We start from the raw sequence: 72,089 nt of genomic DNA on the forward strand, positions 1-72,089 counted from the left end.
AACCTTCCTGCTAGATGTTATAAGCCATGTTGGGCATGGATCTAAAGGACAAGTGTTAGGCTGAACATTGTTGGAGACACCCTGACCCCAACATTAAACCTAGAGTTACCAGCCCAGTGTTATAGGGAATCAGGCCTGTGTCTGATTCCATTTTATTAAGGGATCAATTAATGCCTGAACTCAAGGTGAACTGACCAGTACGTGACTTGCCTCTGAGACTGATGGTAATTGCTCTGTGAAGGAAGAGGCAATCCAGCATTGTACTTCCCATGTTTATGAAATGGGTACTCAAAAGAAATACAATGGCCAAGCTTGGTCTATCCAAATGCTAAAATTTAACTTACTATCAGATAATGTCTCTGGACTAAGCTAGAAGCTGAGCTCACATTTTCTCCTGCAAAAAATCCTTGTTAATGATTGCTCTGCTCTGCTCAAAGGGGATCATCCTCTCTCACTCTCTGAGAGAGATCCACTATGTAGAATTAGTAGTATTGTTACACCCGATTGCTGTCTTTAGGAATAACTGAATCATTGTGTTACACCTATCGCTTCGATTCTTCTTTGCTAACACCTTTTAATACCTTCTGAGACCAGGCGCCAGAGTTATGGGGAAAGAGGTGATGCCCATTTGCAAGCTCAGAGATGCAGATTTGCTTTGGACAAATCTCCATAGAACAATCTCCTCCCCAAAACAGCCACTAACAGAAGATGGGATTCAGATGTCCCTGGACTGAGCTAATATCCTGAACTAATATCCATAATTAAAAGATAACACTCAAAGGGTAACAGCAAATTGTCACCTTTTTGTGACCCAGGAAGGATGAGGAGATTTAGAATAGACTCTATGGAGATCAAAGGAAGAAACAACTATAAAGAATGGAGCTCACTGAACAGAAAGCTAGCAAGCTTTGCCTAACCAGCAGATCTGTGCTCAGGAGCCATCCCAGAGTTTGCTGCTAAAGCTGCGGGGCTAAAAGCAGGAACTGTTTCCATGGACAGGAACCGTAGATGACCTCCGCAACAAGTGAGAGGTCCAGACTACCCAGCCATGGTGCTCGCTCGCTCTCCACTTCGCTCTGAGCAGCTGCCTCCAGCCTGCTTGCCTGCTTGAAGCTTGAACCCCAGGCTCCTGTTCTCCAGCACCTGCGTTCTCCTCCATCTGAAGCCTGTACGTTTCCAAGCTCCAGCAATGAACAAATCCTTTGAAGCCTTCTTCATGAACCTGGTGAGATGCCTATTCAACGCACAGTGCAGCCTGCTCTCCTCCCTACTAATCGCTGCCATACCTCTCCTATGCTCTCCCTTCTTCCTCTGCTTCTCTCTAAATGTTTTATTAGGATCTGTTGGATAGCTGTGATTACTGATTGCACACACATATGTTAGTTAGGCACATTACCTACACCTTGAATCAGAAACATGTTTTTAATTAGGATGACCTGTTTGAGTTCTATCCTGATGAGCAACTTTCTATAATAAAGCTCACTGAACTTTCTGAGTCTGTCTCCCTCTATCTCTGTTTGCACACCCAGATCCTACACGGTCACCATCCCCAAGAACCAATTCAGTTTGTGTATGATGTGACTTTCCCTCTGAGCATATACAGAGTGCGAAACCAGGTGTAGTTCACAACATTTCCAAGGAGTTTGTCCACATCCTCAGGAATCACAAATTGAAATTGATCCATTCAATTTGAACCAGAGGAGATACTGGACATCTCTGCAATTGACCCTGCCATAACTGGGGAGTCCAAGTTGGCTCAAATGTGAGAGATTTTATCTACAAAAAAGTTTTTAAACACATCACAGTGGGATGATGAAAAATCCAAATCTATGTTCAGAGAGGAGGGAACCTGAGTAAATCCCCTCACAACTCTGAACAACTCCTTGGGATGTAGGGATGGGTCCGGACCGGTCCGCAGGCCATTGTAAAGGCCTCCGGACTGTCCGGACCAGTTCGGACCTGGCCGGTCCGGGTGGAGGGGGTTCCTTTAAGGGTGTGGAGGCTTTACTTACCCCTCCAACCACTTTGCCCCCTCCAGCGCTCGTATTTACTGTAGAAATTGGGGCGGCAGGATACCTCCCTGCCGCCCCTTCTTGCTGCTCAATGCAAAAGGCTCCGACAAGCCTTCTGCGCACGCCGCGCACGAGCTTCACGTCTCCCCGACCCCGGAGGCCCGGTCTACCCGGCCTTGCCTCCGGCATCGGGGAGACATGAAGCCCGCGCACGGCATGCACAGAAGGCTTGTCGGAGCCTTTTGCATTGAGCAGCAAGAAGGGGTGGCAGGGAGGTATCCTGCCGCCCCAATTTCTACAGTAAATACGAGCGCTGGAGGGGGACAAGTGGCGGGAGGGGTAAGTAAACCCTCCCTGCCCTTAAAGGAACCCCCTCCACAGTGCCGGACCGCAACTGTGCGGTTCCGTGCACACCCCAATCTGGATGCAAGCTTGCAGATGCAATATGTGCAGAATAAAATTGCTTCTTTGCTGCACGTATTGCCACAGAATAAGCCTTCAGATGGACTTTAGGTTGTCTTACTGGATTCAAGTCAAGTCTTCCTCCACTTACGCTGTAGTCTTCTTGCTGCTTCAGCTCCCGTAGCTGTTCAGTATACCATGGAGCCAGTTCTGAAGCAGAACTCCCTATTCCAGGTCTCAACCAGGGTATCAACAGAATCACTGGCAGAACCAACTCTAAAACCCTCCAAGGCCTCTTGGAATCCTATAGGATCCATCTTGAGCGGACCATCCTAATAGATCCTGCACCCCTGAAGAGGTGGGCTCTGGCTATAAAACTAACCTTAACCAGATGGTGGTCTATCCATGACAATGGAGACACTCTAGGGACTATTGAGACATCTCTTTAGAGTCCATGGCAAAACTTAGCACAGAAAAGTAACATAGCACAGGAAAGTGTTATTTTATTGCAAGGGCAGAATTATGTAACATATCCAAAAAAATTAAAGCTAAAAGAATCACATCAGAATATCAGCTGGATGTGATATAAGACCCCAGAAGCACAGAGCCATACACTATTATTGGATTTATAATAGAAAACTATCTTTGCCATACTTACATTCTGGCATTGGCAAATGGCCAATACAGTAAAAGCAGTATACTCATTTTGAAATGGAATGGTTTAAATATAGCTACTCTCAATTTAAAAAGGAAAAGGCTCTGGTTAAGCTTGAAGTCTTCTTGTGGAGCTGTTTTTGGTTTGTTTGTTTTTTAAGATCCATCTTGAAACATTCTTAGTTTATTTTATTTTCCTGAAGACACTTGACTAAAGCACTGTGCAAAACGCTGGCTGACATACTGCACAACACTGCATGTACCTTGCAACAACGTTCACACAGTTGAATAAAAGCACTGTGCTTTTATTGCAAGAACTAGTATTTTTAAGCCCGTTATGATAACGGGCGCTAGCTTTCTATCCCGTCTTTTCTGTCTCTCTCTCTCTCTTTCTGTCTCTTTTTTTCCCCCTTGTCCCCTCTCTCTTTTTGGTTTTTGTTGTTGTTGTTGTTGTCTCTGTTTTTGTTCTTCCTTATTTTGCTTTTACTTTTGGGGTGTGTGTGTGTGTGGATGAATAATGGCCAAAATGGCCCATGAGAAGGTGGCCGCCCCCGCCTATCGCCCTCCCGCGCACCCAGCTGCCGGAGCCCACCTTACCCGCTCCAGCCCGAAGGAGAAGAGAGGAACTCGGGAACAGAGCTACTCTCTGTGTTAAGCTGCTGCCCATACTGTCGCAATGGACGCAATAGGTGTCCTTTGCGTCCATAGCGGCAGTTTGAGCAGTGACTTAGCACAGAGAGGAGCTCTGCTCGTGAGCTCCTCTCTTTTCCCTCGGGCTGGAGCGGGTAAGGTGGTCTTCGGCAGCTGGGTGGGTGGGAGGGCGATAGGCGGGGGCGGCGACCTTCTCATGGGCCATTTTGGCCCTTAATCTTTTTGGGGGAGGAGCGGGGAAGGTGATTTTGGGCAGCTGGGAGGGCGGGTGAGCAGGCGGCGGCGGCGGCTGTGAGCGGGCGGGGGCCTCGTTGGCGGCTTCGCCGCCACCTCGCCCAGCTTCCCTGTCCCCCGTCTCGGTCTTCCCCCGCCGCCATTGCCCTCGCCTTTTTCAGGGTGGCCGCTTCTGGTTGCCTCGGCCTCCTCTCACCGTGCCGCAGCTCATGGCCGAGGCGGCCACTTTTCCCCGCCGCCACACACCGGCTAATGGCCGCCCATGGCTGTGGGACACTGGTGTCTGCAGTCCTGTGTCCCTTGGGCTCAATGGCCACCCGTGGCTGTGGGACACTGGTGTCTGAGGTCCTGTGTCCCTTGGGCTCTTCTGGGCCTGCGCTTCGCGCAGGCCCAGAACAGCCCAGGGAGGCAGGGACGCAGATCCCCAACGTTCCAAAGCCACGGCCACTCACTTAGCCTTTTATTATATAGGATTGCGCAAATGCAATTACATAATTGACTGCCATCATTTCCAGTGGCTGGCAATTGCACAATGGTGCTTGTGCAATTCTTGCAATCAGTACAGCAGCATTCTTTTAAATGCATGAATCTTACACTGAACAGAGAATGTAATGTTGTTCAGTATGTCAGCCACTGTGCAGTGCCCACCCAACACAGGACATTGCCTTATACCAAGTCAGACCACTGGTCCATCTAGTTCAGTATTGTCTACATGGACTAGCAGCAGCTCTCTAGAGCTTCATGTAGGAATTTTTCTCAGCACTACCTGAAGATGAACCTGGGACTTTTTCTATACTACTAAGCAGATGCTCAACCACTAGCTCATTCTAGGCCAATGATTTTTCAAATTGTGTTCTGGTGAACCCCCAGGTTCCATGAATGTTATCAGGAACTTGAAAACTGCTTCTCTGTAGGCCAGGGGTAGGCAATTTTGACCCGCCAGGCTGTTGTTGAATTACAGCTCACATCATCGCCAGCCACAATAAATTATAGCTGGGAATGATGAGAGTTGTACTTCAACAACAACAGCTGGAGGGCCTAGATTACTCACCCCAGTTCTAGGCAATGCCCATTGCATTTTCCAAAAAGTCTCCTGCAGGCAATATGACCACTAACACCAAACATATGGGAAGTTGTCATTCCTGCTGCTCATTCAGCAGACGCAAGAGCAGTGCTGCCTTCAGGGATTATTAGGTTCTTTAGTGCATGTTGATTATTATGGTGCCATATGGCTTATTACATCAAAATCAATGATAATTTTAATAGGTAATTTTTATATCAGCTGGAACGAAATAGTGCAACAGTGGCAAAAGCTAATCAATACCAGGTATGCTTCTCCACAAACTGAAAATAGTTTTTTCTATGGTATTACCAGCTGAAATGTATAATAAAGTCCCACTGCATCAAGTGGTGCTGTAGACATACTATATTTCTTTTATTCTGGAATGTGGAGACTTTTTAAAAACCTTGCATGGAGCGAATGGAACACTCATTAATTCAGTAACTGGACAGTTGCAAGAGAAGAATGACGATGAAGAGATGATAGTGCCCAGTATCCAGTTGATTCAACTTTGTTATGCAAATTCTGCTCTTCAGGCATCTTGGTCCTATTAGGATTGCTTATCTTGATGGCTTTGATCTTTGGCTTATGTAGGACATAAACAGATGACCAAGAATGGCCTGCTTTAGACTGGTAAAGGTTCCATTTCTGAACCTTCTACGCTTGTGCCTTTGTCTCCTTCAAGATGAATAAGCAGAAAGTACCAGTATGGAATCTAATCTCATTTCCTAGCATGCCTTTCCTTTGAATGTAGCACTCTACTGAGCAGTTTGAACCCCTCATGTTATTTTTTTTATTTTTAAGAGGAGACAGCCAGCAATATGCCCTTCAGATGTAATGTTGCTGCACAACAGCTCTTGAGTATAGGCTTTTTGAATGGTTATCTCCTTCTTCTGGGTATACTTGCATCTACAGGCAAAAGGTTTAAAGCTTGTTAAAAAGGAACAGGGTGAAATGCTGAAAACGTTTCTGCACAGCAGCATTAACAAAGCTGTCCTGATCAGTCATTTAATGTCTACATGTTTTAATTAAACTATATGCTTCATTTAAACATCCATTGCTTAATAAAGTAGCCACAGGCACCAGGCAGATATTGTTTCATTCTTAATAAAGCAGAGACAAACGTCCATTTTTGCATTATATTGCAGCTATTATGAAGTACTTTAAATGTCGCTTTACGTACCCAAGACAATTGAATTCCTCCCATAGCCCTTAGCTCATTCAGCTAGGTAAGATCCCATGTCACTGACAAGATAGATGTGAAGACAGGCAGTTTTTGAAAATTCCTCTAAATTAACAAAACCGAAACCCACCCCACTAGTCCAAACTGGTACAATTCCATGCATAGATTTCCTTATTTGGGCCCAAGTATGGAGTTTCCCCCCACTTTGGATGGGATAGCACCCTGGGACCCCTGCTAACTGGGCAAAGAGGCAACTTTTACCGTGGTGATTCTCTTTATTTAGCATGGAGAGAGTAACTGGCCCTATCCACCCCCAGCACAGTACTTCCAGTGACTGTTGCTGGTGTGTGTCTTATGTTTCTTTTTAGAATGTGAGCCCTTTGGGGACAGGGAGCCATCTTATTTGTTTGTTATCTCTCTTTGTAAACCGCCCTGAGCCATTTTTGGAAGGGCGGTATAGAAATCGAATTAATAATAATAATAATAATAATAATAATAATAATAATAATAGGAGCTCTTCGACCTATCTCTAGGGTATATCAAGTTAGCTTAATACGAGACCTTCAGGGACGTTGTAGAGGCATTCTACTCCAGGGCTGGTAGCTCCTCTGCTGTCAGGAAGAATGAAGGTCTCGGGGAAGGAGGACATCTGTCTGAGGAAGAGGGAAATGCTCCTTTAGAAGGAGCCCTTCCATGGAAGATGAGCCCATATCCTCTCACACAGGGAATACTCCTCTGGGGAGTCGGGCTTCCTTGTAGTGGGTGATTTGATCATTAGAGGTATAGAGAGATGGATTTGTGACCCGCGTGTTGACTGCACGGCAACTTGCCTGCCTGGTGTGAAGGTTGCGGACATCATGCAGCATCTAGATAGGCTGTTAGGCAGTACTGGGGAGGAGACAGCTGTCATGGTGCACGTCGGCACCAATGATGTGGAGAAATGTAGTTGGGAGGTCCTGGAAGCCAAATTTAGGCTGATAGGTAGTATATTGAAGTCCAGGATCCCCAAGGTAGCATTTTCAGAAATGCTACCTGTTCCACACATAGGTACAGTGAGACAGGCAGAGCTGAGGGGTTTCAATGCATGGATGAGCTGTTGGTGCCAGGAGGGGTTTAGATTTGTTAGGCACTGGGATACATTTTGAGGCAAGCAAGGCCTGTACAAAAGGGACGGGCTGCACTTGAACCAAGATGGAACCAGACTGATGGCGCTTAAAATAAAAAGGTTGCAGAACAGCTTTTAAAATGATGCCTGGGGAACAGCCGACAGGAGCTGGACAGTATCCAGTTCAGCATATGCTATCCTTTAAAGTGTGAGGGTACAAATGATTCAGGTAAAACAGAAGGGGACAGAGCAGAACCAAATAAAGAGCAGACAGAAGGCTGTGCTAGTTGGTCAAAGAGTCAGAAGAAAGATAGCATACACCAGAGAAGAGATTCAGTGTATATGCCAATGCTAGAAGCCTCCAAGCCAAGATGGGTGAGCTGGAGTGCTTGGTTGCTAACACAGAAATATATATAGTAGGCATAACAGAAACATGGTGGAACAGTGAGAACCAGTGGGACATTGTTATCCCTGGTCTGGATATAAACACTATAGAAAAGACAGGGAGGGACCCCTTAGAGGTGGAAGAGCACTGTATGTTAAAGAAGGGATAGAATCTAACAAGCTAGAAAACCTAGGTGGACCGGAGTGCTCCACGGAAACCCTGTGGGTGACAATACAAGGCCTGAAAGGGAATGTGCTTCTGGGGACGTACTTTTGCCCTCTGGATCAAAACGCTGATTGTGACTGGGAGTTGCAGACAAAATCAGGGAGGTGTCAAGGAGAGCCAGGGCAGTAACAATGGGTGACTTCAATTACCCACACAAAGACTGGGTAAATTCACAGTCAGGTCACGACAAAGAGGTCAGCTTTCTAGATACGCTGAATGACTGTGCCCTAGAACGGTTGTTCTTGGAACCAACCAGAGAGAAGGCAACCTTGGACTTAATCCTGAGTGGCACCCAGGATCTGGTGTGTGATGTCAGTGCCATCGACCCTTTAGGGAACAGTGACCACAGTGCCATCAAATTCAGCATACATGCAGGGAGAGAAACACCAAGGAAGTCTAACAGACACTTTGAATTTCAGAAAAGGAAACTTCTCCAAAATGAGGAGTATGGTGAAAAGAAAGCTGAAAAGGGAAAACCAGGAGAGTCACTTTGCTCCAGAATGCATAGAGTTTACTCAAAACCACAATACTAGAAGCCCAGTTAGATTGCATACCCAAAAGGAGGAAAGGTACCACTAAGTCCAGGAGGATGCCAGCATGGCTAACAGGTAACATCAAGGAAGCCATAAAAGGGAAGAAGACTTCCTTCTGAAATTGGAAGGCCTGTCCAAATGAAGAGAACAGAAAGGAACACAAAGGAAAAATCTGTTGCAAAAGAAATGCAAGGTGACAATAAGGAAGGCAAAAAGAGAGTTTGAGGAACATTTAGCTAAAAGCATCAAGGGGGGAAGCTGACAGGGAGGCGGTTGGACCATTAGACTATGAGGGAGTGAAAAGGATTATTAAGGAGGATATGGAGGTTGTAGAGAAGCTAAATGAGTTCTTTGGGTCCGTCTTCATGACAGAGGATACTGAGCATATACCTGTTCCTGAACTAGGCTTTTCGGGGATGGAGGCTAAAGAACTGAGTCAGACAGAAGTGACAAGAGATGATGTTCTAAACTGTCTGTAAAAACTGAAAACTAGCGAATCGCCAGGGCCAGATGGCATCCATCCAAGAGTCCTCAAAGGACTCAAATGTGAAATTGCCAACCTCCTTTCTAGTGATGTGCACGGACCAGTCCGGAGGCCTTTCTACAGGCCTCCGGACCGGTCAGAGCGTGGGTGGTTTGCGGTTCGAGCAGACTGGGGTAGGAGTTCTTTAAGGGCAGGGGGAGGGTGTACTTACCCTCCTGCTGCTTCCCCCCCTCCGGCACACCTTTTTTTGTTAGCAATTGGGGTGGCAGAATACCTCCCTGCCGCCCCTTCCCCCTCTTGGCTGCACGACATGTGCGCAAGCACGTCACAGAGACGTGACACGCGCATGCGCAAAAGGCTTCCTGAAGCCTTTTGCAGCCGAGAAGAGGAACGGGTGGCAGGGAGGTATCCTGCCGCCCCAATTGCTAACAAAAAAAGGCGTGCCGGAGGGGGGAAAGCAGCGGGAGGGGTAAGTACACCCACCCCCCCGCCCTTAAAGGAACCCCCACCTCAGTGCCAGACTGCAGCTCTGCGGTTCCGTGCACATCTCTACTCCTTGCTAACATATATAACTTATCCCTGCAATCAGGCTTTGTACTGGAGGACTGGAAAGTAGCAAATGTAACACCGATTTTCAAAAAGGGATCCAGGGGCGGACCGGGAAATTACAAGCCGGTTAGCTTAACTTCCATTCCAGACAAACTGATGGAAAGAATTCTCAAGGATAAAACTGTAAAGTACATAGAAGAACAGGACCTGCTGTGAGTGAACCAGCATGGCTTCTGCAAAGGTAAATCTTGCCTCACGAACCTTTTGGAGTTCTTTGAGAGTGTCAACAAGTATGTGGATCAAGGTGATCCAGTTGACATAGTATACCTGGAATTCCAAAAAGCTTTTGACAAAGTTCCTCATCAAAGACTCCTGAGGAAACTTAGCGGTCATGGGATAAGGGGACAAGTACATTTGTGGGTTGCTAACTGGTTGAAGGACAGGAAACTGAGGGGTGGTATAAATGGAGAATTTTCACAATGGAGGGAAGTAAGAAGTGGGGTCCCCAAGGGATCTGTACTGAGACTGGTGCTTTTAAAATTGATTCATAAATGAACTAGAAGTAGGGGTAAGCAGCGAGATGGCCAAATTTGCAGATGATACCAAACTCTTTCGGGTAGTGAAATCCAAAACTGATTGTGAGGAGCTCAAAAAGTATCTCTCCAAACTGGGGGAGTGGGCAACAAAATGGCAAATGTGGTTCAGTGTTGTCAAGTGTAAAGTCATGCACATTGGGGTGAAAACTCCCAGCTTCAAGTATATGTTGCTGGGATCTGAGCTGTTGGTGACTGACCAGGAGAGGGATCTTGAGATCATGGTGGACAGCTCGTTGAAAGTGTTGACTCAATGTGCGGCAGCTGTGAAAAAGGCCAATTCATTAAAAAGGGGATTGAAAATAAAACTGCTAATATTATAATGCCCTTATACAAACTATGGTGCAGCAACACCTGGAGTACTGTGTACAATTCTGGTCACCACATCTAAAAAAGGACATTGTAGAACTGGGAAAGGTGCAGAAGAGGGCAACCAAGATGATCAGGGGCCTAGAGCACCTTTCTTATGAGGCAAGGCTACAACACCTGGGGCTTTTTAGTTTAGAAAAAAGAAGACTGCGGGGAGACATGATAGAGGTCTATAAAACCATGCATGGTGTGGAGAAAGTGGATAGAGAGAAATTCTTCTCCCTCTCACATAACACTAGAACCAGGGGTCATCCCATGAAATTGATTGCCAGGAAATTTAGGACCAGCAAACAGAGGTACTTTTTAACCAACAGATAATCAACTTGTGGAATTCTCTGCCACAAGATGTGGTGACAGCCAACAACTTGGATGGCTTTAAGAGGGGTTTGGATAACTTCATGGAGGAGAGGTCTATCAACGGCTACTAGTTGGAGGGTTATAGGCCACTTCCAGCCTCAAAGGCAAGATGCCTCTGAGTACCAGTTGCAGGGGAGTAACAGCAGGAGAGAGAGCATGCCCTTAACTCCTGCCTGTAGGCTTCCAGCAGCATCTGGTGTGAAACAGGATGCTGAACTAGATGGGCCTTGGGCCCGATCCAGCAGGGCTGTTCTTATGTTCTTAGTTTGAACCATCCAGATTGCTTTACAAATCTACTTTTCTATTGCTGTGTACTTTACTGACTTCCTACATCCTCCTCCCAAGTCATAATTTGGATTATGTGGATAACTGTAGGGGCAGAAATAAGTTCATGTTTTAGGGGCAACATGAAGTTCATACTTTACAACTAGGATTCAGACACAGAAGTCTCTTTAACATTTATGACTTAGGGTAAGAGCCACCAGCTCTCACATGTCAAGCTGAAACTGAAGAAAGCATGCTTTCCTGAAATGATGGGTTTTCGAGCCATTGCCACTAAATAAACTCTTTATACTGCTCTGTGTAACAATCTGGTTCCTACCTCAAGTTAACATACTTGAGCAAGAGAGATGGATTTGAAGAAGTGGACTGGATTGGTCTTCCATGGCTAATCTTTCCATCTGTTAAGGAACTTCAATAGAAGATCCTTAGTAAGTAATTCAAGTTTCATACAATTCATTCAAATTATGGTCCACTATGTTGGAAGGGATGAGACCAAATAGGCTCCATATATGGAGCATATGTTCCATATCTGGTAAGAAAATTACTGTTTAACAGATCTGAACCTAGCAATTGATTTCCATCAGCAGATTGTCATGTAAGACCTAGAGGTTGTTCTCACAACCATCCCTACCTGGGTAGGACAGGGCCAGCCCAGGTAAGCCTGGTCATCTGCAGCCCCAGGATCGTTACTGATCCCACTTCTCTTCCCTTCGGTAACCCTGACTGCAACCAAGGCTTAAAGTGAAGTAGGAGGACAAATGTGCTCCCGGTCTTCTGGCAACCATCTTTATCAGAGAGCCAGGGGGAAAGAGCGATCAGGCAGCGCATAGTTTCCCCTCACGGTGCATTGTGGGATGCCTGGGAGCCCCAGCTTGCATCCCCCCCCCCACAGTTGCTGCTGAGCTGCGTGTGTGTGTGTGTGTGTATGTGTGTGTGTGTGTGTGGGCAGCAGAGCCCAACAGAGGCTCCAATTGTGTAGAAGGAAGCAAAGAGGTTTCTGCCTTCTCTCCAACTCCTGTTTGGTTGTGAGAACAACTTCCTAGTGTTTCTTGGGGGCAGCAGTCTCCAGAAAATATACAAATCAAAAAGAAATGGATCAGGGTCATCCCCTTCCCCTCCAAGTAACTTTAGAAAAACCTTCAACACACAAACCGAAGTCTGGGATGGAAAATTGGGGAATCTGGAAGGTGGTCTCACATGGTTAGATTATAGAAAGCATTTTACAGAAAGTTTGCATTTTACCTCCACCATAGCAGGATAATATTCCTTGAGACAAGTAATTTTTTTATCATTACATTTTATGCAACGATATCACAAACATACAAAATATGCTTTGTGTATGATTGCAAAAACAGTAGCTCTCTAGAGCCAGCACATGGTGTAATATTATAATAATGAGTCTACTTCAGCAAAGGAGGATTTTAATAAGACTTTAATAATACTGGTAGCAAGCCAAATTACATAATGTCTTAATATACAGAATGATTTTACAGGGAAAATAAAAGCCCATCAAAACATCATTTTTTTAAAAAAAATTATGAATACCTTTGGGATCAGAAACATTTTCTAAGTATATCCCCACCACCACCGCCAAATTTCAAACCGAAGAGAAGATATAGAAAGCTTTTGGTAGCTCAGCCAGTTTTGGAAACGTATGGCACAAGGCCAGTTTTTAACAACTAAAAGCAAGCTAAAACCATAATTATGACTTTGGGCCTTTACAACCTCAGCACAGACGAAATCTCCTCATGTCCCTTAGAGGGAAAATAATGATTAAGTTACCTTAGAGGCTGGATCCAGAATTGTAATGTGCTGGATCGCCTAGTAGAGATTTAGACCAACAAACAAGTATCCTTTTAGACATTAAAAGTCAGCTCCAAACAAGGCCCCATAGGAGAAAGCCTAATGATTTATTCACTTATCCTCAACTAAGTGGAAGGTACCTTGGGAAAAAGGAATTAAAGCTCCTCTAAAACTACATCCAATACAAAACATTCTTCAAATGTAATTGAACACATGCTCATGCACTACACTGCAACAGGAGAAGCAATTAAAGAGATGAACATCTGGTAAAATAGCACGATCTAACATACTAATAGAGATTTCACACAATGCAATTTTTTCAGCTTTTATGTAAGTGTCTAGCCATATTGCTTGGTGCAACATTTTCACTTTCAGTCATTTGTGTTTTATGTAAACCAGCTAGACAAGCAGAAGTGTCAGTGAAGTGTCAATATACGTCAATAAAGCTGTTCATCAGTGAACCTGACCTGAGTCAATATTCATAGGTTATTTATTGTGATTTGGTTCTCTTCAGTTGGGACTAGATCTTGGATAATGAATGTCAAAAACAGAACAGTTTTCTTATTCTATGCACACAAATCTTGATCACACCTGCAGTAAGTCAAAATCTTCAGTGTGTGGCAAGGAAGACAAAAAATGTCTAGGCCCGACACATTCTTTAGATGTCTACTTAAACTGTAGTGGCTATTAAAAAGTTATGCCTAACTTCAAGATGAAAGGCATTAGCAGCTTCTAAGCAAAAGGATAATCACAATCTTCTAGAGATTTAATTAGATATAACTCACAGAGGCTTTTGACTTGGTCTGCTGTTAATTGAATCAAAATCAATGACTATCTTGCTGCACTTTGGTTTGAATTTCCTAAAAATAAAGAGAGGGAGAAAGGGAGATGGATATTAGCTAGTGAAGTAGTTAAACATTTTGTTTGCTTTGGCTCCAACTAAATTTTAAGAAGAAGAAAATATATATCCTTGGATTCACTCTGTGTTTTATCTCTATAGGAGCCAATTATAGTGCACCATACTGAGAGAAACCCGGACAAGAAAGACTAAGACAAAAAGACACATGGGGTTGCTTAGTCTGTATGTTCTTCAGCTATTGGAGTTCATAAATTAGCCAGGAGTCAAAGGATTTCTAACAACTTAGCTGCAGGAGGTGGCATCATGTAACCAGTTTTTCTGTAAAATTTGATATCCTTTTTCCCATGCCAATTTTTCATAGAAACTTCCAAAGTTTGCTTCGGTAGTTTTAGAGCAAAGGGGGAAAATATGCCCCTTATCTCCATTATGCAAGGGAGAGAAAATACAAAATAGTGAAGATAGAATAATTTTAAAGTTACAACTTTAGAATGGTAAAATTAATATTGCCAACAAAGCTCATCCTTTTACATCATTAGAGCATCTGCTGCAACAATTAGCAAGAAAGGTATTTGGGGACTGTGTATATATTTTACTATCTACTAGTAAACAGAGGATTATGCAAATAGTGTGGATTTAGTGTCTCATTAAGCTCAACAATCCCGTTCTAGAGATTCATTAAGCATTGCCATATCCTCACAAATCAATACAAAAGACAAAAATAGTCAACAGAACAAAAGACATACTTGGAAGAATGATTATGCACAAACTTCATCCAGGCTGAAGCTGGAAGTGCTGGAGGCACTCTACCCATGGACAAGTTCTGGAAACATTTCACTTACAACAGAATCTTCACTTCACCAAGTGACTACAGCAGACATACCATACGCTTAAGAACTTTATAACAGAATTTCAAACACTCCATTACTGGTTGATGATTAGTACTTCAGCCCAGCAGCTAGCTGTCAGCCTAAAATTTTCACTGTCAGAACTCTTATACTTGCAACATTTAAGAAGGTTCTACATTAATATTATAAAACATTTTGGAGGCAAAATAATTACTCTATCACCACAGTGTTTTAAAATAAATCAAAGTAGTTGAGCACATTAACCTCCATTTCTGTCTTTTGAAATCTATGCTTATTTCTTCAGGTCACGGATTCCATGAAAAGAATAATATAAGAATTGACCTCAGGCATCAAAGGACTAGAGAATATTTTATCAAGAAGATTTGCTTTATTTTAAAATGGACAAAAACGTTTCCAAACTGGAACTGTCTGGGGATTTTTTTCATTATGATGATGATTATTAGAAAATATATTGGAAAGGAGAAAAAAGTTTCTAATATTTACTTGAGCATCTGCCCATATTACAACATGGTTTTACTGCATCATGGCTGTAAACCCATCTCTAAGCCATGGCTGGAGATCATGGCTGCAATCCTATACACATCTGAATGGAAGTACGCCCTACTGAACTCAGTGGGACTTAGCTGTGAATATGGAAAGGTCCGGGTTGTAAGCAGTAAGAAGAATCCATTAAGAGACAGGCACAGTTCTCCTCTGGCATGTCATACATCTATTGCAGGGCTGCACAAACTTCAGCCCTCCTGCAGATGTTGAGACTACAACTCCCATTATTCCTGACTACTAGCCACTGTGGCTGGGGACGATAGGAGTTCAAAACCACCTGGAGGGCGAAGTTATGCAGCCCTGATCGGTTGCTATATTCTATACAATAAATTACACTTCAGGCACAGTTTTTTCAGTGAGCAATAAACTTGTAATATTATTCTGCAAAACACGAACAGAAAGATTGTAGATAATGCATTTCTGCAGAACACAAATAATGCTGGTTATATTATAGAAATACTCAACCATGTTAAGAGAATGGCACACAGTTGCACGAAGGTTATATTTCCCATAACATTTCTTCAGTATTTTTTATCTAAGAACACTCACAATCATGACCTGCTTTCCCCTGCAAGTGACCTGGCAGACATATCAAGGAATATGTGATTTCAGGGAATTCAAATAAATGTAGTGGGAACTACTCTACATACAGAGAAACCCAAAACATTTGCATACAGAGAAACCCAAAACTGGCTGCAGAAATTGTTTTCAGCTTTCCTGTATTTGGTTCTTCCCACTGAGTGTTTATTGACATTGTTCTGTCGAATGACATCATAGGGCACTGTTAAATGTGGTAACATCCCTTAGTGGGCAAAAACAGGAATTCACAAATTAGTTCACTAGGCAGCCATTATTTGTGGCAGCCACCAATTCCATTTTCCCTCAGATCCTTTTCTGGCACACAGGCATAGGTCTTAGGAGAGAAGCGGGTCTTTGTCATTTGTACTGGAATATGGAGATAGTAAGAGTGCCCTCTTCTAGTGCTCAGAAACGATTCCTGCCATTTCCTACCTTCTCAAAAATGCCAACGGAAATGAAACCTCTTGTGAGGTCTAGGAGCACCCGCCACTATCAGATTTGTAGATGCCTGAGCAAAAGACTCCACAAAAGTACCACTCAAGAACACAGGGGTCTATGCAGGAAAAGTGATTCTCTCACCTGTATATAATTCCAGCTAAATCAAACAAGCGACGTGCAGCTATCATCTCTGGAATATCATGATATTTGTCAGACATAAAAATAACTTCTTTTATACCTGGAATAGTGAACAACAAAAGGTTGTTTATACATTTAAGCAGGTCAAAAGACCATCTATTTAGAGAGATTTGTGTCAGAAAATACATATGCAAATCTTCCAGTTACCAAACTAACTGAACTTCCAGTAAAGGAGTCCCATATATTTAGCAGGGTTTTCCCTCCAATGACATAACCAGCAACAGAAGTTCTGTTAATCACAACATTGTATATTAACGATATGGTCAAACCATATCGTTGCCAGAACTGCTGTTCTGCAAGCTCCCAGAAGCCTCTCTGCTCATGTCTGGGACTACTAGCTTGTAAATCCCACTCGTAACATGCTCAGGAGCCTCATGGGATTGTGGGCTCCCCATTTGTTGGCATATGGGGACAGGGCACTTAGCCGGCAGTGGGACAATCGCCCTCAGTTTCAACAGCTGCCAAGCAAATTGGAAGGGGAACAACTCACACATTTCCCTATGTCAGGGAATGTCTAAGCAGACCCAAGTTAGCTTGTGAGTTAACTTCACTTTCAAGGTCTCTCTGTTCTTGAAAGATTGATCCTTTACTTCTCCCACCTCTGAGGTTGCCTCAAACGAGCTAAGGCTAATCACCTAAACAGGAAAACCGATAAGGCACTGTGGATGCTACTCCCTTCTCCATCACAAAAGAGCTAATGGGCAACAGGAACTCAGGAGGTGCACTCATTAAAAATACTGATTGGTTTACTGGGTCCTTTCTACCTGACAGATACTGCCCTTGCACATCCGTCAAACCCATCAATTGCTTTTGTGTGGAACTGTCAATACCTTTAACTGTATGGACTACACATACTATCAACTTTAGAAAAGTTGATGAAAAATGCAGGACTCATGTACACACACTAAATTGCTTGGAGAGCCAGGGAGGCCAAAGGCATGGGCAAGTCTGATGTAAATTTCCATCCTGTCTCTAACTAGTCTCTACCTAGTTTTCTTTAAACCAAAACTGTTCAATTAACAGGTAAAGAATCATGACATGCTGATACTACACATAAGAAACAGACTAAAATAGGTTGGTCAACACTGCAGCAACAGACTCAATTGCAGATATCCTGGTATACAGATAATATTGCTACAAGTAAAAGCAGCTTAATTTGGAAAGGGTTGGGATAAATAACAAAGCCAAGAATTGTATCTGTATGTCAAGGTCAGAATGCCTTAAAAAGGGGTGAAGAGGTTGCACTGGGATTTCAGGGTCAACAAATATGAGAGGGTGCAATACAAAGGGTACTTTTTCCACACTTACCTTTAGGAAGCCAATCATTATTGAGATGTACAAAGAATTCTAGAGTGGATGGAGTGCCAACCCCTAGCAATGAGCTGCAACTGTGAAACTGTTGCTTCTTGATTATCTGGTATATTGCTAGCATTTCTGCTTGTAGAATGCGAATCTGTTACCATTCATCAATGTACACAATGCTTTACTTGGATTTCCATCCCATCTCTACATACTCCGTGGTTTCCAACCTGGGGGCCTCTAGATATTGCTGAGCCACATCTCCCATCATCCTCAGTTACAATTTATTGTAGCTGGGGATGGTGGGAGTTGTAGTTCAGCAACATCTGGAGGCCCCCAAGTTGGGAACCACTGCTCTGGTTTCAAGTAAACTAGGTAGAACTTAAACTTTCCTTCTAGGAGACATTTCTTCTCCTAATATGAGAAGAAATCTCCTAATACTTGCACCTAATATGAATTCACCTTTAAAAATACAGTAGGTTAGTCCCATATAATTCCTTCAGTCAGATTCTGAAGCTCTCATATCATTTGTCATTTTCACTTCTGCCTTCACTGCTTTGTCCCCCGCATTCACTACAGACGTTAACTGTGAGTGCACCAAGTCCAATCCTTCTCATACCACCTTCTATCATGATGTCAGATTAAGATCACATCCTGAACATGTAAAAAGCAGTCAAATTAAAATCTAAGCGTGATCCCCAATAATAAGCCTGTATAATACTTGTAATGGAGACTGCTTAACTGGCGACTGCTTTAAAAACATAACTATTCCACTACTGTTTATAAAATAAATGAATCTATTATTTTTGAAGCTTTCCCTCATTACTGCATATATTATTTGAGAATTAAGAAATAGGTGCACTGCGCTTAGGGATTTTCAAAGGTTTGATCTTTCACAAAATGTATGTGTGCTACAAACTTAACTATAAGTAGTCTATCATAAAAAGGCAATTATTAGTAGGTACTAGTTACATTTATATACATGCACTTTTTAAAATTTAATGATTCTTATTTTACATTCATAGTATATTTTGCCATTTTTATTCTGTAATTGCCCTTTATATGTTAACTAATTCTGTCATAGCTGTGAGCTAGAGAATCTCATTTTGATGTCAATAATAGATATACCTTATTCTTTTATGGAACACATATTAAGTGTATCATTTCCCCCTCCACTCATTTTAATCCTGATAATGGATTAAACTTTTAAAGTTTAGAAGAATTAATTGCCACAAGTTTCATCTTCTTTGATTTTCTAAACTTTTGCCCAGCCACAATTGGTGAATGTTACATTTGTGTCAAAACAACCCTATTTATACCCCCAGTAACACTTTTCCATTAGTGGAAGAGGACATTATGGAGTTCAAGACAACTGCAAGGTACCCATCTATCTAAAAAGCCAATTTTCACCATTCGATTCCACTCTCCCAGCATTCCATCACACTTTAGTATAATCAAGAATCAGAGGCTGACATCCTGACCAAGTTTGTGCAGCTCTGTGGCTTATTTTCAGAAGGCACGGAGCACTTCCGGAGGCAGGGAAGATCAAAAATCACACCATTTTTGCTGCCATTTACGAGGACACAGGGGCAGTGGAGAAGCAATCCAGCTGCATTACACTGCTACACCATGCTGGCATTAGTCCAAATGTCAGTTAGAATCCAGATCAAGGCTATGCAGATAGGTACAGGCTTGATTCCTAACCATGGAGACCAGCAAGAGAAGGTTTAGGCCCTGCCCCAGTGGCGCACCCCTTCACTTTCCCTATAGGAGTAAATACTAACTCTTTACTTATCTGGGTGAAAGCAAAGTGCTGCATTTGGGGACAATGTTGCTATCAACTGTGATAGCAGGTGGCCAGGCCCTCAGTGATAAGGATCCTGCAGGAGATGCACATGCATACCAAAGGTAATGCAGTATATATGTCTGCTTTCTTCACATCATACACCATGTGTCATAATGATGGGCATTGTACTAGTGTATAATAATCTGAAAGAAGACCCTGTAGTCAGACCAGCACACCTGCTGCAGTGATGAAGATTTATAGCGATTGTAATGAAAGGCATAATTATAAGAGAGATCATAGAGGTCTTATGACATTTATGACCATAGATATAAAATCTTCAAGCACCTACCTTGTCTAATATTCAAATTAAAATGTAACATATATATTTCCAGCAGATCTTGTGTCACACAAAGTTTATTCTCTCTTTCCCTCCAAATTCTGTTCACAATGTGTCAGAGCACAGTAAATTGACAGTAATTATATGCAATGCCTGCAAAGTTGCTTGACAGCTCTTGGTCTAGGAAGTTGCAAGCTTAAATTAAAAACAAGCTAAGAATCACAGAGGATGCAATTAGCACTAGAAAACCTGGCACCACTCAAGTATAGAAAACACAAGGATTGTCTTAAAGGTTGATAGTGCAATTAATTTAGATCTAAACAGCCGCAATTTGAAAACCAAATACATGTGTGATGAGGTACCCATGAACAGGCAGTGCAGCAATGCTGACAAATCAAGCTGGCACCTTTCCTTACCTGCCTGGATGATGAGCTTTGCACATTCATTACACGGAAACAAGGCAACATACATGCTGCAGCCTTTCACATCAGCAGAGTTCTTGTTCATTATGGCATTCAGTTCAGCATGACACACTGATTGAAGATAAAAAGAAGCCAACAAATATTCATATGAGCATTCATTAAAGTGAGTCATCAATCTGAAACTTAACAAAGTGTTCAGCTGCAAATGCCTACGTCCTTCCAGAGGCAAACAGGCAGCACAATTTGTCACACTCGAGAGAAGTTTAGAGGGGGGAGGGGAGGAGAAACAATCCAGAATACCAAGATCAATGAAGGTCAAACGGTCTGGCCAGGCTTGCAGTGAGTAATGAAATCATTAAGCACATTAACATGGCCATTCGTGAACACCTACAGGACGAACCAAAGCCACAGGCTGAAGGCCAAGTAGTTTGAGCCACCCTAAGTGTGGCAATATCTCACAGCATCACTGCTCGCAGAGAGCATGTAATTGCCAATATAAAGGAGCTCATTACATGCACGGATAGGAACATTCTTTTGATTATGAAAGTGTGCTTTGCGTTCTTAGGAGCAAAGCAAAATATGAAGTAAAACCACATTATTCTGCCCCACCCCCAAGTAAGAGAATTGTTCAACTTAACTTCTTCATTCTATCCCCTCCTGCACACATAGAACCCTGCAGAATGCAGCTGCAGATGTATTTGAAAAAATTAAACACATTTAGCAAGATCAAATTTTGTTAATTACGCTACTCTTTTGGACTGTCATCTCTCCACCTACCAATATTTTCCTCAGGCACGAGAAAAGCTAAATGTGAGGAAAGAGCTCAATGGTACATTCCAGGTACAAACCAGGCATTTAGGCTCCCAACGCTATTGTTTATTAAAATAATTTAGAGACCATTATAAAATGTATTTGAATATCATGTTTCACATGTTGTTATTGTTTGTTGTTGATAACAAAGTGATACATTCTCATGATGTAGTTTTGAATGCTAACCAGGATCTTGTTTGGAGTAGTGTGATGAAAACCGTGTGGTATTCCTTTTGTTCTGGGGTAAGTATGCAAATTGTCTGAAATTTATTTATTTAGCATATTGATATACTGCCCAAACCTCATGTCTCTGGGAAGTTTACAATAAAACAACACAGATTAGAGCAAAAATTAAAACAATTTAAAACCATGATGAATTCTATAAGTCTGATTAAAAGCGTGGATGAATAAATGTGTCTCTTTTAAAAGCTATCAGAGATGGGCAGGCTCTTATTTCAGGAGGGAGCACATTCCAAAGCCTCAGGGCAGCAATGGAGAAGGCCCATCCCTGAGCAGTCACCAGACGAGCTGGTGGCAACTGCAGATAGACCTCCCCAGATGATTTCAATAGGTGGCTGACAGCAGTATTCCCCCTAACAGGGATTCCCAGATGTTGTTGACTACAACTTCAATAATGCCCAAGCAAAAGCCATTGCAGCTGGGGATTCTGGGAGTTGTAGTCAACAACATCTGGGAATCCCTGTTAGGGGAAACAATGGCTGACAGGATGAGATGAATACACCAGCTTGGCAACTTAAACCAGCGTGGTGTAGTGGTTAGAGTGCTGGACTAGGACCGGGGAGACCCGAGTTCAAATCCCCATTCAGCCATGAAACTAGCTGGGTGACTCTGGGACAGTCACTTCTCTCTCAGCCTAACCTACTTCACAGGGTTGTTGTGAAAGAGAAACTCAAGTATGTAGTACACCGCTCTGGGCTCCTTGGGGGAAGAGTGGGAAATAAATGTAAAAATAATAATAATAAACATGAGAAGAATGTGACTAGAACTAAGAATGGAGTTCAGACCATTTTTATTGCTATTACCATCATTACTAATTCCCACTGATCTAGTATTCTGAATGTTGTAAGATCTTCTTGGATGAATCCCAAGAAGAATGGTTCAGCTCTAAGTCCCAGGAAGCACCATACTAAAATCCTGTGAAAGAACTGTGGCTGATATCCTAATGTAGTACATGAGTAATCAGGGATTGCAGGGATGCAATTGGGGCAGGGGCAAATTCTTCAGACCCTCTACAAGTGCACTGTTGTGCAAGAAGGAAAAAATATCCACTCTGCCCATGCTCTGGAAGAGGGGGGAGAAACTGCTGATCATCAAGGACATGTTTTCTCTTTTCCGGAGCATGGGTAGAGCCTTTATTTTATTTTATTTTATTTTATTTATTTATTTAACACATTTGTATACCGCCCAAAATGCAAGTCTCTTGTGGACAAGAAGAGTTGTGCATGAACCCTAGTCACATCCCTACAGTCCTGCATTATTTGCATGCTTTGAGAGTCAGGATGTGAGCCATTAATGTTATGAGAAGGGAGTAAAAACTGTCCTCCTTTGAAGTGATTACAAATTAAGTGTTAAACAAATTCACTTCATTTTTGAGTACTCTGTTCTGGTTGCAAACAGATGGGATGTCCCAATGTACTTCTAGCCTTGATCCAAGGTACTTTTTAGCTTCAAGCAGTTTGCTGTGTGACTTGGGAAACAAAGTCCACAGACCCCCAGGATGCCAAGACTATTTGCACAGTTCTTGCCTATATGTTTGTTCGTCATCTTATATTATATGTTGACTAAAGTTTTTCTCAAGATCAGGGAGAACTACACTTTTGTGCGTTTAGTTTAAGTGACAGCACTTAAACGATGTCAAGATTCAAGGATAACAGTAGGTGGACTTAAGGCTTCCAAAAGCTACTCTTTTCTTCTTCTTTTAAAATCATAGTCTTGGGGGACACCAGCACAAAATATTGGCTTGGAGAGGTGGTGGCAGTCACACAATGGCAGCTTGTACAAAAATTTACATTGACAGAATAAGGAACTTTAACATCAATCCCACCCTCAAATTCCTAGAGAATGTTGCTGCAAGACAGGAGATTACTTTGTGGGAGAAGAAACTGGAAATTAAGGCAAGACAAGGTAAACGCAAAAGGCAGACAAATTAAAAGTGGTAGGTCACGCCCCCCTCAATGAGCCAATCAGATTTGCAGTATTGGCTGGAAAGGAAGGGAGCAAGAAGCAAGCTCAAAATCCCAAAAAGCTACTTCAGACAAGACTGGGAGCCCCCAGGAAACTTGATGCCTGCCCCTGTTCTGGAACACATGTTTAGTTTGGCAACAAAAAAATGAATTCCATGTGGGGATTTCAAGACACCCTGTAAGCTATGTAGCCAATGAACATGAGCAGTATATACTTTCAAAAAGCATGTGCTGTAGCTATAAATATGTTGGCTGACACCCAGACTAATGAATCACTTGCACAAAAGTGTTGTGCTGGTTAGTTGTACTAAGTCTGGAGTGTGCATTCCAGACTAGTCACTAGTGAAAACACGTTTGTGTAGCACAAGAAGGTGTGCAACCTCATATGCTTTGCAGGGAATTTATGTATAATAGTGCAATTCTAAAAATTCCTATGATAGAGAACAGCTACAGGATCTTTTTGCACTTTGTTGCACAAGCCCTTCGTTAGCCTAGATGCTGGCTATTGACTATATGGCTGAAACATGCTTTAATAACTACAGCTGCTGATTTCTGAACAAGATTTGCAAGAGGCACATAAGCCAACATAATTAAAATATTGATACATAGTCTATTTTTTTTTTAATAACGTAGGCTATACTGTGACTAGCAAAATAAATGCTTGTTTCATAAAAATCATATGTAACCTGCTCTGTATGGGTCTTGACTTGCAATACTGGAAAGCAGATCTGCTCAATATCAGCTCTTACAGAGAATAAGTGTTCCTATATTTGCCAGACTTTGGGAGGTAAACAAACATTCTAGTTAGACTGGTTGTCAGGGAAGCACTCCCATAGTCCTGTGCAAATAAGATACCAGGGGAATGAAACAAAGATTGTCAAATTGTAAATTATGCCAAATTACTGTGAAAACAATACATCAAACTCCAAAAGTAAACTTTTGTAGCTGTTACAAAACCTATCTATTGTATTCATTATTCAGTCTAAATTCAGATTGAAAGCAAAAACAGTTTTACAGTAATTCAACAGATTAAGAGGCTTTAAAACAGACCTTCAAAGCAAAGATTTAAGTGGTTGGCATACAGAAAAAGCCAATACTGTACAGTAAAATCCCAATAATCAGATTTGCCTCAAGGAATCTGAAACTTTCAGGTTATTATACATCTGAATAATAATGAGGAACTGATATTTAGATAGGTCTGGGAGGGTAGAGGCGCAATGAGTTGCATGACAACTGTTTCTTTGGAGGTTCTACTACAAAAGCGAGTTGCTAGGTCTGTAAATGCAGAGCTTAGTCTGCAAGATACCAAGTAAAGGTAAAGTGTGCTGTCAAGTTGATTTTGACTTCTGGCATCCACAGAGCCTTGTGCTTCTGTTTGGTAGAATACAGGAGCGGTCTACCATTGCGTCCTCCCACACAGTATGAGATGATGCCTTTCAGCATCTTCCTATATCACTGCTGCCCAATATAGTACCAGCGGGGATTCGAGCTTGCAACCTTCTGCTTGTTAGTCAAGCATTCCCCCATTGCACCACTTAAGGTGACTCTGGCTGACCAGAGTTCTAGAACATGGGAGGAAATTCCCCTCCCACTCAGCACTTGCCTCTGCAGACAAGCTCTAACTACACGGAAAGCTGGGTACTAACAGAGCACATGGGAGTGGGAGGTGTGGCTAGCCAGCACGCTCCCATTCCCCCAGCCTCCATGTTTAGCCTGAACATGGGGGAAACATCTGCAGGGGGTTACAGTTTGACAGCTCAGTAAATGGAGATTTACTGAATCTTACAAAGTAGATCTCGATCAGGTAGGAAGAATGTTATATTAAGCTGTGTAGCAAACCATCTGAAGGCAATGTATTTACACCTTTGCATTAATAAGAAAAAATATTACAAAACATTATCAGGTTGGCTCCTGCCCCCGGTCCTTCAACCTAAAGACAGAGATATAAAAAACGGAAAAATGCTTTACAAACAAAAGACAATGTTTTTAAAGAAGAAACCAAAACAAAGAATCTGATTTAGAAACAGTGGCTGACATACTGCTGACAGAGTACATTAGCCCAATAGCATTGTGGGCACACAAGTTGCACAAGTGACATTACACAAGAGTAAACCTATTTTTAATAGGCTTGCTCTTGTGTAACATTGTTGGCTAAAATTCTGTTTGCGCAGTTACATAGCTTGTATACACACAATGCTACTAGCCTGACATACCTTTGCACAGTATGTCAACCACCTATAGTAGAGAAGTGTCCTTTACCATAGGGGTATTTTGTATCAAGTTTACTTTCTGCTGTTCTTGACCAAGGTAGCAAGTCATCACTGCATCCGTTGGGCATGCCATTGTATCCAATCCCAACTATCTTATTTTCTGAATTCACTATACAAGCACCAACCTAAAACAAAACAGAAACTCTTTACTATTTATTATCATCATCAGATTACTATGCACTTATTATTGTGAGGATCAGGTCACAAAATAAACTATGACATGTTCTGTTTAAAAAGCAGAAAGATTGTCAATTTAAAGTAGTAAGCTTTTATTCAGTATTTTTTTTTAAATCCTCAAACACAAGTCTCCACAGAACTAGGAAGAAATAAGATTAAAATGCCTGCTTTGATGTTCACTAAAGTCTGCAGGTAATTGAGAAACAGCTCCTCTAGATTTTGAGTCTGCGGCATGTGAATGCTGAATCAAACGCAATTTAGCCTGAACTTGACCTGCAAGTTTTATACTGGAAAACACTGAGAAGGGTTTGTATTACAGTATTACAGCAAATGTTTTGCATGCACAAGATCTCAGGCTGAATCACTGGCATCTGCAGGTAGGGCTGAGAATGATCCCCCCATCTGAAAAGCAGAAGAGTCACTGCCTCAGAGTAGACAATACTGAACTAGGTGGACCTCATTCAGCATAAGGTAGCTTCATGTGTGTTCATATGATCTAAGCACTGGTGTAGACACCACTGGAATGGTGCTTGCCTAGTTTAAAGTGCAACATCCCAACAAGGGCAAAAAGTTCCTGATATAACAAGCCAGTAGAAAAACCCTAAAATATACAGGTACAGAGTTTTGTCTAAACTGACCTGTCCTTAATGCTTGACATACAGAAATACATGCAAAAATAACAGCTGTTGTGAAAACATGTATTAGATTCAAACTCCACAATTGTTACAGAGTCTGATGCCAAGGTGTCCAGCAGCTCATCTTATGAGAGGTCCCTGGATCAATTTCAGTTTGTGACTCCTGAGAATGTGGACAAGTTGCTTGGAATGGTGCGGCCTACCACCTGCCCTCTTGATCCTTGTCTGACATGGCTTATACTATCTGGCAGGGAGACTGTTGTAGAGGGCCTAGTAGAGATTATAAATGCTTCTCTGAGGGAGGGCAGGATGCCTCCTTGTCTTAAGGAGGCAATCATTAGACCGCTTCTGAAGAAGCCTGCCTTGAACCCTTCAGATTTAAGCAACTACAGGCCAGTCTCCAACCTTCCACGGCTGGGCACCCAAAGAAGTGGTGGCATTCCATGGGTGGTGGCCTCTCAGCTCCAGGCAGTCTTGGAGGAACCTGATTATCTAGACCCATTTCAAAGTGGCTTTTGAGTGGGCTATGGGGTGGAAACTGCCTTGGTCAGCCTGATGGATGATTTACAATTTGGAATTGACAGAGGGAGTGTGACTCTGTTGGTCCTTTTGGATCTCTCAGCAGCCTTTGATACTATTGACCATAGTATTTTTCTGGAACGTCTGAGGGGATTTGGGGTGGGAGACACTGCTTTGCAGTGATTCCGCTGCTACCTAACAGGCAGATTCCAGATGGTGTCTCTCAGAGACTGTTGTTCTTCAAAACCTGAACTTTCGTATAGTGTCCCTCAGGGTTCCATATTGTCTCCAATGTTGTTCAACGTCTATATGAAACCACTGGGAGAGATCATCAGGAGATTTGGTGCAGGGTGTTATCAATGCTGATGACACCCAAATCTATTTCTCCATGCCAACATTGGGAGAAGGCATAATATCCCTAAATGCCTGCCTGGAGGCAGTGATGGACTGGATGAGGGATAACAAACTGAGGCTGAATCCAGATAAGACAGAGGTACTTATTATGTGGGGTCGGAACTTGGAAGACAATTTTGATCTGCGGGTTCTGGATGAGGTCACACTCCCACAGAAGGAATAGGTACGCAGTCTGGGGGTGCTTCTGGATCCAAACCTCTCCCTGGTATCCCAGGTTGAGGCGGTGGCCAGAGGTGCTTTCTCTCAGCTTCGGCTGATACTCCAGCTGTATCCATTTTCTGAGATGAACGACCTCGGAATGGTGGTGCATATGCTGGTAACCTCTAGGCTGGACTATTGCAATGTGCTCTATGTGGGGCTGCCTTTGTACACAGTCCAGAAACTGCAGTTGGTACAGAATGTGGCAGCCAGGTTGGTCTTTGTGTCATCTAGGAGAGACCATATTACTCCTGTGTTGAAAGAGCTGCTGAAAGGTTTCCAGGCAAAATACAAGGTGCTGGTTTACCTATAAAGCCCTAAACAGCTTAGGCCCTGGGTATTAAAGAGAATGTCTTCTTCACCATGAGCCCCATCTCCTGTTACGATCGTCTGGAGAGGTTCATCTGCGGTTGCCACCAGCTCATCTGGCGGCTACTAGGGGATGGGCCTCCTCCGTTGCTGACCCCGGGCTCTGGAATGCGCTCCCTGTTGAAATAAGAGCCTCCCCATCTCTGGCAACTTTTAAAAAGGTACTGAAAACATATTTATTCAACCAGGCTTTTATTTATTTATTTATTTATATTTTATTTTAACATTTACAGGTGAAACTCGGAAAATTAGAATATCGTGCAAAAGTCCATTAATTTCAGTAATGCAAATTAAAAGGTGAAACTGATATATGAGACAGACACATTACATGCAAAGCGAGATAAGTCAAGCCTTAGTTTGTTATAATTGTGATGATATCGGACCTCTGAAAAGTATAAGCATGCATATGTATTCAGTACTTGGTTTGGGCCCCTTGTGCAGCAATTACTGCCTCAGTGCAGCGTGGCATGGATGCTATCAGCCTGTGGCACTGATGAGGTATTATGGAAGACCAGGATGCTTCATTAGCGGCCTTCAGCAATTCTGCATTGTTTGGTCTCATGTCTCTCATCTTTCTCTTGGCAATGCCCCATAGATTCTCTATGGGGTCAGGTCAGGCGAGTTTGCTGGCCAATCAATCACAGTACACTGTATACTTTTCAGAGGTCCGATATTGTTCTATTCTTCAGTCCTTGTCTTATTGGTTCCATGTAATATTCTAATTTTCTGGGATTGTGGATTTGGGGTTTTCATGAGCTGTACGCCATGATCATCACAATTATAACAAATTAAGGCTTGACTTATCTCGCTTTGCATGTAATGCATCTGTCTCATATATCAGTTTCACCTTTTAATTTGCATTACTGAAATTAATGGACTTTTGCACGATATTCTAATTTTCCGAGTTTCACCTGTATATCCCGCTCTTCCTCCAGCGAGCCCAGAGCAGTCTACTACATGCTTGAGTTTCTCCTCATACCAACCCTGTGAAGTAGGTTAGGCTGAGAGAGAAATGACTGGCCCAGAGTCACCCAGCAAGTATCATGGCTGAATGGGGATTTGAACTCAGGTCTCTCTGGTCCTATTCCAGCACTCTAACCACTGCACCACGCTGGCTTTTAATACTGGGTTTTAAATGATTTTAATGTCTAAATGATTTTAATAGTAAACTGCCCAGAGGCGTAAGTCTTGGGCAGTATAGAAATATGTTAAACTCAAATATGCCAGTATCTTATGCAATTATTCCCATCAGCTGCATTAACTATAAGCCAGCATGGTGTAGTTGGAAGAAGAGTGGGATATAAAATGTAAAAAATAAAAAACCCAAATAATAATAAACTGACAATTAAATTTATAGGGGAGGGGAATTTCCCACTGAGTGCCAAATAGACTACTTTTTTCTTTACAAAGCTTGTTATTAAGTCAGAATTGGGCAAAAGGGACATTTGGATCTACCAACAGTTCTGTAGGTGATTTGCAGTAGATTGTAAAGAGTTTTTTACTCCCAACCTCTGAGTACCAGAGTATCTCTGAGTACCAGTTGCAGGGGAGTAACAGTAGGAGAGAGGGTATGCCCTCAAGGCTTCCAGCAGCATCTGGTGGGCCACTGTGTGAAACAGGATGCTGGACTAGATGGGCCTTGGGCCTGATGCTGCAGGGCTATTCTTATGTTATTAACCGTTTAAGAATAGCAAGCAAAGTTGCAAGTGTCGTTTTTTTAAAAAAACCTCACCATGGCTGGCTTTGTGACAATTATCCATTTTCCAGCCTTCACCTGTTAGTATTAATTGGTTGTCTTTGACCAGGTCCTTGTGCAAGGTTGATCGCTGATTTGACAATACTGTGTTAGAATCCCTGATCTGTAGTAACTTATAGAGTTGTACTTGTTTATGAAGTATATGGCTGCATATGGGTTACTGGCTCCATCCCAAGCCACCATTTTGTATCTCATTCCACCCACCAACTGGCTGATTTGCAACTGGCTCTGGTGGACTTCAGGGTTATAGCTGAAAACAAAGTAGATCTTACAAGTTTCAAGTCTAACCACCGCAGTTTAACCTACCCCACAGATAAAATGCTTTAACCCAACTGAAAGCAAAGTTTCATATAGTTTGGGATAGTCTAATAATGAAATTACTTTTAAAGACCAGAGACTTATTGCCTTATGGTTTTATGACAGACAGTACAACTTAGTTTGTTCATATGCCACATTCTTACCTGAGAATTTGGATCCTTGCTTCTTTGTGCTGACAAGAAAGCTACAGCCATGAAATATTCAGGCCATTCCAAATAGTCATCACGTTTTTTACAAGGCATTTCACAGCCATACCTACAGAAAATCAAATGAAATGACAGTAATGGTTGCGATTTGCATGAACTGCTTTATTTTTTAAAATAATCTATTAGGTGTACTTTGACCCCAGTGTTTGAATCTCTGGAAATAAGTCAATTACTGTGATGTAAAATTTTAGAGTGGCACCAGAGTTTAATTAGTACAACTAAGAGAGCAGAATCTGACCCTGAAGGTTATAGATTCAAATCAAGAATTTAATGGTGGAGAATATCAGTGTTTCATATCTGCCCAGAGCCTTACAAGCAACACTTCTTTTCAAACCAAAAAGGCCAAAAGGAGACTGAATTATCTCATTTAAAGCTGCAATTTGCAGTCTTTAGGCAGCACAATGCCAACTATTATCTATTCCTCCATATTACCTTATTCGTAGAAATATGCAAAAGGTTACAGTCCTTGCTCTAGTAACACTGACATTAAGTTCAATGCAAAAATACCTCTTAGAAACTACTGGTGCAATTTCATTTCATAAATAGAATATGAAACATCCTTTACTGAACATTTGTCCATAAGCAATGTTGCCAACATACATTTCAACATTAGAAATAGAGTGCTCCATAGGAGTTGTCCATTTTTAGCTTACTTTCCTTAAGGAAAGTAAGCTTATGAGATCACCTGGCAGATTGTGTATGTGTGTGTCCATCCCTATCAACTTTACAATGCCTGGACCAATATGAACCAATTGGGTACAGTTGTAGGGACACCTCAACAGCGTAGTTTGTGATAATGTCATCCAACCCGATTCAAGATGGCAGACGCATAGATGTTTAAGGCGCAAGTGGACTAACTTGTGGATCATCTAACCAATTTGAACCCAATTTGGTACAATTGTAGTAAATGATTCCTAGGGACACCTCAATGGCGTAGTTTGTGATAATGTCATCCACCCCAATTCAAGATGGCAGATGCGTAAATGTCTGAGATGTAAGTGGGAACTGATTTGGACCAAATTTGGTACAGTTGTAGAGACACCTCAAAGGCAGAGTTTGTGATGGTGTCATCCTCCCCAATTCAAGATGCGTGAATGTCTGAGGTGCAAGTGGGCTAACTTGTGAACTGCTTAACCGATCTGGACCAAATTTAGTCCAGTTGTAGGGATAGTGAAACAAAGTAGGCAGATTAGTTCCTACCAGAACTACTTGTTTTACTTTGTGCAACAGGAAACATGAATAGGCAAGGTAGTACAATGAATTTACTACCTAGATGGACAATAGATTTTAAGAGACTTAAAAATGGTTTGCAACTTGCAAGAGGTTTTGCTTCTCGTGGTGTTCATACATTGTTTGTCCCAGTCATCTATGGTCAAGCAGGATTTTCAGATTTTTGAAACACTACAAAAGCCTACAGAATCCATCTACACTAATCACTTTTGCTTCTGGAACCTCCCTCTTAGCAGTCCCAAATAGCAGTCCCTCTTTTAACCAGCCTTTAGTTCGCTGAACAAACTACCACTTGTCTCCACACTCATGATTTAATTTAAGCATAGTATCTTACATTTTAACTTATGAGTTGTTCTCACATACACAGAGACATACACACACAGAGACACCCCAAGACTTATTTATTTTTCTTCACAAGAGGGCAAACCCCATTTTGCATTTTGGAAAACAGTAAGTTATAGCTTGGAAATAGCTCATTTAGAAATTCACCATGGACAGCAATGGACTTGTACTTTTATATTTCCCACTTCCTAATGTACAAAGCAAAACTTGAAGCACATCTCTTCATTTTTTAATATATAAAAGTAACAATGCTAAGGAATAAGCATTCCAAAGTGTTGTTCATTTGTTTTTTAGCCATAGAACAACCTGCAAGGACAGAGAACCAGTAACAGTTTATACTAGTGTGGTTGCAATACACTGGATCAAAAGATCTTTTGTTCCCATAAGCAGTTGACTATCCAAGTCTCACATGTACCAAACAGAAGCACTGAAAGTTGACTAAAGAGTGCATACAGATGTAATTACAAACAGTAGGTTTTTCTGCTGCAGGGTGAACTCTGCTTTTCCCTCCTCTAAAAGACATACATACATACAGGCCCCAATCCAAATGTTGATTTCCTCTTCACAATTCTCTCCCCTGCTTCAGGCAGGTGATCTGTTGGTTTTGTCTTTACTCCCACCTCAGCTGGCTTGCATATTTATCAAACATTTGTTTGATGCTTCAAAAACAGTTTTAACATTCATTTTTAGCAAGGGTTTTTCTTCCATTCTTGAAACATTGCTCTGACACTCGAACAGAGGTGACAGAAACAAGAGTGACCAATCAGCACTGTGCAAATCCAGCTCCTTCTACGAACCAAAAGAAAATAAGAAAAAAGAAAAATAGCCTAGGAAGAAAGGGAAGAAAACCATGTATCTGTCCCCAAAGCAATGACTAAGCCCCCACAGCAGCCATACTGATAAAATTATGCACATTTGTATGCACCCAAGTTCTTTTTCACAAGTAGTACTTTTCCTCATGATGTCACTTCCTTACCAATGTCAATGTAGACTTTAAGAGAAAACGTACAAGATCATTTGTGAAGAAAAACTTTCCCAAGATTTGTATTCCTAGAGGAATCTACCAGAAGATCAATCATTAAGTTATCCTAAACTAAGATATAGGAGGTGCACAGTGTATAAACGGTATTAGCTAAGACACCAGTCAAGACAAGGCAATTTGTTCATTACATCATGACAGAGGGTCAGTTTAAAGGCTCAGGTGAGCCTAGGCTTGAAATTAAACTATTTCGGCTCTTGCTGAAGTAGAAGATTTCAGTAGGAAAGGCAGAATTCTTTCAAGACACCATGAATGGACTGAAGTGACTTATTTCCACAACAGAGCCCAAGTACTCTGATCTTTGCAAGACTTTTTCATAAGGCTAATGCCAATATGTAATTGACTTCAATGTCACTAGGATTTTGGCAAACCAGATTTTCTAGTAATCTCTTCCTAAATTAAAAATCCGACAGAAATAAAAATTCAAGTCAATAGGGTGTTGTCCAAGATTATTAATGAAAAGCAGGCAAAATAGATCAACTAGAAATCTATGATCACCACACTTAAGCGCAAAGCAGATCTCCAGCAGATCAAAAGTGAGATTTATTTTTATTTATTTTTTACATTTTATATCCCGCTCTTCTTCCAAGGAGCCCAGAGCGATGTACTACATACTGAAGTTTCTCCTCACAACAACCCTATGAAGTAGGTTAGGCTGAGAGAGAAGTGACTGGCCCAGAGTCACCCAGCAAGTCTCATGGCTGAATGGGGATTTGAACTCAGGTCTCCCCAGTCATAGTCCAGCACTCTAACCACTACTGCTATGTCAGAATCAGGCAGGGTCCTATTTAAAACAGAGCAACTATAAATATTTGGGATGTGTACCATAAGATGGGCAAGCATTTTTATCCAAGTTTAATTCCACATTATATACAAGTATGGTTATGCCAACAAACTAGAAGTAAAAGGAAGGCCAGAAGTAAAAGGAAGTACCCGGCTTGTATGTGCGCTCTGGTACTTCCTTTCACTTTCAGCCGAGGAGGACACTGGGTCAGTAGGGAGGTACGCTGCCGCTCTGATAGAGGCTCTTTAAATGGAGCGCTGGCGGTTGATATGAGGCAGGAGGTGGAGGGGTACCTCCCCCAGCCTTAAAGGTATACCCCTCCACCTTCGAACCACCCCCCACCAGTTCCGTGCACATCCTTACCAAGTAGCTATCATTTCTGTATGCCAGCCTCTGAAAATTAATAAGGGAACTCCAAGGACATGAGCAATGATACATCATAAGATCAGTAGTCTAAGACATTAAAACTTATCAGCAAGCTCAGTTGCAATCTCAACTACTCTGCTTCTGGGCAGAGTATTTTCAATACAACCAAGTAGAAGCAAGCAGCATAGTAGCATTTTACATCTATTGACATATGGGTAAGATAAGCACCAGTCAGTTAAAGTTGTATATGGTTTTTATTTTCTTTGTGACCATGAAAATGGCACTTTCATCATCTATGTCTGCACTGGATTCATTCTGTTACAGGGATCAATTTCAAAATCTTGTTTAGCCATCAGAGATGTTAACGTAAAATCTAAAGCAATATATGCAACTGTTAACAGCTGAGGTTATTCTGCCCAGAAGCCTTCCCAGAAGCCTCCCTGGTTACAGCTGCATCTCCAGGCTTGGAGATTACACTTTTGCTATGCTTGGGAGCTGCACTGCAATTGTGAGCTCCCAGTTTATGTTATACATGGGGACAAGTTGCTTAGTTGGCAGTGGACTGGTCGCCCCTAGATCTGGGCTGCAAGTAACACAAATTGCAAAGGGGATTCGCTTCACACAAGCTCTCCCTATGTGGGGGGCCCAGCTAAGCAGACTCCAGAACTAGCTACTGCAAGTTATCTGGCATCCGAGGTCATTTTGGACTTAGGATGAACTCTAAAACTCCCCTCATCCTCTCGCAAGAGAGATAACACCTGATGCTAACAAAGCAACTAGGCCAGGAAGGGAAGGCAGATAAGAGAAATGCAACAGCAGACTCCCTCACAATAGGGATGAGTTAGTGACATAACTTTGAAGAGGTGCCCATCGAATCTTTTGATAGAACTATTGGGAAGCCCTTCCCAGCACAGGATACTGTTGGATGCACCTGCGCACTCCAATTGTCCTCACAATCAGCCTTGAATACAATAGGTGATTCACACACCTTCCTACGCAGGAACGATGATCAGACACAATGCATTCCGAAAAAGCCTGTCTGGACTCCCCTATTCAGCAGAGCATGACAACAACAAACTGCCCCAAAGGCACGTTTTGGGATATAAGCATCCCTAGCCCCATGACTCAGTGTGCTTCCTCGTGACACTGTGAAACAACTCAGTGTTCCCTTATGCCTCTCATTCAGGACCTCATCAGACTGCAACAAGAACTCCAACAGACCACCTTGGTGTTCCCTCCTTCATTGGGGCAACCCGAGCTGAAATCACTATGTGCCTGGCCAATTCGTAGCCCTCATGGCAAGGCTCAGCTTATTGTGTCTGGTTTGAGATCGATTCCCCTGCCGATCTATCCATCTGGCCTCACGCAGGAACTTTCCTTGTGAGCAACCCCAATAACTCCTTTAACTCTCCTGCTTTCCACTTCACCTCCCTAGACGAATATTAGTCTCCAGCTGCCCGAGTCGGATTTTCATGAGGATATAGCCTCTTGCCTGGATCCTTCAGAGCTGAATCTATCCCTTTCTCTTATTTCTGAAACCTTGCCCCTCTATATTAAAGTACCTCTCTCTAGCCCATCTGGGAATTTACACACAATCTTTAAGCTAAATGTGCCTTATAATAGTCTGTTTTTAAAACATATTTGCATTGCCTTCATGTTAGGACCACCTAGTAACTTAGTCTATTACTCTTATTATTTCTGTCAATAAACTCCTTTTTGATAATTAAAACCTCTCTCTCAAGCTGATTTTCTTGAGTTCACATACTTGCACAAACTAAGGCCGATTGAACTGTCTCCACTTTTGAGCTAAATTCCCCACATTTGCCCAAACTGTGGGTGTCGCCCAATCATCCCTGAGGCGTTTCCATCAGCTCAGCCTTCCTGCAGCCCCGCACACCCGCTTTTTGAGAGAGCTCCCAGGGTGGGGGAGAGGTGGGGCAGGGGCTGGCAGGTAGGCAGCACCTCCCCTGCCCCTTAAAGAAACCCCCCACCCTTCTGAGAATACACGGAACCGGTTCCATGCACCTCCCTAATAGGGACACCTCAATGGTGTAGTTTGTGATGATGTCATCCACACCAGTTCAAGATAGCAGATGCGTGAATGTTTGAATTGCAAGTAGGAACTCATTTGCACCAAATTTAGTACAGATGTGACACATAGTGATACCTCAACGGCACCGTTTGTGATTATGTAATTCATCCCAGTTCAAGATGGCAGATGCATGAACATAGTGTCCGCAGCAACCTCGGTTCGAATCCGAGTCATGGCACCAAACTGATGTGGATGGGGCTTGTTCCTGGGTCTGCTTAGCCAATCAGTCAGACACAAGGATTGGGATTTATTAATTGAGGTTTATTGCTACTGCAGTCAGCAATAGGTAATCAATAGGCTCATGCTCTCAAACCGATTACAGTTTGGTTACAAGTGCATCTTACATTTATACAGGCAAGCTAATGATGCTGACACCCTAGACACAGTATACGTGGCAATAAAATGGTGGTCTAAGTATCTAGTACGCATGCGAATGATTCATTGTTCATCAGGTGATTACTCCTTATTTGGTTATATCCTGTTTTCTGGCAGTGGGAACCTTAGCTGTCTTAGCAAGTTTCATAGATACAATTTTGCTACAGAGAGATAATGACGTTAATCATGAGAGGCAGTGATGTCCCTAGCTGGGCTGGGGTTACTTTAAGTTAGAATGAGGTCTTCTGGGCAAACATGGAGTTTCTTTGGTTTTCTAAACACATCAGTTGGAACCTAGGAAGCTGCCATATACTGAGTCAGACCATTGGTCTATCTAGCTCAGTATTGTCTTCACAGACTGGCAGCAGCTTCTCCAAGGTTGCAGGCAGGAATCTCTCTCAGCCCTGTCTTGGATAAGCCAGGGAGGGAACTTGAAGCCTTCTGCTCTTCCCAGAGTGGCTTCATCCCCTGAGGGGAATATCTTGCAGTGCTCACACTTCTAGTCTCCCTTTCATATGCAACCAGGGCAGACCCTGCTTAGCTAAGGGGACAAGCCATGCTTGCTACCACAAGACCAGCTCTCCTCTTCGAACGTTTGAGGCAGAAGTGGAAATCGTAATCGTCAATTAAGATTACAGTGAAAGGAAAGTAGGCAGATTACTTCTTGTGTGTGAATTTTTATTTTAAATTCAGTGGTAGAGAAATACTTTTAACCTATATTCAATTTAGTCCTTGGCAGCTCCACCTAAGAGGATCCTAGATTATCTGGCCAGAGAAAAATCTCTGCTCAACAACCTAAAGAGCCATTGTTACTTAGGTCTGGCGAAACTGTAACTGCTTTAATATTGGTTGTACTCAGTACTAGATTAATCCACATAGGTAATCAGAACAGAAAAGCTGCCTTATAAGGTTTTATAAATTGTGCCTAAATTTGTCATTTTATACTTGTAATCTTGCTAAATACTAATATTTGTCTCTTACTAGTATTTTGTCCTATTATTCAGCTCAGAGATTCAGAATCAGCTATATTAAAGTTTTGGCAATACTCCACCTATCAAAGACCACATTTATCACCTTAGCTAGATCGCTTTGGACATTAACCTTCCTCCCTTACTATTCAAGTCCCTCACTATTCAAGGACATCAACTACTTCCTTTACTTTAAGAACAGAATTGCCTTCCTTTTCACTTCACAATCAAAATGAAATACTTGCATGGAAAGGCCTTTTTATCTAATTGATTTTTTAAAAATGCGTGCAACCCCCTGCTCGGAATATTGACTGTACAGTAATCAACACTTTTATAGAATATAATTATAGTTTTACGATGTCCAGGCTTTTATTTCTTTCTGAACAGGATCAAAGAATCATTTTTTTCTTTAATGAACAGAAAGTGTTACATTCACAATGTGTTGTACATTTATTTTTTTAAATCCTTCATAATGCTTGTGTCTCTGTATGAAAGAACAATATAGCAAAGTTAGACTAAAAAGCTATTTTTGATTTTGAAAGTTATATAGTTTAAAATGACACTGGAAGTTTCCTAATTTTGCAGTCTTACTGGGAAGTACAAAATCTCCAGTTTTGCAAGGTTTTCCTGCAGGCTTATTTTATACACCTGTGCCTTGCCACATGGAATCCAGGGAGGCATCCTGGAGCAGTAAGCCATCATAAGCAATAATTTAATAGGATGCAAATACCTTCAATCATGATCACTTGATGGCTTTCTTGTAATTCATTCTACACCAAACCCCACTTTTCAAAGCATTAACAAAGAGTTAAAGAGAAGCTGGGAGATACAGGAATATCTTCTAATAATTTCTGAGACTTGGCAGCTTTTCTAGCAACCCTCTAACAGGGATTCCCAGAGGTTGTTGACTACAAATCCCAGAATCTCCAGCTGCAATGACTTTTGCTTGGGGATTATGGGAGCTGTAATCAACAACATCTGGAAATCCCTGTTAGAGGGAACACTGTTACCAAGTCCCCTCCATCTGGCTCATTCCCCATTATGCACTCAAGTAGGTAGCCCCAGTCTTTTTTTTTTTTTTTAACCTATTTTGTCACTTTGCTCATGCATCTCATACTCAAAATGGACAGTCAGTCTCTCACAGATCTTGTACACATTGTTATTCCCTGCGAACTGGGCAGTGGCACTTTTAAAAAGCGGGAGCTCTTTTATATTTTGCAGGGTTGCACAACTCCTCCTCATCCCCACATAGCATTGCTGGTGTTTCCTTTGGGTTTCTTTTGAGATTGTGAGCCCCTTTAGGGCAGGGGATCATGTTCTCATTCCTTTTGCTGTGTAAGTTGCTCTGAATACTTTTTTGGTGCTTCTGTGAGATACATATTCTAAATAATAATACCTTAATTTTTCACTCCAAAATCACCTTTTGTCACATAAAGGCAATTTAGACTGAAAGAGTAAGGGCAAGGGAAATGGGATCCTCCCCCCACCGCCATGGCATTGACTCTATCTACGCCACGATCAAGCTAGAGGAGTCTCATCATAAATCAAGCTATGTTACAGGGCGAGCTTGCTAACTTCTTCCAAGAACAAAACTGGATGGGTAAGAAGAAGACTTTCAAACCGGTAACTAGTTTCTTGCCCTTTCATTCCAAGTAAACTGATCCAAACTAGCTGTCAGTTCTCACAGTAACTAGAAGCAACCATCCTCACATAAGTATGTATTCGGAGGTCGGAAAAATTCCCTCCTTGTATTGCTCCTTAGCTACTGCGACAGCACGTGCAAAGGTTTCCGATTTGTGTCTTGAGGTAGGGCAGCACAACGAGATGCGAGAAAAATCCACAGCAAATGTACTTGCCTTCAGAAATCTATGTACTTTGGGCGTGATACGTGGGTATATTTAAATAATACACCCGAAAGCCTTTTAAAAGCAACTCTTCTTATTGAGGATGGTTTGTTCGACTCAAGCAAAAAATATTCCATGTTCAGAAAACGTGGACATTCAAAAAGAATCTTTCGTTCTTTGAGAAAAATTCAGATCAAAGGGTTAGTGGGGGCGGGGGGGGGATTTAGATACATTTCTACAAAAGGGAATGGGGACATTTTCAAGGCGGTGACGGTTGACGTCCCTATTTAGCCGGCATCCCTTTCACTACTTGCGGCAGTTTCCAAACAACTCCCGGAAGAAGAAAAGAAAGAAGTTGGGGGAAAGAAACTAATCTAAGAAGCCATGCCTAGGTATGCCATACTGCATGCATGCTGCATGCATATAGTAGCCATACTAGGCACGCTGACAGATGCGGGAGAGAAGCTAGGATGGTGTTATATGGGGACACCCCCGACCCGACTGGCACCTCGTGCCCCTACCCATTCGGTTGGCTGCTCTGAGAGTGACTCCCACCACTCATCTTCCTGCAGTCTCTGAAGCAGAAACCAACAGTCCAGCGTCTGCTGCTTCTCGGCCGGGAAATCCTCTTTGCAATTTGGCGCCAAAGCTGCGAGATCTGGAAAAGGTGGAGCTGCCGCCGTAGGGAAGTTGTTTCACGCAACCCAACGCGTCACCGTCGCAGCCGGCTCAGAGTCTCTCTAATTCTTGCGAGATCAATTACAATCTTAAGACCGGTTGGACAGGACGTAAAGCCTCCTAAAGTTACTCCCTCTGCAACTACATCTCCCAGAATGCATTGCTCCGTCGGGCACCAAGACAACTGTGAGGCGTCTCTGTTCAAGCATGCTGGGAGTTATAGTCCCCAGAAGTTGAAGGTAACTACAACCATATAACTAGAGCAATTAAGCCGGTGTTTGCAGACAGTGAATCCACCTAATTCTACGGCGGGAAATGACTTGACTAGCTAAGCCAGAGGTTGTCGGTTCGAATCCCCGCTGCTACACCTTTATCGGGCAGCAGCGATACAGGAAGATGCTGAAAGGTATCATCTCACATTGTTCGGGAGATGGCAATGGTAAATCTCTCCTGTATTCTACCAAAGTCAACCACAGGGCTCTGTGGTCGCCAGGAGTCGACAGTGACTCGACGGCACACTTTACTTGACTTGCAGACAGTGACCCAGGTCCCATGGGTCAACGGTGTTGTCTAAGTAATGCTAAAAGTGCCTTATTTTAAGGGATATCCTGTGGATCATAGTGTTTCATATTCTTAATGAAGGTTTTTATTTCAGAGCATCATCACATAAATGCAACAAGCAGCACAAAGCTCTTAATAACTTCATGCAGTTTGCTCTTTGATAATACTTTGCACTTGTTATTTAGAATGGAACATTGTGTCCTGTTGTGAAATAGTATTCTATCAATGAATATCCTTTAATGAAAGCCTGGAACAAGTTATCTGACCCTGTCAATAGGTTTCAACCACTACATTGGTACCACTGATGGTGCTTCACAGAATGTCAGACATGGCACTGCTCTGCCTTAGCAGACACCATCATTCATTCATTCGTTTATACTACCCTTTGTCCTAAGACAGAGTGGTTAGAATTAGAAGTGCCATTAGAAGAACTTCCATTAGAACTTCCATTAGAAGTGCAGATAGCTGGGGTGGGAGTGCACCAATGGCAAGATGTGACTGTGGCCCAGTCCTTCTAAAAAGAACACAGGTTGAGCAAGAAGAAAAGGAGAGTGCATAGCAGAGGAGAAACCAGGAAACAGCAGCAACTGGAGAAGCAGGGATTTTTCAAAAAGCAGAGGACAGCAAAAGGAGTGGCAGAGGGCATGAAGTCCCCCCCCCCCACGCATACACACTTCCTGGTGCTTTGTTCCTTGCTCTCTGTCTTGAAAAGGCAGAGTGGAGGTGGCTGCCATTGTCAGGTAGGGAGAAAGCAGTGGAGGCAATTGGTGCATGCTGCAAGGGTAAGGGGGGAGATTGATGTGCAGTGCACTATACATGCCATAGGGCTGGGTGTGATAGCTTGCCACATTACTTCAGGTGGTGGGGGCCGGTGGAGGGGTGTGTGGTTGGGCCTTGTGCCTTTCCTCTAGCCTCCCTCATTGTGGGGGCAACTATGGAGCAACCCTATGGAGCAACCCCATGGAGCAACCCACCCTATGGAGCAACCCTATGGAGCAACCTATATAGCAACCCTTTCTGGTGTCAGTGATCAGTTAGTAAAGTTGATATTTGCAAAAGTGGTATGTGGGGGTGGGGAGTGGAATTGAAATGCCTGCCTTATATGCTACAATAGCAAGGGATGCTAAAACAGAGGTTCTCAAACGTTTTGATACTGTGACCCCCTAAAATCAGGGGTTTTCATACTGTGGGTGGGGACCCCTTGAGGGGTTGCAACTTGCAAGCAATTTTAAAGGAGGGGTGGGAGTAACGAGGAAGTAGACACTCTTTAGAGGACGACCAGCAGCAAGGTGGATGGACTCGATCACAACAGCAATGAATGTGGTATATAGGGAAACATACCCGGGGAGAATATATAACCATGCTAAGATGAAATCAGTTGCTTGACATAAGCTATGCCATATTGCTGGAACATGCTATAGGATCTTTTACCCTCTTGGTAGTTGTTTTTCACTTATTTAGCAAAAATCATATTTAGCAAGGAAACTGCAAGTGCTGAGGGAGCAAGATAAGACTGGCCCAAACCGGTCAACTGCTTGCATGCATATTTTGTAACCTATTCCCAAGAAACAGGAACTTTGGCTAACCACGAGTTATGACATATAACTGCCTTTCTTGTGTAACTGTTTTCTTAAGAATAACTCAAGAATGTTTAAAAGTGTTGCCTTGTTGATAAGTCTCTGTCCTGCTTTGAGCACGAGCCAAGCAGCACCTTTGCTACTTAAGGGCAAATAAAACTTTGATCTTAAGTCCTCTCATCTGGGCTGATTATTGGGCTCCATCTGCCCAGGAACGAACCTCCCCTATTGGGGTCAAATGCACCACTGAGAGACATTAAAGGCCAAGTTGAAGACAGATCATCCTGGAGAGAATCTATCTATGTGGTCGCTAAGAGTCGACACCGACTTGACGGCACTTAATCAATCAATCAATCAATCAATCAGACACCACCTCAGCTCTTGAACAGTTACTTATTTCCATATGTTACACTAGAAAAGTAGGCAAGTTGTGGCAAATTACTACCAACTTTTCTGAGGACCAGATATGAATTTGTCTAAACTCCTATACAGAAGGGGATAGGGTGAGGAGGGTTTCCAAGGACAATTGTATACTTGTATACTAAATTGTACACTAAAAATGTTTGTGTGGCATAGGATTTGGCATAACCCCCTTACCACTGGCAGCACCTGAAGGCTGTCTCCACCATCTCCACTACACCAGCAGAACAGCACCATTATGCAAGTGGAATGATATGCTTGCATATTTCTACCATCAGCATATATTTGTCTGGTGGATGCTCTAAAATGGTGAGGAGACATGGGCAGGATGAGGAGGAACGGACTTACAGCACATTACAACAACACCCAGTAGACATACTGAACAGGGGCCTAGCATTACACCAACTCTTGAGGTGCCTAAGTAAAACAACACTAATTAAAATCAATAGAGAGCAAAAAACAAAACAAAACACTGACTCTCCCACTGCCTCATGCTTAACTCCTCATAAGAACAGCCCTGCTGGATCAGGCCGAAGGCCTATCTAGTCCAGCATCGTCTTTCACACAGTGGTGCACCAGATGCCTCTGAGAAGCCCACAGGTTTGAGGACTACTATACTAGAAGCTCAGTTAGATTGTATACCCAAAAGGAGGAAAGGTACAACTAAGTCCAGGAGGATGCTAGCATAGCTAACGGGTACCGTCAAGGAAGCCATAAAAGGGAAGAAGACTTCCTTCCAAAATTGGAAGCCCTGTCCAAATGAAGAGAAAAGAAAGGAACACAAACTCTGGCAAAAGAAATGCGAGGCAACAATAAGGGAGGCGAAGAGAGAGTTTGAGGAACATTTAGCTAAAAGTATCAAGGGGAATAACAAAAACTTCTTTTTATACATCAAGCAGCAAACCTGCCAGGGAGGCGGTTTGACCATTAGAAAATGAGGGAGTGAAAGGGGTTATTAAGGAGGATATGGAGGTTGCAGAGAAGCTAAATGAGTTCTTTGTGTCCATCTTCACAACAGAGGATACTGAGCATATACCTGTTCCTGAACTAGGCTTTTCGGGGATGGAGGCTAAAGAACTGAGTCAGACAGAAGTGACAAGAGATGATGTTCTAAACTGTCTGTAAAAACTGAAAACTAGCAAATTGCCAGGGATGGATGGCATCCATCCAAGAGTCCTCAAAGAACTCAAATGTGAAATTGCTGACCTCCTTGCTAAAATATATAACTTATCCCTGCAATCAGGCTCTGTACCGGAGGACTAAAGTAGCAAATGTAACACCAATTTTCAAAAAGGGATCCAGGGGTGATCCGGGAAACTACAGGCTGGTTAGCTTAATGTCTGTTCCAGGCAAATTTATATAAAGCATCCTCAAGGATAAAATTTTAAAGCACATAGAGGAACAGGCCCTGCTGGGAGAGCATGGCTTCTGCAAAGGTAAATCCTGCCTCACAAACTTTTTGAAGTCTTTGAGAGTGTCAATAAGTGTGTGGATCAAGGTGATCCAGTTGACATAGTATACCTGGAATTCCAAAAAGCTTTCAACATAGTTCCTCATCAAAGAATCCTGAAGAAATTTAGCAGTTTTTAAGGGGACAAGTACATGTGTGGATTGCTAACTGGTTGAAAGACAGGAAACAGAGTGTAGGTATAAATGGAGAGTTTTCACAATGGAGGGAAGTAAGAAGGGGGGTCCCCCAGGGATCTGTACTGGGACCAGTGCTTTTTAAGTTATTCATAAATGATCTAGAAGTAGGGGTAAGCAGCAAGGTGGCCACCAGGGGCATAGCAAGGTTGTAATGGGCCCAGAGACAAGATTTTAAAATGCACCCCCCCTCACTAAAGCTCAGCTCATGAAGTAAAGAAATCTTATATGAGGCCGAATAGTGGTAACAAAATGCATAGTGTGTATGTGTGTGTGTATATAACACCTATGTGCCACAATAGAACATCATCCTAAATTATTTTTTTAAAGGTATTGTAAATTGTGGACGATGCAAGTCATTTAATGGTACTAGAGAAAGACATGCTGTTCTGGTACTTCCAGGTCTTAACACTCACATCAGTTTTGGAGAATGAATACAAATGAAGGAAGCACGGGCGGGTGCGCGGCTGGGGGAGTCAGTTGTATGACTTGCCTCTGGGGGGGCCACCCAAGGCAGTGGGCCCCCAGACAACTGTCTCTCATTGCCCTATTATAGTTACACCCCTGGTGACCACATTGGCAAATGATACCAAACTCTTATGGGTAGAGAAATCCAAATGGGATTGTGAGGAGCTCTAAAAGGATCTCTCCAAACTGGGTGAGTGGGCGACAAAATGGCAAATGCGGTTCAATGTTGGCAAGTGTAAAGTGATGCACATTGGGACGAAAAGCCCCAACTTCAAGTATACGCTGATGGGATTTGAGCTGTCGGTGTCTGACCAGGAGAGGGATCTTGGGGTCGTGGTGGACAGCTCATTGAAAGTGGCGACCCAATGTGCGGCAATTGTCAAAAAGGCCAATTCCATGCTGGGGATCATTAGGAAGGGGACTGAAAATAAAACTACTAATATTATAATGCTCTTATACAAAACTATGGTGTGGCCACACCTGGAGTACTGCATACAATTCTGGTCACCACATCTAAAAAAGGACAGTGTAGAACTGGAGATGGTGCAGAAGAGGGCAACCAAGATGATCAGGGGCCTAGAGCAGCACCTTTCTTATGAGGCAAGGCTACAACACCTGGGGTGTTTTAGTTTAGAAAAAAGATGACTGCGGGGAGACATGATAGAGGTCTATAAAACCATGCATGGTGTGGAGAAAGTGGATGGAGAGAAATTCTTCTCCCTCTCACATAACACTAGAACCAGGGGTTATCCCATTAAATTGATTGCCAGGAAATCTAGGACCAACAAACGGAAGTACTTTTTCACACAACGCATAATCAACTTGTGGAATTCTCTGCCACAAGATGTGGTGACAGCCAACAACCTAGTTGGCTTTAAGAGGGGTTTGGATAACTTCATGGAGGAGATGTCTATCATCAGCTACTAGTTGGAGAGCTTTAGGTCACCTCCAGCCTCAAAGGCAGGATGCCTCTGAGTACCATTTGCAGAGGAGTAACAGCAGGAGAGAGGGCATGCTCTCAGCATCTGGTGGGCCACTGTGTGAAACAGGATGCTGGACTAGATGGGCCTTGGGCCTGATCCAGCAGGGCTGTTCTTATGACATGTCCTCTTTCCTGCTGCTGCTCCCCTGCAACTGGTATTTACAGGCATCTTGCTTCTGAGACTGGAGGTGGCCTATAACCACCAGACTAGTAGCCATTGATTGATCTGTCCTCCATGAATTCATCTATGCCCCTTTTAAAGCCATCCAAGCTAGTAGCCATCACCACATCCCGTGGCAGAGAATTCCATAGATTAATTATGTGCTGTGTGAAAAAGCACTTCCTTTTGTAGGTCCTAAATTTTATGGCCTTCAGTTTCATGGGAAGACCCCTGGTTCTAGTGTTGTGAGAGAAGGAGATAAATTTATCTCTGTTCACTCTCTTACTCCATGCATAATTTTATACACCTCGGTCATGTCCCCCCATAGTTGCATCTTTTCCAAACTAAAAAAGCCCCTGATGCTGTAGCCTTATCTCATAAGGAAACCCCTGATCATCCTGGTTGCCCTCTTTTGCACCTTTTCCAGTTCTACAATGTCCTTTTAAGGGTGGGGGAGAGTGCACTTGCCCCTCACTCCGTTTTCCTCCCGCCAGTGCTTGGTTCCTCAAAGTCCATTGGGGTGGCAGCGTACCTCCCAGCTTCCCTGTTGCCCCCTTTACCAGAAGTAACCAGAAGTACTCGGCGTGCCTGCGTGTGTTGGGCACATGCATGTTAAGTACTCACGGTTACTTCCGGGAAGCAACGGAGTGGCAGCAAGGTACACTGCCGCCCCGATGGACTTTGAGGAAACTGAGCTCCAGCGGGGGGAAAGCGGAGGAAGGGGTAGGTGCACCCTCCCCGCCCTTAAAGGCAGACACCCCCCGCCTTTGAACGGGGTCCGTCCGGTTTCATGCACATCCCTATCCTTTAGCAGGGGCATTGAAATCAAATCAAGATCCCACAATTGTTCAAGAATGCAGTGCTGATAGTGAAGGGTGTAAAAATTCAGTGGGAGCATCTTTTACTGAGGAGCATTGACTGAAACTGAGTGCTGCACTGGACAGGCATGTGATTGGTAGGGAGCATGATTGTTGGGGAGCATTAAGAGGCAGGAGTGTGAGCACACAGATTGTACCTCTCTGGAATTACCTATAAGCCTTTCCTTTATGTGAATCTACTTTGTGGAGAGTTGCATCCTGGTTGGAAAGACCTAAGAAGATACATTATTTAAAGGATATTAGATCAAGGCTTTAGCCGTAAACTTAACTTCATTGTTGTCATATGTCTAAACTGAAGAGACAATGGTTCTGTTCATTGCAAAGGTATAACAAATCTCACTTCCTAATTCTGGCATCAGTACATTTCCTTTGGTGGTATTTCTAACTTTAAAAGGGCAGATAGTCTCAAGATGCCACTAATTGTGCAATTCTTCTTTCATTAAGCACAGTTCACCCTCTGCAGAAGCAGAATTTTGCCCTTAGCCTTTACTAAGTGAGAAGAGGAGAGTGTTTATCTCATACTGGGAACGTGACAATGTCACTAGAACTTGGCTCATAAAGTCACCTTTGAAGTAGGTGTGCACTCTGAAGAATGAGTAACTCTCAAGTAAGTTCTTCACCCTTTCTTTTCTTGGCTTTTTTATCTGACATTTCAGCTCTTTCATCGTTTATCTCCCCTTTGTTTCAGAGAAATAGAAAGCAACTGAGGAAGAATAATTTTATATAAAGTGGGAGGTTAGAGGGTTCTGTTGAGTTTTTCTAAATGGGAGTACTACTTGCTGTGCTCTGTTTACCACAAGCATATCTAGCTTGTTGTCTATAACCGTTGTTTCACACTCCCCTGAGTTCAAGGCACAGGTTTGCCAGTTGGTTAGAGTGCTGGACTAGGACCGGGGAGACCTGAGTTCAAATCCCCATTCAGCCATGATACTTACTGAGTGACTCTTCTCTCTCAGCCTAACCTACTTCACAGGGTTGTTGTGAGGAGAAACTCAAGTATGTAGTACACCACTCTGGGCTCCTTGGAGGAAGAGCGAGATATAAAATGTAGTAGTAGTAGTAGTAGTAGTAGTAGTCTACTGGAGACTTATGGCAACACTGGAATAAACTAGGATCGTTCACACAACGCTAAAGAGGGTTAGAGAGCACCCAGAACCAAGATAGGAGAGCCATGAGCACTCTTGATCAGCAGTCATGTGAATCCAAAAATCAAGGTAGAAGGAGTGGAGAGTGATTGTGTGGGAGCCGGGAACTGTTTTGTCCACCCTTGATAAATGTCCTACCCAGCTCCCACACAATCAGGTTTTGGAGATGGGAAACAGACATACCTGCAAAGAAGCAGCACTGATCCTAAAACATCAGTTCTTAATATCAATAGCAGCCCTCCCCTGACTGATTTTTACCAGCCAGCTTCAATATCTCAAACTTCTTTCTCGGGTCAAACTGTCTCTTCTTTCCCCTTTCTTATTTATTTCTTACTTATTACATTTTTATACCACCTCATCCAACGGCTCCTTCCAAGGCATTTAATCTCAGCCTCCACCCTGAGATTATGCAGACCTATGATACCTATGCAGGTAGGGTGACCTGCATTTCGGGTTTATCTTAAAGTCATTCACATGACTAGTAGATGGCGTGGAGGGAGGGCTGGTGTGGGGACATGATCAAATTTATTTCCAGGGCTCTGTCAGCAAGCAGCAGAGCAGGGAGCTGGAGTAGGAAGTCCTCTCTCTGAAATCCCTCATTACGCTGCGCCAGGAGCGCAGTGCATCAAGGGATTCTTCCTCAACCGAGCGCGCTTGCCGCCCTGCTCTGTGTGTTCATGGGCTGCCTGTAGCCTGTGCACACACACGACCTGAGTAGAAGGATGTACTTGCCCTTCTGGGTAATAGCCTTGGGAAGGGGCAATCTCCAGGCTTCCTGGCAGGGCAGCAGTTGTTGGAAAGTTAAAGGACTTTGCGCTGTCTCTTGCCTCAGACAGTGGAGGACAGACTAGTAAGTCAGAGGCCTAGAGGGTCAAGATATTTGTCATCCCTTCTCCACTGCTCTGATGCTATCCCTTTGAAATGTAGATTGCTAATCTTAGGGGATTCAACTTCCTTCTTCCTCTCTCTCTCTTGCTACCTGCCCGCCTACCTTGCAACATGGCAAGTTCCTCTCCCTGCACCAAATGTGCAGAGAGGATGCAGAATCCATCTGCATCCAGATAGCTAGATTAGAGATCCTAAATCCTCACTTTCCTATCTAGAATTGAGTTCCTTAATAAATGCCTTTTATATTAATTTGAAACTATGAATTGGCTCCAAGTTAGTTTATTCTCAGCAAACACGCATGCCTAACTAAATCCGCTGTGTGTTGTGCCTCTGTGCACTCTGCTATATTAAGAAAGGGGTTCTCTCACCACAGAGAATTTCCAACAGCAGTGGGGTCAGCCTCGATCCCAGTGCTTCACGTGAGCAGCCTTTCCCAGGTAGGGCTGCTCTTGTGAATCGCCTTCTTGATTTCCCTTGGAAAAGCATCTATTGTTATTGGCCAAAACACTTGGCAGAAACTACAAAGATACACAGAAAAGTTATTAACTGAAAAGAGTAATTAAAATTTGTCCTGCACCTGCGTGGCACACCTATCTGGACAAAAACATAGGAATTTTGACTATATTTTTGGACTGCTAAACAGCATCTTGTAGTTTTCTTTGCATCTGTTTTGCGTGGCATCTAAGTTGCTTAGTGAACAGTAGGTTTCATAATGGTATTGTTGTGATTAATATCTGCAGCTGCTTGCCTCTGTGCAGGGGACAGCAAAAACAAGAGAAGGCTATGTGGCTGCTGCTGCTGCAACATTTGAGGATGTCCAGAACAAAGCTGCTGTGCAAGTCTGTAATAGGATTGTTTGTTTGTTTGTTTTAAAATGTCTATACTGCCTTTTAACCAAAAAATTTCCATTGCATAACAAATGTCTATACTGCCTGTAGGATTCCATAGGCGAATGGCCAAGGATTTGAACAGCAGTTCTCCAGTAGCATCGTCTGGAGCCTACCAGCCAGGTAGGACCAGCACCATCACAAGGCTGTGCCCCTCAATCCCAACCTGCCAAACCAGTCCAGTAGATAGACTACCAAGGGAATTTCAGTCCCCAAACCAAACTGGTCTGTTGGGTGTGGTGTAGAACCTCTGCTACCAGCTGAATACTGCTACCAGCTGATCACGCAACAGCAATATCTCAGTCAGCAGCAGTCAGTTGGGGAGACTTGCTATTTGGGAGAGGGAGGCACTGCTTCGCAGTGGTTCCACTTCTACCTCTTGGGCAGATTCAAGATGGTGTTGTTTAGAGACTGTGGCTCTTCAAAACCTGAACTTTTATATGTCATCCCCAAGGGCTTCATACTGTCTTCAGTGCTTTTTATTGTTTGTTTGATTGATTTATTTCTACAGGTGAAACTCGAAAAATTAGAATATCGTGCAAAAGTTCATTAATTTCAGTAATGCAAATTAAAAGGTGAAACTGATATATGAGACAGACGCATTACATGCAAAGCGAGATAAGTCAAGCCTTAATTTGTTATAATTGTGATGATCATGGCGTACAGCTCATGAGAACCCCAAATCCACAATCCCAGAAAATTAGAATATTGTGAAAAGGTTCAACAGTCTAGGCTCCAGGTGTCCCACTCCAATCAGCTAATCAATCCATAACACCTGCAAAGGGTTCCTGAGCCTTTAAATGGTCTCTCAGTCTGGTTCATTAGGAATCACAATCATGGGAAAGACTGCTGACTTGACAGTTGTGCAGAAAACCATCATTGACACCCTCCATAAGGAGGGAAAGCCTCAAAAGGTAATTGCAAAAGAAGTTGGATGTTCCCAAAGTGCTGTATCAAAGCACATTAATAGAAAGTTATGTGGAAGGGGAAAGTGTGGAAGAAAAAGGTGCACAAGCAGCAGGGATGACCGCAGCCTGGAGAGGATTGTCAGGAAAAGGCCATTCAAAAGTGTTAGGGACTTTCACAAGGAGTGGACTGAGGCTGGAGTTAGTGCATCAAGAGCCACCACACACAGACGGATCCTGGACATGGGCTTCAAATGTCGTATTCCTCTTGTCAAGCCGCTCCTGAACAACAAACAACGTCAGAAGCATCTTACCTGGGCTCAAGAAAAAAAGAACTGGTCTGTTGCTCAGTGGTCCAAAGTCCTCTTTTCTGATGAGAGCAACTTTTGCATCTCATTTGGAAACCAAGGACCCAGTGTCTGGAGGAAGAATGGAGAGGCACACAATGCAAGATGCTTGAAGTCCAATGTGAAGTTTCCACAGTCTGTGTTGATTTGGGGAGCCATGTCATCTGCTAGTGTTGGTCCACTGTGCTTCATTAAGTCCAGGGTCAACGCAGCCGTCTATCAGGAGATTTTGGAGCACTTCATGCTTCCTTCCGCAGACGAGCTGTATGGGGATGCTGACTTCATTTTCCAGCAGGACTTGGCACCTACCCACACTGCCAAAAGTACCAAAACCTGGTTCAATGACCATGGGATTACTGTGCTTGATTGGCCAGCAAACTCGCCTGACCTGAACCCCATAGAGAATCTATGGGGCATTGCCAAGAGAAGGATGAGAGACATGAGACCAAACAATGCAGAAGAGCTGAAGGCCGCTATTGAAGCATCCTGGTCTTCCATAACACCTCAGCAGTGCCACAGGCTGATAGCATCCATGCCACGCCGCATTGAGGCAGTAATTGCTGCAAAAGGGGCCCAAACCAAGTACTTAATACATATGCATGCTTATACTTTTCAGAGGTCCGATATTGTTCTATTCTACAATCCTTGTTTTATTGGTTTCATGTAATATTCTAATTTTCTGGGATTGTGGATTTGGGGTTCTCATGAGCTGTACGCCATGATCATCACAATTATAACAAATTAAGGCTTGACTTATCTCGCTTTGCATGTAATGCGTCTGTCTCATATCAGTTTCACCTTTTAATTTGCATTACTGAAATTAATGAACTTTTGCACGATATTCTAATCTTTCGAGTTTCACCTGTATACCACCCTTCCAAAAATGGCTCAGGGAGGTTTACACAGAGAAATAATAAATAAATAAGATGGATCCCTGTCCCCAAAGGGCTCACAGTCTAAAAAGAAACATAAGACAGACACCAGCAACAGTCACTGGAGGTACTGTGCTGGTGGTGGATAGGGCCAGTTACTCTCCCCCTGCTAAAAAAAAGAGAATCACCACATTAAAAGGTGCCTCTTTGCCAAGTTTTAACATCTACATGAAACCGCTGAGAGAGATCATCAGGAGATTTGCTGCAGGGTGTTCGTATGCTGATGGCACCCAAATATATTTCTCCATGTTAATATCATCAGGAGAAGGCATAATCTCCCTAAATGCCTGCCTGGAGGCAGTGATGGATGAGAGATAACAAACTGAGACTGAATCCAGATAAGACGGAGGTTCTTATTTTGCGGGGTCGGAACTCAGGAGAAAATCTTGATCTGCCAGTTCTGGAAGGGGTCACACTTCCCCAGAAGGAACAGATGCATAGTCTGGGAATGCTTCTGGATCCAAACCTCTCCCTGGTATCTCAAGTTGAAGTGGTGACCAGAGGTGCTTTTGATCAGTTTTAGCTGATACACCAGCTGAGTCTGTTCCTTGATATAAATGAGCCCAGAACGGCAGTACATGTGCTGGAACCTCCAGACTTGACTACTGCAACATGGCCTCTGTGGGGCTACCTTTGTACATAGTCCAGAAACTGCAATTGGTACAGAATGCAGCAGCCAGGTTGGTTTCTGGGTCATTTCGAGGAGACCATATTACTCCTGTAATGAAAGAACTACACTGTCTACCAATAAACTTCTGGGCAAAATACAAGTTGCTGATAACTTATAAAGCCCTAAACAGCTTAGGCCCTGGATATTTAAGAGAACGCTTTCTTCACCATGAGCCCCATCACACATTGAGATAATATTGAGAAGTTTGTCTTGCAGTTGCCACCAGCTTGTTTGGTGGCTACACAGGTAGGGGCCTTCTCTGTTGCTGCCCCAAGACTCTGGAATGTGCTTCTTGCTGAAATAGGCACTCCCCATCTCTGACAACTTTTAAGAAGTCTAAAAGACACTTTTTTTTCACCCAGGCTTTTTAACTAGCCTTGTGGTTTTAAATCATTTTAAGGTTTTTATGCCTGTTTTAAGATGTTGTAAAGATGGAAGTTTGGGGTGGTGCACAAATATAATAAATAAATAAATTTACATAATGATGCTTAAATAGGTGCATATTAGTTCAGTTATATTCAACTGTGAAAATGGAGATATTTAAGCATAGCTATGAATGTTGTTTCTATGGCTTGATGGTAGCTAAGAGACTGAGCTATGAATCAGAAAATTCCAGATTTGAATCTAGCCTCTGCCATTCTTTTATTTTGGCAAGAAAGCCAGCAAGCCACTGTCTGTTAGCTTCTTGCATCCTGCATACATTATCTGCTGTATTGATATAGATTAGTGTGTTCACAGTACATTATATTGTGATCCTCACATCCTTATCAGGTATGACAGTATTGTCCTATATAGAGATGTAGCGAGGTTGAAGATGGTCCTGGGACAAGATATGAGCATGTCCTCTGCCTGCACTGCCTCTATCACCCATCTGCCTGCCATCAGCAGCCTGCCTTTGCTGAGCACTCTGCTTGACTCCAACCCTGCACCAGCCACGCCCTGTCAGGTGAGATCACCGCAGCAATGTCACCACCTTAAAGGTAACCCCATCACTGGGATGAGGCAGCTCTGTCTGGCTTGGCAACACAGCATTGGGCACGAGCAAGCCTTGAGCACCAAGTGCAGAGGGGCAGGAGGAAGTGGCAGGTAGCCCGGGATATGCTTTTTGTCCCCCCTCATAGTGGCCACACACCACTGATCCCTTACAGAGTTGTTGTAAGGATTGCAAGATCATGTTTGTGAAGCTCTTTGAGCATTCCAAATACATATATCAGTGCTAAACATTACCATTACTGTAATTTTTTTAAAAAAATTTCCTACTGAGGTGACAACATAAAAACTCCTAAACATGAATACAGCAACTACCTTGCAAACTATACCGTATTTACCCAAAGAAAGCCAACTCTATGTAAGATAATGCCTTAAAAGGTAGAGGTTAAATACAGGTTATACCTGTATTTATCCAAAAGATAGAGGACTCCCCACACCCCTGGCTCATATTTAACAGGCAAGACTTAGGCGGGAAACCTCATCTTAGATTCGGGTAAATATGATAGTTGTACAAAATTTCTCTTAATAGAACAGAGATGGCCCATGCATATGGAGGAGAGGTGGCAGAGTAAAAAAAAAACTCAAAGCCCCCTCCCTCCCACTTATTATGCCATGATTCTCAGATTCAAGCAACTTGGATTCAGGAAAAGAGGGGATAACCTGGCTGTTTGTGTGGTTTTCCTCATAACTAGTGGTAAAAGCATGTTTGTCAGTTTCTGGCCAAACTGACTGAGCCTGCAAAGATATTAATATAGTGCTAGTACAGGTGAGTTCAGAATTATTCAGCTAAAAAAAAGAGATAAAAACTTGTTCTGTGAGTTATAACGATTAAGTTGAAGAACAAGAGGTCATACCTCGTGTAACTTGTGCACCATATGATACATTAGCCATGTTCAGAATGGATATGCTGGGCCTGCTGCTCAACACAGAAGGCAGTACACTGCCAGATGATGCAAAGAAGGCTGCACTGATGATTGCATGCATATCTCTCATCTCTCTTTACAAAAATAAATGGTGATAGGACTACTGGCAATATTGACAGGAACAAGGAATAGAAGAAGCAGTGGAGGCTGTGTCAGAATGACTAATGGATGACATGACTTTGTTAAGAAGAAAACATGCTGAACAAATTTAGCTCCCTTTAATAAAGAAACTAGTTTAGCAGACAAGGGAAAATACAACAGAATCTTATAATTTTACTTCAGCAAGGTCTTGGTCTAGTTTCACATCAGGTCCTCCATAGACAGCTTGAGAGATGTGAATGGGAAAGAATTACTGAAAGGTAAATACACAGTTGGAACAAAAGCCAATTAATGTAAAAAGGTATCAACTGAGAGTTTGCAGGGGTCACTCTTCACGTGCCTCTTACTGCCTAGTTCCAGGCCCTGAGAATCCTAGTCTGAAGACCTTATTCTGAATCTTTTAAGATGTACCTCTGTTCAGCAGTATTTTATCATGATACACGATACCTGTGGGAAGAGAAGCAAATCCTTCACAGCAACAGAACAAAGAATTTGCCTGTTGTGCTAGCTGAACCTTTCTTTTCAGCAGAAAGCCTTGGGGATAGCACCAAGTTAATTCACCTAATGCCCTATAGCTTTAATTTAATGAGATCTGGTCTTGTGGTAGCAAGCATTACTTGTCCCCTTAGCTAAGTAGGGTCTGCCCTGGTTGCATTTGAATGGGAGACTAGAAGTGTTAGCACTGTAAGCTATTTCCCTCAGGGGATGGAGCTGCTCTGGGAAGAGCAGAAGGTTTCAAGTTCCCTCCCTGGCATCTCCAAGATAGGGCTGAGAGAGACTCTTGCCTGCAACCTTGGAGTAGCCACTGCCAGTCTGTGAAGACAATACTGAGCTAGAATGACCAGTGGTCTGACTCAGTATATGGCAGCTTCCTATGTTCCTATCTGGCACACATAATCCCACCCTCCTTCAGAATGGGGTTTTGTCCATTGTCATCCTCACAATAACCCTGTGAGGTCGCTTGGAGTGAGGAGGAGGTCTGGTTTTGGTGTCAGTAGAGCCAGGATTGATTCCTCATTTTGTTCAACATCTCATAACCTCAGGTCCTCTCCCCTTCACATATGAGGGAACAAAGGATTCTGTTTCTGGTAGAATTCCAATTTCAGATTTCATTTATTTGGAAAGGGTGACTAGAACAAGCCAGGATCACCCAGTTTGATTGTCACACAGACCCTGGTTTGTTCCAAGTCAGCATCTGAAGCATGGAAACATAGGAAGCTGCCATATACTGAGTCAGACCATAGGTCCATCTCGCTCAGTATTGTCTACACAGACTGGCAACAGCTTCTCCAAGGTTGCAGGCAGGAATCTCTCTCAGCCTTATCTTGGAGATGCCAGGGAAGTAACTTGGAGCCTAGATGCTCTTCCCAGAGTGTCTCCATCCCCTGAGGGAAATATCTAACAGCGCTCACACTTCTAGTCTCCCTTTTGTATGCAACCAGGGTGGATCCTGCTTAGTTTAAGGGGACAAGTCATGCTTGCTACCACAAGACCAGCTCTCTTCCCATCCTTCCCCTCACACACAGAATCCTTCCCCTCACACCCAGAGGGGGGATGCATGCACCTGAGACGATGTCATGCATAACCAGGATTCAGTCCTTAATCTGTGTGCCAGCTGAACTGGGCCATGGTGACTAACCCAGGATTATGGCTGTGTAGACATTTGAATCCACATCTCCCCAGTCCAAGAACATCTCCCTAGCTTCTAGTAATCTCTTATCTTCTTACTGTCATACCTTGCAGTGTCATTAAAAACCATATGGATGAGCTGGAAGGACAAATAGAAGGTCTCTGGTAAGATCATAATCAACTCCCTAGTTCATGTTGGAATTGTGATATTTATAGCCAGAATGTAAAGGGTTAATGTTATCTTTAACTCCTGAAGGGGGGGAATTAATATGAATCAATTCCTGCATACCAGCACGTACCCACTGACTTAACTCTCCATCTTAAGCACATGTAATCCAGCATTCTCATCCAGCATGATTTGGATCTTATTTTATATAAACTTAAAATAAAGATTAGTTACAGCTATGTCCTATGACCCAGTCTGGACTCTTCAGAACCAACTATGTTAACTTTCCATATATCACTAAATAGTATGCCACTCAGGACCACATTTCTTTGTCCTTCTTAATAAGGGACTCAAATATTCTCCTTCTCCTTCATATCCCCAGTCACCCACCAAGCTCATTGGGTGATCTTGGAAAATTGACTATGGAGGTGTGCATGTAAATAGCATCATCTTTGCAGCCCCGTCAGTTCCCTTACATGCAAATGTTTGTGCAATGGAACCAGCAGACACTTCTCCCAGAGCACTCTCCTGTGTTCTCAAAGCTCTCTATAGTAGCAGAAATACGTTGCTGCCTTCAGTGACATGTTTTGCTGTGGCTTTGGGAGCACAGAAGAGTGCTCCAGGAGAAGTGTCCACTGGCTTTGTGTGCTAAAATGCACACAAAAGGGGAACTGATGGAGCTGCGGCTGTGGTTCTGCTGTGTGCTAGGAGGTACTTTTCGCACATGCTTCAAAAGTCAGGATGTCAGCCTCCAAGTCTAATCAAAATCAGGCAGTTGTTGAGAAGATAAAAAGGGATAACCTATGTATGCCGCAGTGAAGTCCTTGAAGGGAGAATTATACAAACGATCAATAAATAAATTACAAATTTTAGCATCACTCTGAGAAAGGAAGATAGTGCACATCACAGGATCACAACATCAGTTTGTATGCTGGGTTATTACTGCAACCACGGGACAAAATAAATGAAGGGTCACCATTTTGTCTTTGTCTTGATCTCTAGTTGAAGAATGAAGCCAACAAACCAGCTAGTGGTGTTGTCACATCAATTATTTTGCAGCCCAAATGCTTTTCTTTCAGAAAATGTTTTTATGTAATAATCTCATATTAATAATTGCCTATTCTATACTACACAGATTGAATAAACAATTAATGTTTAATTCACAGGTAAAGTATGAAATACTTTTATTCAGCAAGGAAGTAGGGTCTTCAACAGTTGAAAACTTCATAGGGTGAAAAGGACATTGGTTCTAGACAAATTATTTATTATTATTTTTATTAATAATAATATTTCCATGTTGCTTTTCAACAAAAAAAGTTCTCAAAGAGGTTTACTAGCAAACTGAATGAGAAGTTGGTTCCCTGTCTTCCCAACCCCCTACCCCGCCACCAAAGGCTCGCAATTTCAAAAGAAACACAAGGGAAACACCAGCAACTGTCACCATAAGGAATGTTGGGATAAGGAAAGTAGTTGCTATTCCCCCCACCAAATACAAGAGAACCACCACTTTAAAAGTTGCCTTTTTACCCAGCTCCAAGTACTAAAGCAGGCAAATTCAAAATTACCAAGCAGGCAGATTCAAATTACATTTTTTAATCTGTCCTCTTACAAAAGAGAGCACATTTATGACTTCACCATATCAGGTGCTACATCAGATCAGTTACTGGGCTCCCCTAAGCAAGTAGGTAAATATGTAGAGACTGTGGAGAGAAGTGTCATGTCCAGAACATTTTTGGTTCTTACCTACTTTTCAGAATACCAGAGATTTGTAGTAGCAGCAGTCTGTAGAATTCCTGGTACCTCTAGACATTACTCTTGTTTCTGAAGATTGTTTCAACTAGACAAGAAAACAAAGCAATCAAAGCAGCAATATAAAATATTAACTTATTATTTGAAGAGATGGAACAGAGACCAGCTGAAAAGTTGCATTACTTATTTACTGGAAGTCTAACCAAGATGTTCCCTCTTGCCAGAATAAAAACCATGTTGCCCTCCTGAATCTATACTTGAGAGGCATCTGTCCCTGGAGGAACACATTTTTCTCTATAGAAGCTAAACATTTTGTACAAGCACAGTAAAAAATAGGCCAGAAATCATAAAAGTTTTAAATGGTTTTTTTTCCTGAGCTATAATCATTTATTTATTTATTTATTGCCTTTTTATTGTAATGATTAATAATGTAGGTCTTACATCACAGCAGAGCAAAGGAAATTACAGAAGTCATATGATATGTATTTCAATTGTAATAGTGAGAACATAGCATATGGAATGACATTATCATTATATTGTACATTTTCAAACCTATAAAAAAGCATTTTCAATAAAACTGTCTTCCTTCCCTAAATTTAACACATTTGTAATTTTAGACATAAGGGTAATAGTCTAGATTTACCTAATAGATTAGATCCCCTTCCTCGACCACAACGTTATGTGATAGATAAATTCCAGAACTGTTATGCCATTCAAATTTCCAAATGAGGGCCTGTCAGGAGAAGCTTGAATGTTATTTTGTTTCTTTAAATACATCACAAAGCCACCTGGAATTTCATTCCCCGATATTTCTTTCATCATTTGTAGAATCATTTCCAATTTGCTAATTCTAGGAAATACGGGTGTAGCAAGGTTAGAGTGGGCTACTATTCCCTTGAACAGGGCATAACGGCAGGAGAAGCTCTCCCTAGACTCTGAGCTTTTGGACAGCTATTGGCTGACTCCAATTTGCTCTAGGAGGTAGTGATGACTTGGAGACTGACCACCTTTCAATCTGGCTTCCAACCCATTTTTGGAACTGAAATCAAGTTGAGCACTCTAGTGGATTATTTATGTGGGGGCTGGCCAGGGCCAGTGCATCCCTATTGCTCCTGCTGGACCTCTCAGTGACTTTCAATACCATTGACATGGTATCTTTCTATAGTGCCTTGTGCAGGGACGAGGGTAGGAGGCACAGTGTTGAGATGGTTCTACATCTTCCGGCAGAAGGTGATTCCAGAAGGTGATCTTGACCTTTGGTCTGTGGTTTCCCACAGAGTTCTGTTTTGCCCCTTATGCTGTTTAACATCTACATGAAACTGCTGATGAAAGTCATCGGGGAGGGGTTTCGTGTTGGCTGTCACTAATATGCAGAAGACACCCATATTTATCTATCTTTGCCATCCCTAACTGGAGAAGTGGTTGAGTTTCTGAATCAGTGTATAGAGGCAGTGAAAGGCTAGATGTGGGCTAACAAGATGAAATTAAATCTGGGCAAGATGGAGGCTCTTATGGTCAGGAAAACTACTCTTTCATCCATGACTTATCCTAGATGGGGTTACACTTCCTTTGAAGGATGAGGTCCACAATGTGGGAGTTTTTCTGGGAACCATGTAACATCTGAATACCCAGGTGTTTGCTGAGGTGGGAGGCTTTTGCCCGGCTTCAGCTGATGCACTATCAGTGTCAACTTGATAGTAGTCAGATATGGCCACAGTTATCCATGCCCTCGTTACATCTTGAATGGATTGAAGCAATGTACAGGGAGCTACCCTTGAAGACATTTTCAGAAACTCCAGCTGGTCCAGAATGCAGCACTAAGGGTCCTATTATGAGATTTTTTTGAGCATTTAACACCTTTGATCCATCTGTATTGGTTACCAGTGTGCTCCTGGGCACAATTCAAATTCTGGTTTTGAACTTTGAGGGCCAAAACTATTTCAGTTCACGGTGTTTGAAGGACTACCTCTTCCCACATGAATCTACCTGCCCCATAAGAACTTTAAGGGAGGTTCTCTTGCATGCTACTCCCCTTTCAGAAGTATGGTGATATTTGTATGAGAAAGGGCCTTCTCAGTGGCTGCTCCTAACTTGTATAATTCTCCCCCACCCTCAAGATATGACTGGCAGCATTTACTAGCTTGTTAAGACTGTTTTTGTTTCAGCTGGCATTTTAACTTTCCCCCTGGTTTGTGGCACTATTGATAATCTGTTTTGATTTGGTTCAATGTATTTTTTGTTTTGATGTCTGAAACTGTAATTTTAATTTTATGTGTAAGCCATTCTGAATTTTACAAGAAAGGCTCTCTCTCTCTCTCTCTCTCTCTCTAAACAAATACATGAAATCATCAAAATATATGAAAAAACCCACCCTTTTAATTTTTTATTATTATTATTATTATTATTATTATTATTATTATTATTATTATTATTAATTCAATTTCTATACCACCCTTCCAATAATGGCTTGTTATTATATTATTATTATTAGTAGTAGTAGTAGTAGTATTAGTATTATATTATTATTATTATTATTACATGACATCTCAACATGTACTGTTTGTTTTTCTGTTAATCGTATGTAGTTTATAAGGAAATGTCATCATTTTAAAGCATTTTCCTTTCAAATCTGTACTTATTCGACGTTTGGGGATATTTTTCCTTAGCCATTTTCAATCCTCAGCTAGGCTCTGTTGCCTTATTCTGACCCATTTTAAAAAATCAAAGTTAACACTGTCCTCCAAAACAGTGCCCAACAGAAAAACAAACCCTCCTATAAAGCTGTTTTGAAAATGTATTGGTTTTCTGGTATAGCTCCCTGAACTCGGCACAATTATAATAGCAAGGGATTATTCTTTGGGAAAGACTTTGAATAGATTTTAAGGGTCTTCTCAGGGAATTTTAAGCACTGTTCTTTTAGAGCTAAAGCTTGAAGCCTCTGGAAACCATCTTCACAAATGCTGTTTCAGCTGAACAACAGTGTGAGAACCTGAAATTATCTAGTGCACTGGAATCAATATCAAGCAATATTTCTCTTTGAAAGAAATTTAGTCTGACAGGAAGGAGTAAGAGCAATGTAAGGGAACTGAGACCCTAGCTAAAGAGCTGGATATAGAAATTCCCTGTAAAGCAGTACAAATTAGTTGATGTCACTAGAGCAAGAAAACCATAGTGACAGAGTAAAATGTTATATAGGTTCCAGAATACTTTATTATCACCACCGTAGGTCACTAAGCTTCACAAGCTATATCCATCAACTTTGATAGCAATTTATAAGCTAACAATGGGAGTTGGAAAGTGAGGTACTTTAATGTACTAACCATTTTCAGAGACACCTGGGTTCAAACATGGGTTAGCAGATAAATGAAACAGGATTGTTGATCTCAGCCTGCTCTCTAGTGGACAGTGGTACACAAAACTAGCACAGAACTAGGAATCTACAAACAAAAGAATCCCTAGACTCGAGAAAGTGCACCTGCACTTGTAAAATTCCATTTTGCTTTATATTGTGTTCCATATTTGTTTGCTTCATAAAGAATAGTTATGGAATTTCACTTCCATGAATACTTCATTCAATTGCTCTTTTACCATCTTGAAAAGGGCATTGCAGAAAAGGGACACGTGCAAAGAAGAATAATTAAAGTGTATTTGGGGCTTCAGCAAAAGAACGGTAACTGTGAACATAAATTGTGTACGTAGATTGGAGAGGTGGTGAAAATGAGTTAGTATTGAAATGAAATAATGAATGGTACAGAGAGCTAAGTAGTCAAATTGTGCTGGGGTGGTGGTGGTGGAATGGAATATTTTACAAAACACAACTGTGGAGCTAATGCCCAGAATATGAACTCATGTGCAAGATGAACTAAGTTGCCTTACAGCTATTTCTTAAGCTTGTGGCGAGGAGAAACCAGAATTCAGTGGAAGGTGCTGGTGTGCCCAGAAAGCTGCATTATTGTAGTATGTTAGGATAGTACAAATGTGTCATGGCAGCTGCAGTGTGTTGTGTCTTACACAAGTCAAATATGAGCAAAGAGACAGCATGGCAAGTGCAATATGGGAAAGTTGCATCTCTGTCCTTGTCATCAATGGAACCAGGGATTCCCCCTATCACCTGGGTAATGGTTCAGCATGAAACATGAGCATTAATCAAAGTAATGAGCATCTATTCCCAAAGCACACAGCCAAAACAGTTATCATAGGGCAGATATACAGCTGACAATGCTATATGATGCTATGCAACAACTGACATGATTAGGCATTGCCCGCCCAAGACTGCCACAATGCCTTAGATTTGTGTGTTCCAAATCTATTCACTGATACAATACCACAAATTGTGAAATTCCTCTGGGATGGCAGTCCTAGCTCCTCACCATCATCCCATATAATGCTTCACAAGAATTTGAGACATACATTTAAATTTCAACCTGTGATATTGGCTGAGCCAATTTACCAAGAAAGTATTTGCCTGTCTTTGCAGCTTGTCAGTTTCTGACCTGACTATGAAAGGTTATATATCTGGAAATGAGATACAGATTATATGAGAACAAATATGGCTCATGTGAGCTCATGCTTTTAGCCTTGAAGCCTGAAGCTGAAGAGAATATTAATAAAGCCATATGTCTTTTTGCTAATTGTCCAATAAAAAAGATCTGCTAATGTAAGACTATTTTTGATGGATGTCATGTTCTATTGCCAGCTGGCACCATCCGTAATCCTTTAAAAATATTTTCTTCCTTTGCTTTTGAAAATTCCCCTGCAATAATGATCTACAAAAAGAAAGGAAGAAGATGGATGTGCTGCTACAAACTGAAATGAATGGGAGAAGAGGAAAATTATCTAATGAGAGTCTTGTGTTTTTCTAATGTGTGTTTCACATCAGAATTTTTAAACAAGCTTTATACAGTTAAAGAAATTGCAGCATAATGGGAATAAGAAAACACAGTTTAATATTATATAAATATAGAACACATTAAACTGATATTAAAAAGCAATTCTGCAGCTTAAAGACAGCTGAACTGTCTAATAACAATGTGCAATAACAAGCACTTTTGCGGTTTTCTATTCTATATATTTGCAGTCTCGGCAACATTTTGTTCCTCAGCAGAGATATAATGGCAGTCTAGGTAGCATAACTAGCTGTTGATGTCAGGTTTAACATTTTCATGAAGATATTAAAACCAAAATGTGTGCTCATTCGCTTCAACAAAAAATCCTTAATAGTGGAGGACGCAGAGGAGTGGTAGATGGTGACAGCCTGACTGGAGGTGCAGCAGCAAATGCAATATTGCCAGGGTAGTTGTTGGGAGCCTTTGGCATCAGCTGTAATCCGTGGTGAAAGTGGGCAGAAATAGACCGAAACACAGTACGAGCAAAACGTTACGGAGTTCTGACAAACATCCAATTCATCTACATTCATCACTGAAATTAGAGTTCAAGTGTAACATGGTGCAAGTTTTGTAAAACCTGTAATCCAACTTCATTACCATCACTCATAGGCCAGCCATACAGCAAGGTGAACAGATTGCTGGGCATTTTAAAGCTGAGACATCTGGTCAGCATGTAGAAAGATTAGGGAATTGGAAAACTGGAGAAATAAATGGGATTTCAGGAGAATGCCTTGCTTTTGCATTTGTAGATTTTGTAATTGGAGTGAGAATTCTGAACCAGTCGTTCAGCTTTATAATGTGGCAAATATTTTTTGTTTCAGTCTGCAGGTGGTAGGTCACATGTTTGAATATTTCCCCTACATCAAATTCACTGCCTGTGGAATGGTGGCGTGAAAGCAGAACCTCCCAAGAACATTAAGAGAAATCTAAATTATTATAAAACATATATGCAGCACAAAAGAGAACTTCTGACAGTACATTTTGGTTTACCTGGACCTAGGAAAGTAGGTTGAAATCCAAAATTAGACCTGCACCTACCGGGTGGCCTTTGGTCAAATCAAGTTCTTAATTACTGGCTTAATGGTTATTTAATATACAAATGATTTATAATTATTATGTAATTCAGCCTAGAACAGTGCAGCGCTAAGCATGGATATGAATGCAGCATTCTTGGATCTAAGAAGATGAAACACCATTCCTAGAAATACTTAATTGTCTGTGTATAGATGAAATGGATTGTGCAGTGTATAACTGTACTAATACATATTCCAATGTTGATGCAGTGGAAGCCAGAATCATGGAAATTTCTGGTCAGTAATGGTCAAACGCTCACCTCATCTATGTGACTGACAAAAGGTAAGGGCTAGTGTTAGAAATGGTTAGTTAGATCACACATAAATAGAAAATAATGAAATAATATTGATAGATCATACATACCTATCGGTCTGACTTTGTTTGTTTGTTTGTTTACTGTCCCATACAAAAAGGTCCCTGGGCGGTTCACAATTTAAGGTAGAAGTTGGCATTTCCTGAGATCTGAGAATAGTTTTGTACATTCACTAATTTTACAAATCGTCAGCTTCATGCCTTAAATCCATGAATGTGAAAAAACAAAAAAATGTTTCAGCTGTGATGTCTGTAATAAAAATGAATACGGTTTGAGGCAACATCTGACAATACTTTAGTTTTTCTGAATGGGGAAAAGTCAATAATCTTGAGAGGCAATCAACCATTAAAAAACAAATTGCATATAAGGATACATGCTGTTTCAGTTGGCTATAATGGCACATTATAATAAGAAAGATCAGAATTTGGTGTAGCTGCCTTAGGCATCCATTGTAGAGACCTAGGGCAAAACTGCAAATCAAATTGTACTGTTGTGGTGCCAGAGTGAAAATGTTTAACATGTCTCATTATCCTGCTGTTATTGTTTGACATCAAACTTTGAGACAGTGGCTGCTGATTCAACTCTGTAATGTATGCCCTAGACCAGCAGTTTTCAACGTTGTCCCTGCCCAGTGCTATTCCACAGACTGCTTCCTACCCATTCTCTCCACGGAGGAGAAAGCTCTCTTCTCTTGTCCTGTTCAGTTGTGCCTTCAGCAGTCAACAAAGCTGAAACAGTTCCTCACTGTTGGATGCAAGGTAATCTTCAGGGAAGGAATCCTACACATCAAGTAGAAGTCAGCTTTTGAGAACAAAACTACCACGATACATCTAAAGCACCAACTGTCAATTTGGCCCGTTGAGATATATATCAAGAAGACAGCCCTTCACCCTTGGTCTGCTCTACATTTACTCTGGCCAGATGGTGGTGGTGGTGTGTGTGTGTGTGAGAGAGAGAGAGAGAGAGAGAGAACAAACAAATTTTATCAATAGAGGATGGGGAGTGTAGTTCAGTGGTAGAGCATCTGCTTTGCATGCAAAAGTTCACAGGTTTAGTTCACAGCATCTCCAGGCAAGGTTGGGAACTATTGTAGCCTTAAATTCTGGAGAGCTTCTGCCAATCAGAGCAGACAATGCTGAGCTGGATGGATCAATGGTCTGAGTCACTGTACTATGTAAACATGAGCAGTGCTGTAGCCAACATTTTTTTGGGGGGGGATGTCTGTGGTCCATCAGGGTCTGCCATGGAGCCCCCTCCACCAAGGCACCCACTCACCCTCCTCCTGCACCCAGCCAGTGAATAAAGCACTCGCTAGCTAGGAGTGTGACTTGTGGCCCTTCATCCACTTCCAGCAGTGAGCACTTTGTTCACTGGCTGGGTGTCCTTTCACTTGTTCTGAGTGAGTGAGAGGAAGCACACAGCTGGCAGGTGAGGTTCTCATGGCTGACAGAGACAGATATGGTCTGTCAGTCTCTTCCAGCCAGTGAGTGCTTTGTTCTCCAGCTGGGTGCTTTCTTTCTCTCCCTTGCATGGAGCGAAGGCGAGAAAGGAAGCACCCTGCTGGCGAACAAAGCTGGCTGGAATGTACTGAAGGGCCACATGCCTCCGGCCCCACCCAGTCTTGGCACTGGCCATGCCCCTGGATTGGCATGCAGCTGATGCCATCACAAGGGGCATGGCCAGCATGTGGGCATGTGGCAGTGGTGGCTTGTCCCTGGGCTGCTTCCAAGCCCACTATGTCACTGCCAATGCGTTTCAACTTTCCATAATTATGCACAATAACCTTCCATACATATATTTGCATGAGTGGATAAATAACAGGGTACTTTAACCAAGGGCCATTTCTCTTTCTCTCTTCTGGTCTCCAAACTGTTGTGTTTTCCACTTCAAACAAAAATCTAAAAGTCTGATTCTGAAAAAGACATTGATATCCCCCAAGTTATTTCTGCATGCATCCCTTATATCAAATAAGAAGTCTAACTGGTTTTGATATCTGCAAGACTGAAACATATACAATTACCTTCACATTCTTTGCCAGAAAGTTACTGGCAATCTGACATAAATTGTGCCAGCTTCTAGAGAAAATAAGTCCCCTTGATATCCTTTCCATATGGATAAGGAAATGAAAGGAGAAATTATGGCAATGGAGAGAGCAAGGAATGAATGAAAGGGTGTCAGGTAGTAAAGAAAAAAAGCAGACACAGACTGAATTTCTCATGAGTTGTCCCCTTGAAATTAATGGAATAAGTTGGTCATGAGTAACAGTCTGTCAGCTAGGATTCTTCATTGCAATATCTAGGATTTCTTCCCTCCTGTTGACCTCCAGAAGTGGTGCTTCTTCTTCAGCCCTCAGTTCTTTGCATTTGTACTGAATTAGTGAGTAAAATAAACCATACCAATGTTCTGGTTCCTGAATTTCTGAAGATCAACTTATCATATCTTTTCTGCAGGTTTAGATGGGGGAGCTAGTGTCCTTTCCTCTTTTCTCCATCCTAGCCAATAGCAGCAACCCAATTTCCACTCCCTTTGCTGTCATTGGCCACTGGTCAGAATGCCAAAAGGGTGGGTGAATGTCTTGCCCTTTCACTTTTTAGCTTTTGACTAATTTTGGGAAAATGTGGAAATTGTTCCACATATCTTTAAAACTTCCATTTGTAAGTTACAAATAAGAGTTTTCAAGATATGTGACACAGATATCTGGCTCCCCCTACCCCACACACCCCGGCCAGTCTTATCAGTATAGTTGGAGGGTGAATTCATACTAATTCCAAATTCAAGGTTGGTTTTCTCCTAGGTAGAATCAATAATCTCTGGAGCATCAAATATTAATAGCAAATGTGCATCTTGTGGAAAAGAAAGAATGTTTATTGTCTGACCTGGCTCTGAAGCACCAAGGTAGAGATTCATTTCACATAATACTGTGAAGTATGTGATTCTGTAGCCCCTAGGTATTACAATCACAATAGTAGTCCCTTTCAGTGTAGGTAGAATGGATTTGCATTGGGGGAGGACAGTGAGATCACAGTGACTGGCACAGCAACCTGGGTGTGGGGGTGCTTCTGGATCCGAACCTCTCACTGGTGTCTCAGGCTGAGGCAGTGGCCAGAGGTGCTTTTTATCGGCTTCAGCTGATATGCCAGCTGCGTCTGTTACTTGAGATGAACAACCTCAAAACGGTAACCTCTAGGTTGGATTACTGTAATGCACTCTATGTGGGACTGCCTTTGTATGTAGTCCGGAAACAGCAGTTGGTTCAGAACACGGCAGCCAGTTGGTCTCTGGGTCATCTAGAAGACACCATATTACCCCTGTGTTGAAGGAACTGCACTGACTGTTGATACATTTCTGGGCAAAATACAAGGTGCTAGTTGGGCCCTGGGTATTTAAGAGAACGTCTTCTTCGCCATGAGCCCCACCACCTGCTAATATCATCTGGAGAGGTTTGTCTGCAGGTGCCACCAACTCGTTTGGTGGCTACTTGGGAACGGGTCTTCTCCGTTGCAGCCCCTGGACTTTGGAATGCACTCCCTGTTGAGATAAGGGCCTCCCCATCTGTGGTAACTTTTAAAAAGGCACTGAAGATGTATTATTCACCCTAGCTTTTAATTAGATCTATGGTTCCAAACACCGCAGCCAGACTGTGGAAGGTTGCCAGATTCTGTTACATTGTGGGTAGGATATGTCTGGAGGTTATGAATACTCCTTAGTTGGTTATTTTACCAATATTAATTATAATCTTATTCCCTTATTTTATTTTATATTTGTTATATTGATATTTTTATTTGTAATTTTTATGTTCTCTTTTCTCGTCAGTGACTGTAATAAAATTGAACTGAACTGGTTCTAAACAAATAATAATAATACTGAATTTTAAATGTTTTACATTTTTTAATGTTTTAAATGTGTTTAATTGTTAAGTGATTTGATGTTTTAAATTATTTTAATTGTAAACCACCCAGAGATGCAAGTTTTGGGCAGTATAGAAATGTAATAAATAAATACCAACCAACCAACCAACCAACCAACCAACATGTTTTTGTTTTTTTCAGAGAATCTCTCCATGCAGTCACCTTAAGTGGTGAAGTGGGGAAATACTTGACTAACAAGCAGAAGGTTGCAGGTTCAAATCCCTATTGGTACTATATCGGGCAGCAGTGATATAGGAAGATGCTGAAAGGCATCATCTCATATTGCGCGGGAAGAGGCAATGGTAAACTCCTCCTGTATTCTACCAAAGAAAACCACAGGGCTCTGTGGGCACCAGGAGTTGAAATCGACTTGCTGGCACACTTTCCTTTAGTCATGCATATGTGTACAAGGATCTTCCATATAATCAGGAACTCTTCAAAAGGTCCCATTCCCATATTTATCTCTGTGGGGTGCTTTTCATACAAGCATTGGGGATCTTTGGCGGAAAAGCAGCATAGAAATTAAATACATAAATAAAAATCAAGGTATATTATAATGAATCAGACTGTTGGTCCAACAGGGATAGGCACTAAGCTGTAGCTTATTGACAGAGCAACCAGAAGATGTTGAGGGCTGTGGGGAAAATGTTAAAACCCTCACACAACAGAGTATACTGTGGTAAAGAAGTTTAGCCCAAGAGATTATCTGAAGACTAGGTTGAGCTCAAAAACAAATAGTTTTATTAAGAAACTAACACATCACATACTAAGGGAGGGTCATTGAACAACATACCCAGACAGGCACTGGTCTTCAACAACAACAGAACAATTCTGACTGACTCTTAACTGAGAGACCTATTGACAAAAGAGAGACCTATTGACAAAACTGTTATGAGAGACCTATTAACATTAGCATAACTCCGCATGCCTCTAGTGGCCAGAAAAGGTTACTGCTAAGAGCAATGCTTTAGAATTCTCACTTCTAACAGAAGTCATCTAACAGATGACTTCTAACAGAAGTCAACCTGGCATCTCCAGGTTGGCTGAGAAAGATTCTTGTCTGAAACCTTAGAGATCCAACAGTATTATCCAGTAGAAGGCAGCTTGCCATGTTGCTTCCTACGTAGCTCAGACTATCGGTCCATCTAGCCTATTTTGACTAGCAACAGTTCTCCGGGGTCTCTGGCACAGGTCTTTCCCATCTCTGCTAATTGATCCTTTAACTAGAGATGCCAGGGATTGAACCTGAGACCTTCAGCATGTAGCGCTTCATCCTTGCACTCCCAGGTGCAGCAGTAGAATTGACGTGCTGGCCTAGTTCACATGTAACTCCAAACAGGAGTTAAACTGGGCAGAGGTTGGAACTTTATTACATCCAAACGCGTGAAACCGTGGTTTTGAGCTGAAAGCAACCTGCGGCTTGCCTCGCCAAACTTGAATTAGAACCTTTGGTTAGCACAAAGGTTCACACCTGAAACCTCTGGTTTGGCTGCCAAAGCGTTACACCTGACTCTGGACGCCGACATAACCATGGTTTCATACAGGGGCGTAGAAAGGTTGCAGTGGGCCCAGAGACAAGATTTTAAAATGCCCTCCCTCACTGAAGCTCAGCTCATGAAGTAAAGAAATCTTAAATGAGGCGGAATAGTGATAACAAAAAACAAAAACACACACACCTATGTGCCACAATAGAACATCATCCTAAATTATTTTTCAAAAGGTTTTGTAAATTGTGGACGAATCAAATCATTTAATGGTACTAGAGAAAGACATGCTGTTCTAGTTGCTCCAAGTCTTAACACTCACATCAATTTCGGAGGATGAATACAACTGAAGGAAGCCCAGGTGGGTGCACAGCTGGGGGAGTCAGTCATGTGACTTGCCTCTGGGGCCCCCCCAAGGCAGTGGGCCCTCTGACAACTGTCTCCCCTTGCCCTATTATAGTTACATCCCTGGTTTCATGGCAGTTTTCAAACTGCAATCATAGAGATGGTGGCACAGACCAGGGACGTGGTTGTCTATGTATGCCACAGCTCTCGCTGGCCGCCTCTCAAACACAGCGCCACACCCCCACCATCCTCCCGTCTCTTCCCCATTCTGCTTAGCAACAGTGACGCATGCAGAGATCTTTAAAGAGACACAACCCACACCTACACACCACCTGATGTCTGGACAGGCTGTGGGGTGGCAGCTGAAGGTAGCTGGCATTTTGCTGGGTTGCCCGGTGAGTGAAAAGGCTTCCTGCAACTGGTGGTGTGGTGCTTGGTGGCGGGGGATGGATGGGTTGCGTGGTGTCCATTGGCATGGCGAGGAAGGGTTGGGTGGGGTGGGTGGGGTGCTAGGTGTTAAGCAGAGCAAGGAGCAGTGCATTGTGTTGTTCCTGGGCGGGGGGTGAGTGTGGTTGTCCAGTCTTTGGGGGGGCATGAGGGGGTGAGGTGCAGAACCAAGGTGGAGCAAAAGGGTGCATGTGCAGGGTTTATTTTCTGCCACCCACCAAAGCATGTTCATATCTTGGGTGGATCATGGCGGGGGGGGGTGTAGTGATAGAGGCTGGATGGCGCATGGTGGTAGGGTGGGGACGAGGCACACCCCGTACGCAGGGGGGAGGGCTGCCTGACCCTACATCGCTCCTTTGCAACTTCTGCCAAGGGATGCCTCGCATCTTAACTCTAACACTGCCCTTCCTCTCCATGCCCCCCCCTGCAACAAAGAGGGGGTACCCTGTCCAGCCACTACTGCTGCTGGAACAGCCAGCAATGCCAGCTTTGCTCTGCGTGCAAGCCCTGCCCCCACATTTGGAGGATCCAGCCCCCATGGTTCTGGACCCACACAGGCCCATGACCAATGCTGAGCGAGTGGCCCAGCTGTGCAACAGGAGGCATATTGACCAGCTCCAGCTGGCCAAGGACCAGGTGGTGCAGCATGCGGAGAACTCTCAGGCCACCTGTGATGTGCTGCACGAGATAGATGTGAGGGGGGGGAAGTTGGTGCGCACCTACGAGGACACCATGAGGGAGGCTGTGGGTGCCCTTGAGCGCTCTGATGAGGCTGCAGAGAGGCGGTTCGAGCTCTACATGGACTACTTCAGACACTTATCCAGCTCCATGGAATGGGCCACCAACCAGCCACCACCCTTTGTCCCCTGGCAGATGCCAGGGCTCTACCTGCATGCAGCACCAGGCCGCTCCCAAACTACTCCGGCCTCACAACAGGGGCAGTTCTTTGCTCCTTGCCATGAATACGCACAGGCAAGCATGCCCCTAAGGCCCTGCAGGCAGGCCTCATGTCATCCACATCTGAGATGCCCCTAAGACCTCCCCCCGATGGGTCCACCTGCAGGTTTGCTGTCTGTCAGCCTGGTGGATGTGGTGGCAGGGCAGCGGGCTAGCATCCCTGTACATGCCAAGGGCTTTTCTCCACTGCAAGGCCCTCTCCACCAGACACCCCAGGGTGGTGAACACGCAGGAGAAGGGCCCTCTGGTGTGCCCCCAGTGCCTCTACCATGCAAAAAGTATAGGTGGCACGCCAACCCAGACCAGGAGCCTTTCATCCAAGGCTCTCAGGAGACGCCTGCATAAATGCACCGCCCACCATCTGCTCCTCCCCTCGCAACAAGAAGCCTGCAGAGGAAAGGGGTGGATAGGGGTAGGCACACTCATGCCTGTTGCTTAACTCCACACTCCATACGCCATTGCATTTTTTAACCCCACACTCCATTGCATTTTTTGTTGAAAAGTAGTTCTAGATCCACCCTCCACCATGCAATTTTGCATACAGGCCAGCACTGAGCTCACATTGCTATGCCAACACATACCAGTTTGAAACCCCCTAACGTTTCAAACATTAGATTTTTGAAACCCCCAATGTAACCCCCTCTTCTAGCAAGTTTGCAAAGAGGAAATTGTGTTTATGCTTCTTTAAATAAATCATTTTTCTTTGTTCTTTGGACTTCTTTCAGTTTTCTTCATTGAATCCCTCCTATCTACCACCAACATCCAAAGTGAAAATGGTGGTGGGAGGTGGGCAGCACTCCATGAAGTGGGGTCCACATGCCCTTAGCTGCAAGAAAGGTCTTTAAAGGCATCC

General features: G+C 42.7%; 1 protein-coding gene and 1 long non-coding RNA gene across 2 annotated transcripts; one reads left to right on the forward strand and one right to left on the reverse strand.

Moving 5' to 3' along the window:
• Positions 1-12,492: 12,492 nt before the first annotated feature.
• On the reverse strand, positions 12,493-39,955 carry DCTD (dCMP deaminase). The gene is made up of 6 exons (XM_053258516.1): positions 39,646-39,955; positions 30,022-30,133; positions 25,482-25,617; positions 20,203-20,319; positions 16,308-16,404; positions 12,493-13,741 (listed from the first exon to the last, which is right to left on the reverse strand). Exons 1-6 carry the CDS (start codon positions 39,684-39,686, stop codon positions 13,663-13,665), a joined length of 582 nt encoding a protein of 193 aa, XP_053114491.1. The 5' UTR covers positions 39,687-39,955; the 3' UTR covers positions 12,493-13,662.
• An 8,958-nt stretch (positions 39,956-48,913) lies between these two features.
• Positions 48,914-56,073, forward strand: LOC128328484 (uncharacterized). The gene is made up of 3 exons (XR_008309243.1): positions 48,914-49,535; positions 53,038-53,212; positions 56,022-56,073. It is a non-coding gene; the product is annotated as an uncharacterized LOC128328484 (long non-coding RNA).
• The last annotated feature ends 16,016 nt before the right edge of the window (positions 56,074-72,089 follow it).

The sequence above is a fragment of the Hemicordylus capensis genome, chromosome 5 (genome assembly GCF_027244095.1).
Source record: "Hemicordylus capensis ecotype Gifberg chromosome 5, rHemCap1.1.pri, whole genome shotgun sequence".
Taxonomy (NCBI): domain Eukaryota; kingdom Metazoa; phylum Chordata; class Lepidosauria; order Squamata; family Cordylidae; genus Hemicordylus; species Hemicordylus capensis.

Coding starts and splice junctions, on each gene's coding strand:
- DCTD (XM_053258516.1), bottom strand. CDS start 39,686: ATGAGTGGTGGGAGTCACTCTCAGAGCAGCCAACCGAATGG. Junction 30,134..39,645: donor CAGAGCAGCCAACCGAATGG/GTAGGGGCACGA, acceptor GATTTTCTGTAG/GTATGGCTGTGAAATGCCTT. Junction 16,405..20,202: donor AAAGCTCATCATCCAGGCAG/GTAAGGAAAGGT, acceptor TCACTATTCCAG/GTATAAAAGAAGTTATTTTT.